The sequence below is a fragment of the Camelus ferus genome, chromosome 2 (genome assembly GCF_009834535.1).
Source record: "Camelus ferus isolate YT-003-E chromosome 2, BCGSAC_Cfer_1.0, whole genome shotgun sequence".
Lineage (NCBI taxonomy): Eukaryota > Metazoa > Chordata > Mammalia > Artiodactyla > Camelidae > Camelus > Camelus ferus.
The window spans coordinates 78,475,806-78,547,894 of record NC_045697.1 but is presented as its reverse complement, the minus strand read 5'-3'; positions in this window follow the sequence as shown (position 1 = coordinate 78,547,894).

Genomic DNA, 72,089 nt, shown 5'->3' with positions numbered 1-72,089 from the left:
ACAAACCTCTGTTCATGACTCAAGGTATAAATATCAAACTAAAATCTGAATTACATCTGTAGATTCACTATCTGGGCTTCAATCTCTTTTCTTTACTAACTTACTCCTAACCAAAGTCATATAAATAAAAGAAGACACTAGGCCTTCAGTGAGAGATGGGGCTAAAAAGAGCTCTGCCAAGAGCTATTTCTCTCTCCATAGCTCTCCCTTTATTTTCTACAAAAATCTCAACTGACACCCTGGCTGGTTTCAACATATTTTCCTGTGGGCATGTAACGAACAGCAGCAGCAAAGCCAGCTCCCAGGTCAGCAGACTTCACATTTGCTCTACTGAGCAAGACAGACTCGAGGAACTAATAATCTCAGAGTCACAGCCAGTGAGCTGCTTTCATCTCATACTTAGGGAATCTAGGCTCATTACATGTTTGATAGGGAAAAATATGTTGATGGAAATACATGGGCACTTTAGGGTAAAGAAGCATCAAGGGCAGTGATATGAAAGGACTTTCAAGAAACTTTCTGTCTCTCCATTCATTGACATTTCTGACAGCTTGAGACAATGAGAGCAGATGGTGATGTGGAGAATTGGGGTGCTCTGGGAGACCTCTTGAGGACTTGGGTACCACCGGTTGAGTCTTGCTTGTTGGTTGGTGAGAATTATTTGATAACGTTGTACTTTTGTGGTTAGAGCAATTCTATTGTTTATCCTCTCTTTTTCAGCAACATCTCCGCTTCATATACTTTATTGATATTCATACATTATAGAATGACCTGCATTAATAAAAAGAAGTTGGCTCCATGACATTTTCCAGGTGATATGAGTTGGCAAGTCTAGTGAGTCAGCTGAAGGTTTTGATTCATGGAGTGATGCTAGTGGCCCAGGCTCTCTCTGAATGAAGAGAAAAGTAGATTAACATCCAATTAGTAAGTGTGCATATAAAGGGAGAAAAAGTGGGAGTGAAAGTGACCTGCTTCAGCACAGAGCCAGAAGTCTGGGTTACCGCATTATACACAAATCCATGTCCAAAGATGGAACAGCTTCCTTTAGTCAAATAAGGTATGAAGACATAGAGGCATAGCAGGTAAGGAAACAGATTCCAAAGCATCAACAGCTGTAATCGCTTGTCAAGTGACATCACACTATGGATTGTCAGTATGATAGTTCAGTGTCAGTACAATTAGTTGAAACGTGAAAAATGCCATTTACTTTGTCCACATGATGTCAAAATGTCTCTTTGTCAGTTTTTCATGAATTACTGCAAATGCCTTGTTAAACGATAGACTTTCCAGGCTCTTTCATATAAATAACATTTTATAGGACTAAAAGTCTTGAAATTATTTCATCATTTTAAAAAAAGCAAGTATTTCTTGGTTCATAAATATTCATAGAAACATAATTATTTTGTCTTCCACTTAATGTTCAGTCTAAGATGAAAATGCACATGACTAAACCAAAAATATCTCCTGCCAGTCTTTAATTTTAGTGTTTGCTAGATGTTTCAACCATATACTAATACAAATTTAAGGTTTCTCTAGTAAGGCATCCATCTTATGGCAGATCCACCTGTTTGTCAGATGTTATCATTTTATTTTCCTGATTCAGATGAAATGCTGTTCACGAGATTCAATTTCTAAAATAGCCTTTTTTTTCAAAAGGTTGGAACCATTTTTATATCTTGTGTCCACTGCACTGTTATTACACTCTATATACAATTTATATATGCATTTGTTAGGTGGAGTCCTGCAAAAGGAGGAAAAAAGAAAAAGCTTTAAATGGGCATTTTCAGGTCCATACTTTCCTTGGAAAGCAATATGGGGAGGGATACTAGGCTCTTGGCGAGATTGCATTATGATGTAGTGACCCTGAAAATAGGGTCAGAAGGAGGTCTCCCTGCTAACTGGAAAACTAATCAATATAATTCAATATAAGGACTGGCGCCCCCAAATCATATAACTTCTCTCCTTTTCTGTTCCTCTCCGCTATCAACCCTGAGACTCCAGCCCCCTCCGCCTCATGGTTATCCCCTCATTGCTCATACACTCATAGTCCTGCATGTAGGCAAATACTCACAAAAAATTGTAAGAATCTTCTATCATTGGTTACGTGTATAAAAGCCAAGAACTTTAAGCTGAATGTCATTTTCATATTCAACTTGTTTGAACTGAGATTTATCTGAAATGAGATTTAATTTACTTAAAACAATAACTTGAGCATGGAGCTTTAGTTTCAGGTAAAATAAATGTGTAGAATTGTATTTTCTCCTAATAGATCTATTTTATTGCTAATGCCAAAACCCAGTTATTTAGATTTGTAGGAGGTTATCAGACAAACTTCTCTGTGGACTGGGCTGCATTTGATTCAGATCAGGTACACTTACTGAGAAGGAGAGCAAGACAAAGGGTAGAAGGTCACTGGTGACTAATTTTCTGAAAACTAGCAGCTTGTGTAAGTAATAGAACATTTATTGCCTTTCGATGTTGTCCCGGCAATGAGCTAGAAAATCCATAAGAATTCCCAGCCCTAGCCTTTATTAAGGCATAGCCCTGGATTAGTTTAATGTGCAATTTAAAGTCACTGCCTGCCAATACTTTGCTTACTTTTCTTAAGTAGGGCCACTTTCCACCCCGACTCCCCAGTCAAGTTGTCAAAAAGATTAAAAAAAGAGAGAGGTGTACTTTTTAAAAATTGTTTGAGAGAGAGTCTTTTTCCAATCTAAGATGTGCATTTATTTTTTCTTATATAGTACCGATCCTGATAAAATGACCAACCCCCAGTGAAGCAGTTATTATTCACAGGAAATTCACAAACGCAGAACATGAGGCCTGTTCCCTTTGTACCCTTCTGCCACCGACTCAGGCCGACCAGGCCTTAATAGCCCAGTGCTTGTGAAACTGTTTTAGTATTTTAATATGTAATTCCAATAACAAAGTAACTTTTAAGACTCAAAGTGTTTTCCAAGTAGAAAAGTGTTAAATGTTTAGAAAAGAATGAGTCTTAATATTAACACTGTCAGATAAGTGGATAAGAAAGGAAACTAACAGTATTTGATGCTAAGCACAGTGTATACTTTATCTCTGAATCCACTAGACAACATCATAAAGTAGACTGCATTATCATCTTTATAAGGATGAGCAAACTGTAGTTCTGGAAGTTTAGAAAACTAGCCAAAGTCATAGAACTAAAAGAATTTGTTAATTTTGCTGTAACCTAAATACCCCTAATTCTTTTTACATGACTCTACACTGTCTTCCAGAAATATGTTGTGGGTCAGAAAATCCTTCAGGCTTCTGATAATGTCTCTTATTAAACTAGATCTTTCAAACCTCTGAAGCATGTTGAAAAAATGCCAACTAGTCTTTTCACGTGTTTAAAACAATGTGGTGGGTGGGAAGTGAGTATAGCTCAGTGGCAGAGCACATGCTAGGCATGTAGGAGGTCCTGGGTTCGGTCCTGGTTCAATCCCCAGTACCTCCATTAGTAATAATAATAAATAAATAAATGAACCTAATAACCCCCCCAAAACAAACAAAGAAAAAGAAAAAACAACATTGAGTCCAAGCTCATAGAAAAGTAAAAGAAAGTTTCATAAATAGAGGGTTTATAAAGGAAGCTTATTTTCTTTGGTCATTAACTCAAGAAAATGAGAATTGGGCCTGAATGCAGATATCAAATGAAACAGAAAAAAATACAAACAAAACTATGCTAGTACTTCTTTGCTCTTTTTTCTTGATAGACGTTATTGTTAAATAGTGTTAAAATTTCTAAAGTTAATATTAAATATTGTGAAAACAGTATTTCAGAGTTAGCTTATTATTCTAATACTTGTTTTGCCTTAATCATAAAAATAACAATGGGGTAGGACTCTGTTTTTAACCATGTTGATATTTTTGTTACTGCCTACAGTTCTTAGCACACAGAAGGTACTTCATGAAGGTCTGGGATTGGATGTAATGGCCAATGAAATACTTCCACCAAAGTCTTCATACATTTGAAAGCTGTAACACAGAATATTCAAATAGAACAGAACTGTTCCTCTCTTAGTTTGGACTGATGTGCCAATAAAATAGATATCCAGTATCAAAGTAAGACTAATTTTCAGTACAGACTTTTCAGAAGAAATGTCTTAGAGCTGAGCAGGGTGTGTGGGGGCTTCCCATCTGAAACAACTTAAGCCTAAGGATGGGCTCTTCCTTAGGAAGACCCAAAGAACTAGAGAAACTAATTATTGAAGTGAGAGTGTTTGTGACAACCTGAGGGTAATGCCATCGGACATTTAAAGCTGGACATTGTGAGCAATGACAAGGGAAGATTAAACCCTCTTGACTCAGCATCCTGGTGGATCGGGTTGATATGAGAATACTGTCCCTGCTAGGTTCTTTGTTCACATGCTGTATCAGAGACCACATTTACCAATGGCACAAGCAAGAAAAAAGACTGTTTCTCTCATTTCAGTCTAGGGGGAAGTAGTTCACCTCTGCTCTTCAAGGCTGTCCTGTCTACCAGCACTGTATTTTTGTGGTGGAATCCCCATCAGAACGTTTGAGGATGGCTTGCTTCTGCTTTCTTATGTCATCAGCAGGAAGCATGAGTGGACACATAAAATGGGAATTTGGATAATGAGAAGATTTTTGCTGCATCAGAAAATATTTAGTGGGATGAATAACATTTTAGTTAGCTTTAAAGTTTGCGTAGCTGTTCCTCTGGGTGGAGGAACAGTGGGGGATGCAGGAGGTAGGACAGCATGACAAAAACGTCATGGAGATAGAAAAGTAGATAAATGCAATGCTGGTTTGAGGAAGACAAGTCTTTCTGGCTTGCCTACAAAAGTTGTCTGTTCATAAACTATGTTCCAGCTAACTTTTTTTTTTTAATCTATTCTACTGTTGATGGGAATTTGGATAGTTTCCAGCTTTTCACTGATGCAGAGAGTGCTGCTCTGAACATTTAAGCATATATCCTTAGGTGAACATGCTTACACATTTCTGATGGGTATAAACCTAAGAATAGCTGAGTGACAGGATGCAGATATGTTCCACTTTACTAGATACATTTATTGAGCATGTTGGTATTCTCTTTTGTAGAGTGTATGTTTAGAAAGAACTTTGCCCATTTTTTTAGTTGCCTTTTTGTTTTTGTTTTGTTTTCCCTATGGACTTTATAGGCATAATCTATTGTCAGAGGACTTCTAAAAATTATCTTAGAGGGACTGTAAAACCTATGGGACCTACTAGAAATTCCATACAGGTCTGGGAAAGAAAGTGTCAACACAGTGAGTTCGACAAGGAGTACTAAGAAATAATTTTTTTTGTGATTGAATCTTACTAAGCCCAACTCATTGAATAAAACAGTTATCCTTGAACACATTCTCTATTTATACTAAATATTTATGTGTATATGTGTGTGTGTGTGTGTGTATCCATATTTTGTTTATTTACCAAAATGAGGTTGTGTTACATACACCAATTTCCTTTTCACTTAATTTACATTATTTTATGGACATCTCTCCAGGTAAACACACAGGCATGCTTCATTATTGTAAATACTTCAGGGCTTGGCTCTGTCGTAATTCATGCAACCATTCTTTTACTGATGTTGCCAAGTTTTTGTCCTTACAATGTTGCTATAAGCATTCTTGTATATAAATCCGTATATATAAATGCATATGTACGTGTATATGTATATATGTAGGAAGAATGTTTATAACAACAATGTATTTTGTTGTTGTTGTTGTTAACTGATACAGATTAAATTCCCAAAGTCAAGTTGCTTTATCAAAATTTGTATCAGTGGTGAGGCCCTAGGTTCAGACACAGTGTTTAAGCACTCTGGTTAAGGAGCTCACTTAACCTCTTCTATATTATTAAAAGAGCAGACTGAGTAGCTCTCATAATGATCAGTTCTCTCGCACCTTCTGGTTTTCCTCCACATGTTCATTTTTTGTACTTGTCTAGGTTTGAGCAGCCCTTCGTGATGGTGCCAAGCAGGGACCTCAGCAGGGCTGAGTTGTGTGCTCTCCCCGCACATTAGGAAGGCAGTAAGTGTGGTCTGGCAGCACATTTACTCCTCCTCAATGATTTCTAGGTGAAACATGTAACATAATGACAACAGGTTGCATTTGCTTGTGACTTGACAGCTGGTCCAGGCTAGTACTGGCTTGAGAATTCACCTTGGAATCAGCCCACATCCACTCACTAGGATTAAAAAAAAAAAGAGCATGCAGGCAAAATATTGCCTTTTAAAAATCTGTGTTTCTCAGTCTTTAGACTTTTCCAAATTTAATATGTGTAAGATTTTTTAATATAAATTACTTAATGGGCAGAGCCCATAGACATTTCTATTTATGCCTTCCTTTCTCTCTATAAAATTTTGATGAGCAATGAAGGAAAAATTGTAAAACAAAATGTTTAGAATTTTTAAGTAGCTCTCTTTTGAACTTCAGAACGACACATGGGTGATCTGCCCCCCACCTATTCCTCCAATACCATCTTTCACCAAATCTTCTTTTGCTTTTGGTGGCTGTGTCTCACTGGTCTTCATTCAGCTTCTTGCATATATCAAAGTCTTTGGATTCAAGGCCTTTGCACATGCTATTTCCACCCCTGGAAAGCTCTCCTTCTTCCTGACTTCCTAAACTCCCTTGCATCTGGTTAATCCCTACTCACCTTTCATATCTTGGCTCAGATGTTACTTCCAAGGAAGGCTTTCCTAAGCCCCCTAAACTAAGCCAATTTCTTTTCATACTCTTTCATTGCACGTTGACCCTTTTCTTCGTATTGCTTATCTCAGTTTATAATATCTATTATTTGTATGATTATTTGATTTCTAGCTGTCTCCCCAGTTGTTCCAGAAGCTCCATGAAGAGTTTCCATTTTTTTTTCTTATTAGTATATCCCAGTAGCATAGTACAATGTCTCTCATAGGGTAAGAGCTCAATAAATATTTCTAGAAAAAAGAGAATATATTTAGATTTTCTTTGGTGCTTCTAGATCCAGTTTGAGATAATGTGATCTTCTAAGTGGAATATACAATGCAAGAATTTATGTAGATTCTGTGTGAGGAAATGATCTTTTTTTAAAAAAAAATAAAACAATTAATAGGATAAGAGTTTGTATCAGAATAAAATAAGAAAAATTGGTATCAGAAAGGTCATTCACATGCATGAAAAACCCTGCCTGCAGTTTACTCAGTTTCTCAGGAATGTTCTACATGATGTATAAGGTGATAATATATGCAGGGGTTTATCAACATTTCACTGGACTTCTGACCTTGTCATAGGCTAGGAGAACTTAGTTGAAGGGCTGAGATACCTTATAAATCCTATAGAAGCTAGACAGAGAAATTCTTTCTAAATTTTTTAGTGTACATGTTTATATTTCAGACATGGGGAGAAATTTGGTTTGCTGGAGGAAATAATCGTGGGTGGTGGGCACTGAGCAAGACAATATGTGGTACTAGAGGCAGCAAGGGTAGACCACCCGGAACCAGCAGCCCGTTGTAAGAATTTTGAATTTTACCGAAGGATCCTAGAAAGCCACTAAAGTTTTTAAAATAGAGAAGTACATGATAAGACTTACAGTTTTAAAAGGTCTTTGTTCGCTCTATGAGATTAAGCAAAGATTCATTCAAGGAAGAACTTTGAGATTTTTTTTTTTTTTAGTGATCAAGATAAAAGATGCTGGTAGACTGGGCTAGTGTGGCCACAGTAAATATAGAGAGAAACAGACATATTTGAGGGGAAGATATCAAGGATGAATCTCAGATTTATACCTTGAGGAAGTGAGTGGATTAAGCAACTGATACTGTTTGTTGTAATGAAGCTGACTCCAGGAAAATAAGGTAAAAGGAAAATTAAGAGTAGATCTCTGGACAAGGTACCTGTTGGACATACAAGTGGTTTATATGGTTGTGAGGCACAGAAGAACAATCTAGATTGGAGATACAAAGGTGAGTAGCACCCACATCTGAATATCATTTAGAATGATGGAGCCACATAGGAAACCGGAAAGAGGTCACCAGTGTATTGGGAGGGAAGGTAAGAAAATATGGCACCACAAGGAAGGAATGGTCACATTTGGCAAATGCTGCTGAGTAAAAAGGAAGTTGAAAGTAGAAAAAAAAAATGTTATTTTATTTTGACTCTTAGCTTGGGCTGACAACAAAATACATAGGCTGAGTGACTTAAACAACAGAAGTTTATCTCCCACTCTTCTGGAACCTAGAAATCCAAGCTTTTGGCACCACTCCTGGTGAAAACTCTTCTTGGCTTTCAGATGGCCGTATTCTCAATGTAGCCTACATTCTCACTGTAGCTGAGGGATCACCTCTCTTGTGTCCCTTTCATAAGGACGCCAATTTCATTCAGGAGGACTCTTCCCTCATGAACTAATTACTTCCCCCAGCCCTACCTCCAAAGACCATAGTGTTGGGCATTAGGGCTTCAATAGATGGATTTTGGAAAGAGATGTTCAATCTATAGCAGATCTGGTAACCCAGATCTCATGGATAGTTTTCAGTGGAATGGCAGTGCTTGAAAAAGGATTGATTAATTATTCTCATGGAATGAGCTGACTAGTCCAGGCATACACTTCAAAGTTGTGGTTTTAAAATTTTCAGCCTGTATGTCACACTCAACTTGCAATACTTTTTTTAGTATCTAATTAAAAAGAATTGTTGTCAATGACTAAAACTCAAATTTCACATAAAAATGCTCTTGAGAAAAAAAGAACCGCAAGATCTGAGCCTTGTTTCTGTGTGGCAGTAATGAGCTGGAGATGAGCAGCTGGCTGTTTGCCCCAGTAGATGGTTGCCTCTGCTCTCCAATTTACTACACTCCCAACCAGTCCACCACCACCTGCTTCATGTCACTTGCCTAGCCTTCCAGACATCTAAAATTGCTGCTCCTGCGTTAAAGGTTTGCATTGGTGCAAGCAACTTAAGGGAGGAAATATGTGTCCCCTTTTTTGTGCTCCAAAATATCTCACACCGGCTGCTGTACTAAGTACACAATAAAGTTCTGTTAAATTGAGTTGACTTGGGTTTTATAAAATTGAGTAGCTTCAAGGAGATATTGGGAAACTCATGAAAAGAATTTTTAAGAGGGTTGGAGGACAAACTAACTTCACAATTTCATCAACATTTGAGCTGACCGTTTTCACTCTTATAGATAGCTCTGCTACACAATCCCAACTGTGTATTTTATTGAGATATTGTCTGCATCTGTGATCATCTCTGATATGGTTAATTGTTTGAAAATTATTTTTGCTATTAAATAATTTCTAATTTGTAAAGTTTTTCATTGATGTATAACATGGTCGATACAATTTCCAAAGGTAGTGTCAAATTTTTACTCCTTCCTATCCTGATAAACAATAGGAGCAAATTTAGTGACTTGAGAGCGTGAGATGGATTCTACCCTTGAAGACCAGGAAGACATGTGGCACCAACATGCATCAGGGCAAGAAAGAGGTCTTTTGTGTAGCCCATCCTAGTAATGTAATTGATGGGCAGAAGACAGAAGTGGGAACTGCCAATCTCCTACCACATATGTCCTGAATTTGCTTCTACATTGTGGAAAGAGTGTGTATATTTATATCTCTTTCACAAGAACTCTGAGAGCTAAAAATTAAAACATATGATACTAGCTTAGTGCCTAGCAGTATTATATTTAATACGTATCCCGTTCTTCTTTTCAACCAGCAGTAAGGTCAGGTAAGAATGGTGAGATTGGAGGTATAGGAAACATATCCAATTGTCAATTCACAAATCAATTAGTTTATTGCACACAATTAGCATGCAACACAGGTTAGTCGAAGTAGGCAGAGAAGAGACGAGGGTGATGGACCACTCCAAGAAGAATCCGGGAAGGAGGCATCTCAGCATGAGCAGTGGTCTCCAGGCTGGCAATTGGTCTTGCGAACGCATGAATAGGAAGCCACATTCTGTTCTGGCAGAGCCTCGGGCAGTGTCTGAAACAGCTCTCAGCATCGTGGAGGGGAGCCTTCCAGCAAAGAGCCTTCAAGTTGCTTGGCTCAGTGGTTTCATTTTAAGGGATCTGCCAGTAGGGTGTGATGGTTATGTTCCAGGGGGTCTTGCCTCTATTGTTACTCCTTCTGTTCCAGTGAAGTATTTTCACAGATATTGCCAAACAAATTCCTTACCTAAAGTAACACTCTTAATTTATCACTTTAAGTCACTCACAGTCTTTAACTGTACATTTCAAAACAACTAATATGGGAGTTCACTTTGGCCACTTTAACTCCATTTTGAGCTACTTAGCATAGCTTGAATTCTGTGAGTTTCACACAAGATAAGTAGATATCATAGCATAATTACATCATAATAATACGCAACGAAACAGAAATATGTGAACCATAGTCAAGAAAAAAATGTCGGTCAACAGAAACAGGCCTACAAACATCCTGAATGTTGGAGCTGACAGCTGAAGATTTTAAACTATTTTTGATAAAAATTTTATAAAACCCAGAGTAAAAGATAAGTAAAATTGTCAGGATACATTTGGAAGCTATAAAAAAGAAACAAATGAATTACTCATCTGAAAAATACAATACAAAGACAATATGAAGTAAAAAATCAGGACATTGAAAAGAACAGAAGAAAGGATCAATAAACCTGAACACAGATTAACACAAAGCATACAAACTGAAGCACAAAGAGAGAAAAGATTATTAAACCAGAGTCTCAATTTGTACTCAAATACCCATAAACAAGGAAATGGATTAACCAGCTGTGCTATATCCATGTAATGCAATATACTCAGCAATAAAAAGAATCAGACTATTGATACATTCACTAATATAATGAATCTCACATGTTCACAAGCAAAAGAAGCCAGACATCAAAATTATGTGTATAATTCCATCAGATAGAATTCTAGAAGAGGCAAGACTAAGCTATGATGATGGAAATCAGAGGAGTGAGATCCAGTTGAAGTGTGTGAGAATTAACTGGAAAGCTCCACAGGGTACCACCTAGAGTGATAAAAATTTTACTTATCTTAATAGGGATAGAGAACTTATGAGTGCTCACATTTATCAGAACTCCATGAAATAAACACAGAACGTCAGTATATTCTGTTGGGATTAAACCATACCTGATTTTAAAATTGTTTAATTCAAAACAAAATGGCACTGGCTCAAGCACCACACTTGGCCTCTTTGTGGACCCACCCTGGCTCCTCCTCTCCCAGTTCCTGTCAAGCAGAAGCACGAGAAGACTTGATATAGTGCTTAGAAGCTCAAAGTTCTGAAAGGGATAAAATCCAAAAATAAGAAGTTACCCCAGTGGCCAATGGGGGCTTTCTGATACATGTTTTACAATAACTCTTAATCTATTTTTTTCCTAAAAAGTCCACCTTTAAACATATGATGTTTGTACTGTAAAAAGAAAGGAATAAAGAGGACATTCACTCTTTCCAGATAAAATTCCAGATGCTGAAACCACTGGAATAGTATTTGAGAGGAGTAAGAATACCACGAGGTGAAGGCTGGGGATACCATATGCAGTCCTCTGGATCGTCCTCCTTGTGTGCCTAGTAGGACATTACTTGGGGATACTGGGGTAAATGAACTGCAGGGTACTAATAATAATTTATGGGATTCAGTCTTACTATTTACAGTATTTTTCTATACGTTATCTTCAGTCTTAAAATAACCGAATGGAGTCAACTTTAGAGTCTCTATTTTACAAGTGTAGAAACGAAAGTGGCAGGGATGTGATTTACTTCGTGAGTGAAAGAACCAAGACTGTACCTTAAAATTAACACTATTTTTAACTGTACAACCTGTACGGGCCCAGTTTTGTGAGGCATGCATCTTTGAGAAATCTAGGAAATTTAATTCATCTAGAAATTGTCTATTAGAGAAACTCAACAGATCAACGGTGTTTAGAAATTCTTCTCAGGTATCAAAATTCAATAATAAAGCTTTTAAAGATCTACCACCCAGACCTAAAAATACTTTTTCCTTAGTTTAAAAATATATGCTCAACACTTTTTTTTTAATGACAACACTCTATAAATTAACACAAGTTCTAAATTGATTAGTATTTTTCTCCTTTATAAAGAAATTATTGTCACTTTCTTATCTGTCATTAATTGTGTCTTTAACTCCACAGATACTCTTATGGGTTGAGTCATGTGCCCCTAAAAAGATGGTTGAAGTCCTAAATCCAGGTATCTCAGAGTTTGACCTTGTTTGGAAACAAGATTGTTGCAGATGTAATTAGTCAAGATGATGTCATGCTGGAGTAGCATAAACGCCTAACCCAATCTGACTGGTGTCCCTGTAAGAAGACAGCCATACAAAGACAAAGACACACAGGAGAACATCACGTGATGACGAAGGTAGGGATTGCAGTCATGCAGTTGAGAGTCAGAGGACGCCAAGGAACACCAAAGGTAGCTGGATTCATTTTTCACTTTTCTATTATTGTTTTGTTTTTATGAAGTCATAACTTCCGATGGTATTAAAACTTGAAAAATTCTTCCTGCATTGTTTTTTTTCCCTTAGCATCCTAGTAGTTAGATATAATAGAAGATTTCTTTTGCTTTTTAAAAAATTTTTTGCAAGAGCTCACCTGAAGAAAGCCAGCCCCAAATCCCTCCTTACATTAAGCATTTATTTTCTGAATGAATGACTGGAGTCAAAAAGATTTTGCAAAAATTTAATGTTAAGCATCTATCTTTGCATAATTTAATTGCTTCAAAAATTCTTCAGTTAACATTTTCTTAGCCCTGCACAGACTCGTGATGATGTTTTGAACTTCTGACCATTGAATGGAGTCAGCTATTTGGCAGATCTGCTTAGGATCTGTTTTCACAACGTGGAACTTATTTCACACCACCTTTCTTATTCAGGTTTGCATTGAAGCTGCTCTCCCCTTGGGCATGAGTAACAGTGTTATGACACTGGCTTCAATAAGCAACTTTTTATGGTGTCTAATCATGTGCAAATGTGTTAAAATTGGTAGTTTTTAGCAAACAGTTATGGAACATATTACCGTAAGGCATTTGTTCATGGCGTGACAATGATTGGCCCCTGGCCACTTAGATGTTTTATTTAATAATGTGGGAATTTCAGTGTGTTTTCCTTTCATTATTTTTAACTTGAAAACAGAAACAGAAAGCCCCTTCTTTAAAGTTAAAACTTTACCGCCTACAGTCTGTCAAAAGCAATATAAGCATCTGGATTTTGGAGAGGGGCGTTTGCAAGATGTTAATTTAATATACTGGCATATTTCATGCATGCTTTTTATATTTTGTATACGTGAAGCTGTCTCTGCAGTGACCACCCAGGAATGATAGACTTATTTTCGAGATTGTATACCGAAGCACAAAAAAACCTTGTTCAAATAATAGTGCAAATACTGGATTCAGCTTAATTTCCTTCCACTTAACACAGTGCTTAAAATGCCAGATAGCTGTTGTTGTGCATTAAAGAAAAAGACATAACTTTTAAGATCAAGCTTTGCTTTTCCACAAACTGCACTCATTTCTACTCCCCTCTCTCCATGCTATCTCCCAGAAATGGGTCTCTGTGAAATATAAGATGTTCTGCAGATACTCTAGAAAGTGAATTTTCAAATAATTGCTGGAAATAATCTTGGGTTTTCAAAAACTAGAATTTTTAATCAAAATGGAATAGTGTAATAGTCTACTTGATGTCTAGAGGGGCAGAACACTATGTATTTTAATGTTTACTGAGATGAGGATGAAAATATTCTTTATTTCCAGCACACTTTAGTACTGTTATTTAGTATCCAAAACACATCTTTCAGCTCTTTCAGAGATCTTTCATGAGATTTACCTCTTAAGTTTAGAATTAGCTTCAGCGCTGTTAAAATAATGATTAAAGATAAGAAGCCAAACACATTTTAATGTACACATTAGATTTTCTTAGTTTCAAATTTTGAGAGATCTGTTAAAAATTGTTTTCAACTTACAGTTTATACATAGCACAAGTTTGGGGACTCTGCAAATTCATTTACAGAACTAAGCTATCAATCCAAAAGGAGCAAACAGGAAAGAAAACCTTTACATTGGGGCTACTTGGTTTCAAGACTGGAGTACTTGGAGGTCTTGATCCAATTAAGCGTGAGTGTGTGTGTGTGTGTGTGTGAGTGTGTGTGTGTGTGTCTAGGGGAGGAAGATGACAAGATGAGTTGTGATTTTCAGATGGGAGAAGCTGAACACATCCAGAAGTCCACATGCAGATCAGCCTTGGTAGACACCACTTAACATTCTTGATGATTGCCCAGAAAGGCTAAACCCACTTGACTAGTGATACCCTTAGATGGCCGCTGCCAGGAGGATGGAGAGAGGAATGGTCCAGCATCGTCTGTAGGTAACTACCCAGAGCTTCCATCTTCAAATGGGAAACAAGGGCTACCTCTGCTAAGTGTAAAATGCAAAATGTAAAATATCATGACCAACTCAGCATATATATCCTGAGGAATTACTTAAACATTTAAATCCTTGGACATTTTAAATTGTATTTTTAAGTGATTTTGCTATTGCTCCGACTAGAAAGATTTTAAATATTATGGAAAATGCTACTTAAAAGAGACCAAATTCTTAGCCTGGTGTATAAATGTTTTGCAATAAGGCATTTTCTTGTTTGATAAATTATTTCTATTATAAAATAATATGCACTAATTTTAGAAAATTTATATATTTAAAACATGAGGAAGAAAATAGAAATAACTTATAATCTTATTGCTCAGATTGAATAATGATAACATTTTGGTATGTTATAAAATATAAATTATGTATAAATATAAAAGTATAAATATTTTATAATGTTCATTTCATAATATACAACATGCTACTTATGCACATATATATGTCTCTACTCCTATGTATAAATGTGCATGTAAATATGCCTCTTTATAACAAGGCTGATGAATTTTTTTTAATTGAGTTATAGTTAGTTTATAATATTTTGTTAATTTCTGGTGTACAGCACAATTCTTCAGTCATACATGAATGTACATATATTCATTTTCATATTCTTTCTCACCGTGAGCTACTACAATAGATTAAATATATTTTCCTGTGCTATACAGTAAAAACTTGTTTATCTATTTTATATATACCACTCAGTATCTGCAAATCTTGAACTCCCAGTTTATTCTTTCCCACCCCCTCCACCCTGGCAACGAAAAGTCTGTATTCTATGTCTGTGAGTCTGTTTCTGTTTTATATATAAGTTCATTTGTCATTTTTTTTTAGATTCCACGTATGAGTGATATCATAGGGTATTTTTCTTTCTCTTTCTGTCTTACTTCACTTAGAATGGCATTCTCCAGGGACATCCATGTTGCTGCAAATGGTGTTATGTTGTCATTTTTATGGCTGAGTAGTATTCCATTGTGTAAATATACCACATCTTCTTTATCTAGTCATCTGTTGATGGACATTTAGTCTGTTTCCATGTCTTGGCTGTTGTAAATAGTGCTGCTGTGAACATTGGGGTGCAGGTATCTTTTTGAATTAGGGTTCCCTGTGGATATATGCCCAGGAGTGGGATTGCTGGGTCATATGGTAAGTCTGTGTTTTGTCTTTTGAGGAATCTACATACTGTTTTCCACAGTGGCTGCACCAAACTACATTCCCACCAGCAGTGTAGGAGGGTTCCCTTTTCTTCACAGCCTCTCCAGCATTTATCATTTGTGGACTTTTGAATGATGGCCATTCAGACTGGTGTGTGGTGATACCTCATGGTAGTTTTGATTTGCATTTCTCTGATAATTAGCGATATTGAGCATTTTTTCATGTGCCTGTTGGTCATTCGTATGTCTTCATTGGAGAATTGCTTATTTAAGTCTTCTAGGGCTAATGAATGTTTAATGTAATGATGTGTTTCTGTTTTTAGGAATCCCTAGTTCCTAGTTGTCTTACTACATTGATAGTAAAAGCAGCACTTACCTGTATAGGAGTATGGTTTTCCCATCATTAAGAGCAAACTGTGAGCTCTAATGCCCCCAGGGAGGAGGAGATGCCCCTTTTAGAGAGGAGGAGGAACTGAAAGCCCACCCCTTCCGGCCTAGAGTGGTCCCGAAAGAAGAAATGAAGAGGCAGGAGGAATTAATCAGGTGCTAGCATTCCATTCCCATTGCACCTTGGACTAATTTTGAAGGTGGATGCTGTTGAGCCATGTGAATAGGTGTGGGGCGATCTTGAGAACACTGAAGCTAATGTCGATTCCCTAGGCGAATATGGGAAATGATTCAAGCTGCTGGAAGAAGCCCAACTCCAGTTTGGTACCACAACCAGCAGGGTGAATGATGAGGAGCAGAACATGGACAGTGGGAAGTGAGCCTGACAGAGGACTTCTGGCTCCCCGTGGCCTTTGGAAGGCTAACTGTGGTCCAGAAATCCCAGTGAGATTCCTTGAAGGGACATATCATTGTAAGGTTTGCTGGGGGACCAGCAGAAGCACGGTACATGGACAAAGAGGCCATGTGATTGGGGACTTTGAAACGAGACTTGAGTAGTCAAGGCCACGAGCAGGAGGGGTTGGTAATAGCATGGAACACTAAGAGAGCAGATGGGACCAGTGTCTCCTTAATGTGCACCAGAGCAAGGGCAGGGAGAAATGAGCTGCAGAAGTTAGTACAGATAAAAGGCCATTGTGGAAAAAGGAAGTCTTTCTCCTCAACAACCAGAAAGTCATATAATTTTCCATCCACCCATATGTCATCTAGAGAGAATCTGAGGGAGAATAGAGAAATTCCAAAAACTAACAAAGCATTTTCCCCAAATGTACTGGATCTTTTGAACTGACTTTTAAACTGGAAAAACCTGATTGTTATTAGCAATTTATCCCCATCTATCTATCTCTTTCAGCCCAGAAGCATGGGAAATAGTGAGGAAATTAGATCACTTGAAGAAAATAAAGAAGTTATATTTATTTCCCATCTGTGGAGCAGAGTTTAAATATGCAGCCCTGATACATGCACGTGAATCTTTCAATCATCTGTGTGTGTGTGTGTAAAATAGAAACTAATAGAACCTTCCATCTTCACCTTGTCAAATATCACAGTCCTTCCTTGTCTCTAGTTTTGCCTATATGATCATATATTAAATGTGCCATAATGTGTTTAATCAGTCCTCTCTTATTACATATTTATATTACTTACATTTTTTGTTTTATAAATGTGAACATTCTAAAATCAGCATTTTTCAAAAGCTAAATTAAGTGGTGATGTTTCATAATGTAAAAGAATTAGACGCATAAAAGCTTCTTACTGAAAATAATGATTGATCTCTTAGCATTGTGGTATAAATTCAAATTTCTATAGGATCCCACTATTACAGTGTCCTCCAAATCCTTGTCCAAGAATGCCTTAAAGGAAAACATCCTCTCAGAACTTTAGAAAGTATTCTTATTGAACAGGGTGCATAATAGACATGGATTATGGTATCCTTCACCATGAGAGCAGAAATACTGTTCTACTAAAGACCCATTGTAGCAAAAAAAAAAGGGATGGGAAGTTGAAATTAAGGTGTAGGTTATTATCAGAAGAATGAAAGGGTAGTTGCTGTCAGTTCCAGTGAGAACAGTTAGGGCAATTCTTAGATGAGATTTCTAATAGCTAAAAAAAAGGGGGGAGGAATGGATAATTCAGGGAAAACTTGTTTATACATACATCCTTTCTGCGCTTCAGTTTGAAAGAGATGTCTCCTGCACACTTTTTTTTCTGCCTTTTCTTTCACTACATTGCGTATCAACTGTCTTAATTTGCCCCAGAGAGAGTCGGTGGCTGCCTGAGAAGCACTGCTTTGATTCATGCACTTTAAATTCTCATTAAAGCGGGTGTAAGTTTGGTTACGGCACGTTGCTCTGAAAGCAGTTGGGTTGGTGGGGGACAAGGAGAGAGTGTGTAGAAGAAACAACTGGTTCATATTCTGGGAACACTGCCAGCGTTTGATTCAAAACCAGAACAAGTGCTGGCTGTCAGCTGAATCTGTGCTTAAAATAAAAGAAGGCCCATAAGAGCCTAGATTAACAGGAAGGAGGAACAATCTAATGCAGAAATCTTAGTACAAGTAGCTGAAAATGGTGGGTGCTATTCCTGCATATTTTGTGGCTTTTAGTATGACTGCAGATGACTTAGCTGGTCAAATAGGATGCAGGAGCCCCCTACCCCAAATGCCCTATGAAATATTTCATTAATGGTCTTTATGAAAACTGTAAATTTATGAAAACCAAGAAGGATCACAAATAAAATTATTATGAAACACGTAAAGCAAATTCAGAATGAGTGCCAAGCCACGTCTCATAGGCCTTCACTGCATACAAAATTGATGAATTTTGTTATTGATGGATTATAATTGGTGAATTTTGGCGGCCAGTAACTACATTTTAAAATTTGGCTATAACCTGATTAATTCTGGTATTTGAGGATTAAGTCATGAGCTGGGCTCAGGTTTGCTTCAGTAAGAAATTGGTTTGCTCCACCAACTAATTTTATTGTAAGTAAGTCTGTAAAGAGAATGATTAATTCATTCACACAAGAGGACAATAAATTATTTTTAACATTTTATATAGCAGGTATATAAAATTGAGATGATAATTACAAATCATTATATGGATGCATGAAAATGGGCACACAGGAACATGTGGCTGACCATATCTTGCTAGATTATTTTGGGTTGTTGAGTATATATAACTGGAAATAATAGATAAGCATTTCTTTCACAATATTTTTATTGAGATAGGACTAACATATCACATTATATTAGTTTCAGGTGTGTAACATAAAGATTCATTATGTGCATCCATTGTGAAATGTTCAGCACAGTAAGTACAGTTAACATCCATCACCACACATAGTTACAAAATTTTTTCTCGTGGTTAGACTTTTTAGGATTTATTCTTCTAATACCTTTCAAATACATACTACAGCATTATTAACTAAAGTCTCCATTCTGTGTATTACATCCCTAGGACTTTCTGTTTTGTTACCAGAAGTTTGTACTTTTGGACCACCTTCACCCATTTCTTTAAAATATTATGTAAATCAAGTTCTCTGATTCAGATTGTCTCCCCAACTAAGTCCCAGCTACTAAAGATTTACAATGTCAGTTAAAAGATACCGGCATTATTTGATTTCACAGATCTTCAGTGGGACAGCGAAGAGAAACTACTGTGAGCCCTTGATTGTTACAGAAAGCAAGGAGTAGAGTCCACCCTTCCTGCTTTTCAGGGTCATATTCAGTGATTCACATATTCAGTGATTCAAACGAGCTTGTGGATGGGTGCGAAATCCGACACAATTCAGCCATCACAAAGTTGACCAAGAAGCAGAATTGCTTTGTACTGTTCTGCTTTAAATAAATACAGATAATTAAATAAACCTTTGCAGCAGTAGAATAAAGCATAAAGCCAAACTTTGCCCAGCCGAAGGCTGCCTTGGCCACTAGCCAGAAGCCAGAGGGCCAGGGCTAATTTGCATAAAATTGAACAGATTGCTGCAGCTGCCGTCCTTATTAATACCAAAGCGTAATCATAATCAGGGGACATTCCATCCACAGCAGAGCCACCTCCTGTGCAGTGCCACCCATTGCTTTGTGGGACCTACAGGCGCTGATACGTGATCCCACTTTGAAGAGAGAAGCTATTTCTAAAAAAACAAAACCAAACAAAACTTTTTTTCACTTTGTTAAAAAAAAAATCCCCAGCTCTTTCACTGAGTAGACTTACCAAGTACCTTGGTCCTTTGACTTCTCAATGTAAAACACCACAGATATTTCTGTGTATTGTCATGACTTGGCTAAAATTGGTGTGTGGAAATGAGTGAAACCGTCGATTGCAAATTTGCTTCAAAGAGATTGTGGTGAACTTTTCACAACTTCATTTTATTTGCACGTCTGCAAAATATTATTTATGATACAGTGACTGCTACCAGTTGCTGATGATGTCACACTTGGCTTTTTACTTTCTGTCACCCTGATTTCAACTGCGGGAAACTCCACACAGCAGTGAAAGGCAGCGAGATGTCAGAAAGCATGTGCTATGACTTATCACGCCCCCAACATGCTGAGAACACAGACACTATGTAATGCCTGATAGAAAGCCTTTGCATCAGGGTATCAACAGCTCTCTTTGTCAGTACCACCAAATGAACTGGAAGATCGCTGTTCTACAGTTTCTCAGTCAGGAGGGCTGTCAGCAGCTTCGTGAAAGCTATGTGGGGAAAACAAACCCTTGGCCCACAGAAAGGTGACGTAACAGACAAGCAGCACTGGCAAGGATGGGGTGGATTAAATTAAAAACCTATCATATTTGCTAGCTAACTGTGGATGACAGTGTTGGAGTGTACGATAAAAAGCTTTTATGGTGCTCTGAAAATCCCATGAGTTTACCACACGCGAATACATCTTGAGCTCATCTATCGGTTTGGAACACAGTAGAAATAGTGTTGGGTTTTTCTGATCATACAATGTGCATCGAAATAGGAAAAGAAACTCAAAATACCTGTTTAGCACCAAATTTTGTTGGTAAATTTTAAAATTTAGTATACATCCTTTCCCTACCCCTATTATTCAAGCATGTTTGATTTTCTGTTTAGGATTATATATTCATCACCACAGAATTCCCAGTGTGCAGAGGGTGATATCTCTATGCTAATTCCTAAACCAAGGATTAGGGATTTTTTTTTCAGTCATTCTCAGATAAATGATTAAAATATAAATATATAATCCATATCTTATTAGAGAGATAAAGTATGTAGTTTTTTTCTCTTCCCACTCAACATCATTCTTTGTCTTCTATTATCTGTATGAGACTAATTCTTAAATTTCCATCTCTAGTTCTAAATTCTATTTTTTATTCTTCATGCATGTTTCTATTTTAGAAATGCAGGATGATCTCCCTTGAGTTCCGATACCATCTCTATTTTCTAAGTTTTTGCCTTAATCTATTTAAGCTTGTCTGTATGTTCATGGTCCTTGTTCTGGGCATCAGCGAAAATGAGCTTAAATACTGTATCTGCACTTACAGTCACGTGCTTCTCTTTGATGTGCTTCTGACTTGATAACACCTCTCTTGTGCCCACTTCTCTTTGGGTTCATCAGCTTGAACTTCGAAGCTTAAACTCCAATCTAAAGACTATAGGATATGCTTACACATTTGGCTTTTCCCTTCCCAGGTGCCTGTGGGGTAGAGAACGCATAGTTTTAGCTCAGATCAGGACTTCTAACTCAATCAAATTCCCTTGGATTTTAAGGGAAGCCTCTTATGATACCTAAAGAGAAGGAACACTGATCTACAGAAGGTCTAGCAACTGTTAAGCCACAGTATTGGGATTGGAATTTCGTTCTGATGTTTTTTTTTAGAAGGTATTAAAAGGCTCTTATAGCCATTTATCAGTGTGACTTTATTCACTTCTTTGGGTCTGCTCTTGATCTTGCTTGGTTGCACTTTCTATTCTAATTCTCCCTTCAGAACTATGTGCAGTTAAAACGAGACAAACTTGGGATAATTTCCACTTGGGACAAGTTCCCACTCTGAGACCTTTGAAGGATGACTCCGAACAAAAGTATATCATGTGAGCAATTTAAGCTTGTGGTTAATGTAGGCAAACGTAGAGAATCCCATTGGTTCCCACAAGTCCTACAGCAATTTTTCATACAAATGTTAATCTGATCCAGTAACCAGTAACACCTTTAGTTGGCTTTTTGTTGTTGTTGTTTCCTTACCTCTATCAGACAACTTGAGAGTGTGATGGAAATCATGCCTAGTGGTCTCTACAGATTCAAAGAACTGGTAATTCTCATACTAGCCATGGTCATCAGCACTAGATGATCTCTTGATCATCACCAGGTCAGGGTGGTGTTCTGCTTAAGCCTCCCCTTAAATACCGTCTACTTTTCTCCACACCAATCACACTAACGAACTTATGAGAATGGATTCCAGTCTTCCAGATGACCATGTAAGTCATCTTTCTCTTCTGCCCTTTCTTCAACTTCTGTACCCATGGAAGCACTGTCAATTCTGTTTATGCAGTTTGATCATTACCTAATTTTTCATCTGGATTATTGGAATAGACTCGTAATTATTCTTCTCGCCTCCAATCCATCTTCTGAAAAATGTAACCTTTCACTAAGAATAGGATATTCTCCCTAAAATGCAAATTTTCACACTTGCCAAGTCAGAGACCCTTGAACTGCTACTAACAGTATTAATTTTGAAGTCCTTGGGATGGTAGTCAGGCAAATATGTGACCTGGTTTTAGCCTACTTTTTCAGCACAAACTTACCTTTTTTGTGACCTGTGTTCCAGACTTCAGAAAGTGAGGCTGTTTGCTATTATCTGACATAACTGTGTCTCTTCCCCTCAGCTTAGTAACTTCCTTCTTCCTAGTTGTCAACATTTTTGAATGTTTGTTTTCCTAGCATTAATCACTGCCTTAATTTTTTTTTAATTGAAATATAGTCAGTTTACAATGTTGTGTCAATTTCTGGTGTACAACATAGTAGTTTAGTCATACATATACAAGCTATAGCTCAGAGGTCCTGGGTTCAATCCCCAGTACCTCCATTAAAAAAAAAAAAAGGAAGCGGGGAGGGTATAGCTCAGTGATAAAGCATGCGCTTAGCATGCATGAAGTCCTGGATTAGCATACATAAGGTCCTGGGTTCAATCCCCCATTACCTCCATAAAAAAAATAAAATAAAATAAAAATATTAAACCTAATTACCTCCCCCCTCAAAAAAAAAAAGAAGAAAAGAAAAAAAGAAAAGAATTAAAAATATATAAAATAAAAATAAAATTTATTTAAAAAGTGAGTTGTCAAAATTTATTAAATATAAATGTCACCCAGTGTAGGCATTCCAGATCCCTCCCTGATTTTATAATTAATCATTCTCTTATGTGCTAAACTTAGAGCTGTACATTCAGGGCAGGTTTTGTACTCAAAGTTACACGGTCTAAACTCTCAGTCTGCAAGTGAGAGGACGTTTTGGAAATACTTGGTTGTTGAGATCAGACAACTCACAGTTCACAGCACTAATCTGCACTTATCATGTCATCATTTATGGAAAAGCTAAATAACCGTAAAGTTGAAATTCACTTTAATGCCCCTGCGTGTATTTCATTCACTCACTAGTTCCCACTGCATGACTTTGGGCTTTAAGTCACTCCCATTCCACAGAGTCTCTCCGTTTATGTCTGAGAGTTCATGGCGGTGCAGGAGTGGGGGGGAGCTCTGTGTGCTCCTTTGCACACTTAGACCTTTAAGCTCTTCTGTCTTTCCACCAAGTTTCTGCAGCAGATGTACCATGTTGGCTTATTAACAGGTCTATTGTACTTAATCTCTGAGAAAACCAAGTGTAGGGCTTCCCCACTATCTGTAGCATATCCCATTTGGACCCACTGACTGGACAGAATCACAATATTCTGAGGTAAAAGGAAATTATCAGAAAACACTGAATTTCCCTAAGTTTGGATTACATCTTTATATCTCTGCTTTGAAGCAACATTACTTTCATCCGAACTTTCTACAGCTCTCTTGAAAATATTTCCTTTAGCTTCTTCCTATATTCTTCACCTCCACAAGGACTCAAAATCAGCCCATGGTATCAACATGTAATCAACAAGGAAGCTACTTTCTATTGCTTTCATTTTTTTTCTGTCTCCTAGGCATTTGTGTATCAATGTTTCTGTCACTCCCCTCCAGTCAGAAAATAAGCCCTCAAGCATATCAACTCATGCAGATAGAGTGTCATAGCTGGGCATGTTTCTTTGGAGAATAAGTGTTTCAGACATGGTCTCCTCCACAAAACTGCTGGCTGAGTGTAGGTCATGACCATGTCATAGTCACCTTTGTACTCCCCAAGGCATCTTGGGAATGAGTGGCAGATAGTTGGAGCTGAACAAATATTTGTAGTTTGAATGAGGAACAAATGAAACAATATTCTAGATTCTAAAGGTAGGTGATCTAATACAGAGCATTGGATTATCTCCTAGGAATAATGCAATGTTTTAAATTAAATAGGTTTTGTTAAGTAACCACATATAAAAACTAGAGTACTCCTACAAAAAAAAGGCAGACGTTAACTAAGTGGTAAGTGCCCTAGAATAACATTTTTCATCAATCTGGTTTGTTCTTTGATTTAACTATGACTTAATAAATTCCAATCCTTCTATCTGTGTAAAATGAATCCGAAATATTAAATATAACATTAGTCCTTTGGGGATAGATTCCCAGTCTAAAATAGCCTCACAATCCATTTCTTCTATATATTATTTTGCCTTGATTTCTTTTTCTCTTTTAAAGTCATTTTCCCCCTTTTCTTTTAATGTCATTTCTCTCTTTTAATGTCACTTGTGGTCCTTTCTGCATCAAGAACAGTGTTGGGAATGAACTTGCCAAATGTTTCCCACTCTATGATTTAAAATACATATTTTTTTAAACAAGAAAGGTGGTGCCTGTGTTATATAGTTATAAATTTGCACCTGCTAGCCCCTCAACTGTCTCGAAAAAAGTAAGTAAATCCGCATAAGGCCCTTTCTTCCATCTCTTCATTCACTTTAAATGAGGACAAGAACTTGGTAAGCATTCTGTGGCTCACCATACCTCGCTGAATGCCAAATGGGGCCTCTGGCTCAAGTCAACATTTCCTTCTATTAAAAAGGTGAACTGCAAAGTCGATTCTGAAAAGTTAATCCTTATAATTTAAGCCCTTATTTGTTCCACATGAGCTCACTTCCAGATTGTTACTGAAACAAATTTTCTTTTATTTGTGTATTCAAATAAGTATGATTCACTTAAAAAGCAGACCCACTGAACCACATTTGCATATCCTAATTAGTTTAGCCTGTTCATTTTCCATTCCCATGTTTTTCAAATAAATGCTTTTGAAGAAGAGTAAAACTTAACTAACATCTGAGGCTGCAAGTTCACAAAAAGAAAAAAAACTGAAGCACTGACATACATATTAGCTAAAAAAAGGCAAGAATTTCAATGTGTGGCACAGAGGATGTGGATTTGATTCTTGTTTCATAATGGGGGCTTGATTTGTGTTTAGTATGTCCCAGGATGTGGGTGGCTTCAAGGCCTGCTCATTTGTGTATTTGTATAACCAACACAGAGTAGAACTTGCAGTAATATTCAGAGACTCTAATGCATATTAAGAATTTATTGATTTTTGAAGACTATTATTTTATAGTCTAAAATATGCTAAAGATAAAAAGTGAAGACAGATTAGCAAGAAACTGCTACGGGAGAAAGCTGTCCACCAAAAGGAAATACCAACTTTTGAAACCTTTTTTCACAAACATAGGTACACATTTTATATCGTATGGAAATACAAGCCATTGATTTGGAAGAAATTTCTCTACATGGAACATGATCCGTGATTGGCTTTCAATGAAGGGAAGAGGAGGGAAAATAGGATTCCATGTCACAAGCATGGTTTCAAATACACAATTATCTGCCTAAATTGATTTCTAAATCCCAGTTATTCCTACAAATTAGAAAAACACGAAGTAGAATGATGTCACTTTCATGTCTCAATCCTGTTACCAGTATCGTGTTGCTGAACTCTGCTGAGATGCATATGTGGGTGTTCGCTGGTAATTTTGGAAGTTGTTGTGATTTAAACCCACCCACTTAGCACTCTTATACCACCTTCCCCTTACTTATAAGAAGTAAGGGAAACATACTCCTTATCTTTTCATTCTAGTCCAAGTCATAGATCAAATCTGGGGACCTACTGTTCACATATTTCTTTCCACTCACTAATACTGCATCTTTGGATTTGAGTAATTATTTAATTGAATGCATCTATTTAATCTGAAATAGTTAATAATACTTTCATAATACTTGATTCCAGAAAGCAGTTGTTCCTAGAAAGTTATACTACGTTCGCCCTCATTTAAAAGACAAAAGCAGGAAAATCATTGTAAAAATGCCACAAGAGCTACTCTGTATTGAATATTTTATTGTTCTATTGACTATTTTAAATTGTAAAGGTAGTCAACAAATGAAATCAGTAACACAGATTGAATATCATACAGTGTCTGAGGTATTAAGGATGAAAACCTCTGAGTTACATAACCCCGGGGTGTCCTTGCCCACAGGAACACTTTGCTATTCTACTTCCGAGACTGCACAGGCTACTTACTACATTCAGAAGAGCAATTCTACTAAATAGAAAGAGTAATCTTGGCTTTGGGAGACAAAAAGGAAGGTTTGAGCCTAGAGAAGTCTCACTCTCCCTTTGGATCAGGGTAAATCGAATAGACTCAGCATTCATAGGAAACCGTCTAGAGTTAGATTCATAAACAAGTCACATAATACTTATGCAGTGAAACATTTTTTTCACAGTCAAAATCAAAACTACCTGAAAAATACACAAAGCGATATTTTGTCTTGTTCGTACAAGTCTACTCTCATATTTTATTTTCTGTACTAAAATGTCAAAAAAAAAAAAAAAAAAGAGAGAGAGACCCCCAACTCCAACAAACGTATGAGGTTTAGTATAAAATGGATGACATGTTTAAAGTGGTGTCATAGCCACACATTTCTTATTTTATTTGCGTTTCCTAGAACTAGAGGAATGTTGAAAAAATCTGTGAGTTAGCTAAGAGGGTACAAATGGAAGAGTATCTGTGCTCCAGCTGAAAAAGTATCAGCGGTGTCATGTCGGAGACAGTTTCCAACTCTCTGTTGCTTTCTTGTGTGAAAAATGACGTTGAGGTGCTTGGCAGTTCTTGTCAACAATGTGTCCGGGCGGTGACTGTACGATGCTGTGGCAGCAACGCTTTCAAACAAAAACACCAGAACCTGTGAAGTATGTGTCTGTGATTAGTACCTGATGCTGAGCACCATGGGTGCCCCAGCTCATGTTTTTAATGGATGATCTTCTTTATAAAGCTAATGAGGCATCCTTCTCTGTTCATCACATTGATGTTGAAAAGATCATATGGCTGCAATCAGTTCTTAAGCATGAAAAAGTTTGTTTCTTCCCTTTCCAGATCCATCCACAAAGAAACACATGAAATGCCATTTTTGCCTGGCTGTAGACATCAACTTTCACAACAAACATACATAATATACACAGATTGGTGAGCATAGCAGAAATGCTTAGAGTTCCCTGATTCAAAATAGCAAGAAATCCAACACTTCACTGCTACAACTTAGAATCCTTCCAGAAACATTATAAATTTTTAAAAGACAAACTGTAATCTGTCATAATAGCTTCTCTTAAATTTATTTTCCAAAGGAATAGCAGATGCATCCTTCCCATTGTACTCCCAAACCTATATGCCCTAATTGTAAAATTCTAGTTACAAGAACATGTACTTTGGTTCCATGAAAAGCATATTGAGTTATGGCACATTCACATGGTACTTACCTGATTGGCAGTCTTTATTTTTAGGTTTATTTGTTTTTTAAATGGAAATACTGGGGATTGAACATAAGACCTCATGCATGCTAAGCAGGTGCTCTACCACGGAGCTATACCCTACCCCCGTGATTGGCAGTCTTGATTGCGTTTCTCAATAAATAATGTGGCTCTTAAGAAAGACTGTGTTACCTGGTAAAACCATTTATAAAAAGAACAGCTGATGTATAAAGCATGAAGAGGAAACTCAAGTGAAAAACTTTTATCAGTGTTTGAACTGTAGTTGTATGTATGAGTACATGTGTGTCTGCGTGTGTATGTATGATTGGAGCTAAGTAGATGATATATTAAGTTTGTAGGCTCTGTATTTTTTTACACACCATATTTAGTAGCGCTTGTATGAACACTGACAAGAAATAGAGAATGATACGAATTTCAAGATATTAAAAAGGCAGTACTTTTTATTTCAATGAGAGGCAGCATTTCTTGACAGAAAGTGCTAACTCTAATTTCTGGGGAATACAAAAATTAAACAAACAAAAATATACATATCTTTCCCCAAAGAACTTAACAATCCATCAGAAGAAGCAAATGTGTATAGAAACAGTTATTAAAAGTCATGTTCTCATCTTTGCTCAGCCTGTTCTAAAACTCAAAGTCAAATTTGTGTCTGTCGATGGGAAACAGACAGGATTTGAGGGCTTGATCTCCACCTCTTGCTTCTTTTTATTTTTCTTCCACTTCAGATTCTTTATTTTATAATGTTTTGTTTTGACATGTTTCTGTGAGCTATCTTTACTCCTCTTTGAATCAAGAAACAAAATCAAGACTTAAAAAACTAAAAATAGTTTTACCATATGATCCAGCAGTCCCACTCCTGGGCATTGATCTGGAGGAAACTCTAATTTGAAAAGATACATGCACCTCAGTGTTCATAGCAGCACTATTTACAATAGCCAAGAAGTGGAAACAACCTAAGTGTCCATTGAAAATGACTGGTTAAAGAAGTTGTAGTATAAATATAGAATGGAATACTACTCAGCCATAAAAAAGAATAAAATAATGCCATTTTCAGCAACATGGATAGACCTGGAGATTGTCATTATAAGTGAAGTAAGTCAGAAAGAGAAGTAAAAATACCACATGATATCACTTATGTATGGAATCTTAAAAAAAAAGATACAAATGAACTTATTTACAAAACAGAAACAGATTCACAGACATAGAAAACAAATTTATGGTTACCAGTGAGAAAGGAGGGAGGAGATGGAGGGATAAATTAGGAGTTTTGGATTTGCAGATACTAACTACTATATAGAAAATAAATAAACAACAATTTCATACTTTATAGTACTGGGAACTGTATTCAATATATTATAGTAACCTATAATGAAAATGAAAAAGAATACAAAAAGGAAAAAAAGACTTAAAATATGTAGGGGATTATTAAATATAAAACTCACATAATTAAATCCATGTTTTAGGAGGATGATTCCAGCAGCACTGGGGAATATGGACTGGGAGGGGGAGACAGGATACATCTAGGATGCTATTGTTATGGTCCCAGATGAAAGACAATGAGGACCTAATCCAGGGCAAGGGCAATGAAACAAGGGTGGAGGGGGCACACTTGAGGGACATTTGGAAAGTAGTGTCTGCAAAGCTTGCTGACCATTTGCACATATAATATACAAGAGAAGGAAAAGCGAGACATCAAAGATATCCACTGAGTTTTTCTAAGTATCTTGGCAAATATTATCATCTAAGAATAGACAAGGAACTCTAGAGGAGGAGGCAAGGGTGGAGAGCCCAGCAAGATAAAGAGCTCATTTTCAGACAGTGGAATGTGAGTGCTCACACGATCTTGAGGTAGGGGTATCTAAAAACACTTGGAAATCCAGATTAATAGGTTCGGAATATAGTTAAGGACCCACAGAGAGGTTTCCATCAACAGAGAAGAAAAAGAAACTGAAACAGAATCCTGAAGACAAGAGCAACATTTAAGAGCTTGCCAGAAGAAGAGGTGATAGTGAAAAAGTCCTAGAAACAGGTGTAAATACAGTGAACAAAGGAAAGATGCATCAACAGGAGAAAGACTTGGACCTCTAACGATGGCAAGCGTGTCTTCTTTTGTCTCTCCAGTGTCTACTGCAGGGTTGGGACAATAACAGGAGCTCAAACTATTTGATGAATGATTTTTAAAAGGGATAAGAACTTCAAACACAAAGCCAAGTTCAATTAAATGATTATGAAGGAAATGTTGTCTTGGCAATTCATGTGTTATTAATAACTTTTGTCAGAAAAATGTGGAAGTGTGGGATAGGGTGATGATGTAAAAGGGAAATTTATGGAGACAGGAAAAGGTGAGGAGAGCTTCAGCTGAGTGACAAAGGCAGAGATACCCAATGAATAATGAAATAGCTTTGCAGTGCTTTTTAAGGATAATGATGTTGACGTACAAAATGAAAGAAAGGCCAGATGGGAACAACATTAAGGTGGAAGTGCAGATGGAGAACTAGGGGGAAGAGGAGTTGATGGAGAGGCATTCACCATCGTGGAAAAAGTGCTGGGCAGGGAACCAGTATGCCCAAATTCTGATTCGAGACCTGTGAGAAACTACCTGTAGAATCTTCAGGAAAACAATCTTCCTGCGCTCCTCTGTAACATGAAGAGTTTGGATTAGAAGGGAAGTTCTTGCTCTGGGGAACCAGACATGCACTTTCAGCCCTAAATCTCTCTAATTCTTAGATTCCCCAGTTAGGGGAAGAAAAAGGAAGTGTTATATAAGACAGACTCTGGATGAACAGGAAGAATTAGGAACATTTCTATTCAACCTACACAAAAAAGATTTTATGTGCCTTTCAAAAAAGAATAGAAGTAAAGGAAAAGTAATACATCTATCAGATGCAGTGGACAAAAAAGTACGAGTAATGGGCAGAAGCCCTTTCAGCTCAATCTCCCGTCCCTTTTGCTAAGGAAGGATAGAATCATAATCTGGGGATATGCCCTCCAGAGCCACACGGTGAGGACAGTGGATGCAAAATCACATGATCCTGACTGGCCAATGAATTTCTTGCTCTGCCAAGGCTTTTGCCAGGAGAAAATCAGAAGAATCTGAATCTCAGAGCTGAATCTCAGAGCATCCTTTCTACAGGTCGCAACTTGACCAGGGACTAGTAGGTTCCCTGTGATGCCCTTTCCACCCTCTGCTTATTCCTTGGCACGAGCAGTTTGAAGGCAGGTCCTGGTCCTCAAATTTCCTTCTTCCCCCAGGTTGTTACCTCAGATGCAGAAACTTCATGCTGGTGTCTTATTTATACATCAGACACATTAATTAAAAGTGGAGACCTTATTGTGATTGGCTCATCTATTCTACTTTGCCTAGGGAGACAAAGTTCAGAAATACCAGAAATTAAAACGTTTTGCAGCAGTCTTGCTGATTAATACAACATGTTAAACTTTTGCTTGTTTTTTTTTTTTTAAGTGAGGTAGTTTCAGTTCATCTAAAACAGACACTTCCATCTTTTGCTTATCTTCCAATGTGAGATAACCACAAATAATTTTAGAAATCTCCCTTGAAAGAGAACGCAGGCCAGACAATGGTGTGATGTGGCCCAAGACATTAGAAACACTGGCTGGAAGCCAAGGAGCTTACACCTTGAAGTTCAACAGGGGAAAAAAGCGATTTTTCCAAAGATAAAAAGATGAGTAAAGTGGGGAGGCCCCAGGACTGATGAGTGGAAGTTGCCTGCATGTAACTGCAACATAAGAATAGAGTCTTTAAAAAAAATTATTTTAAATGTATTTATCTTTCAAAATTTTCCTTTTTGAAATAAAGACACATTGTATCAAGGTATACAATGTGGATATGTGGAAGGGATTATTTCACACTTCAAATGTGTGCTTGGAACTTTGATCAGAGCTGTGAATCACCTCAATTGTACACAGTTTGTATCTGAGAATTTTCCTACCTTATATTACAAAACGTCTCCTTGGATAATGGATAAACCACCCCAACCCCACATAAGATGGAGAAAATGAAGTCACCAAAAATTTAGAGGAAAACAGTGTTTCTCAAACTTGTTTACATTATTGCCCCAGAAGGAGTCTTTTTCAGACAATTTTTTTTTAAATCTCCCTCTGCTTGGCATTTAGTAACACAAATACACCATATATATCTATTTATGTATTAAAGATGTTTCTGCCCCTCAAAAGCAGTTTTCACAACTTTGAGGATGATACTGCCCCCATTAAAATGCTTGAAGTAGAGAGAAAGCTCTATGTATTTATATGCAATGTCTTTCTTTTGTCTTTTCCTTTTTTTGTTCAATATGCCTTGTAGCTTTTTTTGTCCCTCATTTCCTGCATTACTATTTCCCTTTGGGTTTAGTTGATTTTTTTGTAGTGTAATGGTTTGATTTCATTCTCATTTCTTTTTGTGTATATCCTATAGCTGTGTTCTTTGTGGTAGTGATTTTACATCCTAGTTATAACGTTCTGATTGAACTTATACATCTTAACTGAAATATCATAGAAAATTATATAAAAGAGAAAATATGGAGTTACCAACCAGCTCTACTATAACAAGCTTTCATAGCTGTCCATGTATTTGCCTTTACTGTGATTTGTATTTCTTCACCCAGCTTTGAGTTACTGTCTAGTGTCCTTTCACTTCAACCTATAGAGATACCTTCAGCATTTCTTGATATGTCTAATGATAGTGAACTCTCTCTGCTCTTGTTTATCTGGAAATCTCTTCATTTCTTTCTCACTTTTGAAGGACAGTTTTGCCAAAAATAGGCTTTTGGGTTGACAGGTTTGATTTGTTTGCATGTATTTTAAACATATCAGCTCACTGCCTTCTGGTTTTCCAAATTTCTAATGAGAAATCTGCTGAAAATCTTAAGGATCACTTTGATGTGGTGAGTTGCTCTTCTCTTAATGTTTTCAAGATTTTCCCTAAATCAACAATACTTCAATAATTTTTTTTTAATTTTCTCTTTGTCTTTTACTTCCAATAGTTAGATTATAATATCTCAGTTTGAGCCTCTGAGTTCATTCTACTTGGAGATTCATGAATATATTTGGATCTTTATACTCATTTTTTACTAAATATGTAAAATTTTCTGCTTTTACTTCTTCACGTATTTTCTCCGCCATGTTCTTACTCTTCTCCTTCTGAACTTCCATGATGCATGTAGTGTGTTTGATGGTGTCCCACAGGTCACTTAGGGTTTGTTCACTTTTCTTCAAACTTCTGTCTTTCCATTCCTCAGACCCAATAATTTCCATTTCTCTTTCTATCTTCAAGTCATCATGATTTCTTCTGCCTATTGAAATCTGCTTTTGAATTTTGCTAATAAAGTTTTTATTTCAGTTATTGTAATTTTCAGCTCCAGAATTTTCTTTTGGTTTTTTTTAAAAATTTTCTATCTATGGATGTTTGCCTTTTGTCCATATATTGCTTTCTTGACTTTGTCCATGTCTTCCCTTAGTTCTTCAAGCATCTTTAAGTCTGTGGTTTTTCAGATGTGGGGTTTGGGGCTACTAACTTAATGCTTATTAAAGTCAATTTTCTTTATCTTTAAAATGGGAATGATAAAATAATCCTCACTGGGCTGTTTTTGAATATTTAGGAGTTCCAGGAGAAGATTAATACAGATTATTGATGAATAATGTGTATCTGTGCGTGAACTACCATATCTTGATGTTTTTTAAGATGTTGTTATTGACACTGATCATAATCCAGTAGGATGTGCTGGACTACAGAGGTGATTGTCAATAATGTTGTGACTACCACCGCATTCAGATACCCTCTTGCTGTGCATAAAGAAGTCTAGATGTTCAGACCTTTCTATGAGACATATGATTTCCTGAGAATTCATCTTCAAATAAGACTTTCTTTTCAAGTTACTGCTTGGTAAGCAGACTTCTAATGTGTGCTTTGCATCAAAGTGTGGCCAGTGTTAGCCACCACAGCAAGAGGCAAGCTCTGTTCTCCTTTTGTTCCGCTAAGCAGTGACCCAAGCACGTTACATTAACACCTTTGGAAAGATCAGGAGTATCAGATCCCTTATTGGCAAATGCACTATTCCCGTGCTTATTTGTGATTGTAAACCACTCTGTCAGAATGAATTGTGTGGGCACTGGCCATTGTGGCCGTCATCATGAGTTGCTTACTTTAGAATTACTGAGAGTTCAATTTCATGTTTATTAAATTTTGACCTCTCTGAAGAGTCTCATATCGAGGGTCCAGTTGAGATGAGGAGATAACAAGGAAGGCATTTTAAACGGGGCGGCAGAAGCCACGATGACAGGAATGACTCCAAAGTAAGTTATGCTGATAGTCGTCATTCTAGTGTTTGAAATAGTAGCAGTGCCTTCTCTTGAAAACCCCAAAGATGAAAGATATGTAAACATGAAATATGTGTTTATTCTTATACGTATTTTTTCCCCTTGTTACCTTCCAGCTGGCAGAGATTATAATGCATAGGCTTTCCTAGCATGAGACAGCTGTTGAATATGTCTCAGTGTGGAATGCTACTTATGGTCTACAGCAAAAATAGTAAAACCCACCTTTTTGCTACAAGTGTTTCCTGGTAAAGGTATAATAATTTATACAGTGACTAAATTAGTTCTATAAAACTTCAGTATTACTTCTTTTTTTTTAACATTTTTTATTGATTTATAATCATTTTACAATGTTGTGTCAAATTCCAGTGTTCAGCACAATTTTTCAGTCATTCATGGACATATACACACTCATTGTCACATTTTTTTCTCTGTGAGTTATCATAACATTTTGTGTATATTTCCCTGTGCTATACAGTGTAATCTTGTTTATCTATTCTACAATTTTGAAATCCCAGGCTATCCCTTCCCACCCTCCACCCCCCTGGCAACCACAAGTCTGTATTCTGTCTGTGAGTCTATTTCTGTCCTGTATTTACACTTTGTTTTTGTTTGTTTTGTTTGTTTTGTTTGTTTGTTTTTGTTTTTGTTTTTTAGATTCCACATATGAGCGATCTCATATGGTATTTTTCTTTCTCTTTCTGGCTTACTTCACTTAGAATGACATTCTCCAGGAGCATCCATGTTGCTGCAAATGGCATTATGTTGTCGGTTTTTATGGCTGAGTAGTATTCCATTGTATAAATATACCACTTCTTCTTTATCCCGTCACCTGTTGGTGGACATTTAGGCTGTTTCCATGTTTTGGCTATTGTAAATAGTGCTGCTATGAACATTGGGGTGCAGGTGTCATCCTGAAGTAGATTTCCTTCTGGATACAAGCCCAGGAGTGGGATTCCTGGGTCATATGGTAAGTCTATTCCTAGTCTTTTGAGGAATCTCCACACTGTTTTCCATAGTGGCTGCACCAAACTGCATTCCCACCAGCAGTGTAGGAGGGTTCCCCTTTCTCCACAGCCTCTCCAGCATTTGTCATTTGTGGATTTTTGAATGACGGCCATTCTGACTGGTGTGAGATGATACCTCATTGTAGTTTTGATTTGCATTTCTCTGATAATTAGTGATATTGAGCATTTTTTCATGTGCTTTTTGATCATTTGTATGTCTTCCTTGGAGAATTGCTTGTTTAGGTCTTCTGCCCATTTTTGGATTGGGTTGTTTATTTTTTTCTTATTGAGTCGTATGAGCTGCTTATATATTCTGGAGATCAAGCCTTTGTCGGTTTCACTTGCAAAAATTTTCTCCCATTCCGTAGGTTTTCTTCTCGTTTTACTTCTGGTTTCCTTTGCTGTGCAGAAGCTTATAAGTTTCATTAGGTCCCATTTGTTTATTCTTGCTTTTATTTCTTCTAGGAGAAAATTTTTGAAATGTATGTCAGATAATGTTTTGCCTATGTTTCCCTCTAGGAGGTTTATTGTATCTTGTCTCATGTTTAAGTCTTTAATCCATTTTGAGTTGATTTTTGTATATGGTGTAAGGGAGTGTTCTAGCTTCATTGTTTTACATGCTGCTGTCCAGTTTTCCCAACACCATTTGCTGAAGAGACTGTCTTTATTCCATTGTATATTCTTGCCTCCTTTGTCGAAGATGAGTTGACCAACAATTTTAAGAAGATAGAAATTATCTCAAGCATCTTTACTGACCACAATGCCATGAAACTGGAAATCAACAACAGAGAAACAAAGGAGAAAAAAAGGAAAGCATGGAGATTAAACAATATGTTATTGAAAAAACAATGGGTCAATGAGGAAATCAAAGCTGAAATTAAAAAATACCTTGAGACAAATGATAATAAAGCACAACCACCCAAAACCTATGGGACACAGCAAAGGCAGTGCTAAGAGGGAAGTTTATAGCAATACAGGCCTTCCTCAAAAAAGAAGAACAATCTCAAATAAACAATTTAACCCACCACCTGAATGAATTAGAAAAAGAAGAACAAAAAGCCCCAAAAAGCAGCAGAAGGAAGGAAATAATAAAGATAAGAGAGGAATTAAATACAATAGAGATTAACACGACCATAGAGAAAATCAACCAAACCAAAAGCTGGTTTTTTGAAAAAGTAAATAAAATTGACAAACCTCTGGCCAAACTCACAAAGAAGAAAAAAGAAAGAGCACAAATTAGCAAAGTAAGAAAGGAAAATGGAGAAGTTACAACAAAATAGAAATACAGAATATCATACGAGAATATTATGAAAAACTATATGGAACCAAACTGGATAACCTAGAGGAGATGGACAAGTTTCTGGAAACATACTGTCCACCAAGACTGAATCAAGAAGAATGTGAACACTTGAACAATCCGATCACTAGAAAGGAAATAGAAATAGCAATTAAAAACCTCCCTACAAATAAAAGTCCAGGACCGGACGGCTTCACTGGGGAATTCTACCCAACATACAAAGAAGAACTCATACCAGTCCTTCTCAAACTCTTCCAGACGATTGAAAAGGAGGGCATACTCCCAAACTCATTTTATGAAGCCACCATCACCCTGATACCAAAACCAGGCAAAGACACTACAAAAAAAGAGATTCATAGGCCAATATCACTGATGAACATAGACGCCAAAATCCTCACCAAAATTATAGCAAATAGAATCCAACAACACATAAAAAAGATTATACATCATAACCAAGTGGGGTTCATCCCAGGGACACAAGGCTGGTTCAACATACGCAAATCAATCAATGTAATACATCACATCAACAAGAGAAAGGACAAAAACCACATGATCATCTCAATCGATGCAGAAAAAGCATTTGATAAAATTCAACACCCATTTATGATAAAAACTCTCGTCAAAGTGGGTATAGAGGGAATATATCTCAACATAATAAAAGCTATATATGACAAACCTACAGCCAGCATAGTACTCAACGGTGAAAAACTCAAAAGCTTCCCACTAAAATCTGGGACAAGACAAGGATGCCCACTATCACCACTCCTATTCAACATAGTCCTGGAAGTCCTAGCCACAGCAGTCAGGCAAGAGAAAGAAATAAAAGGGATCCAAATTGGAAAAGAAGAGGTAAAAGTGTCATTATATGCTGATGACATGTTACTATATATAGAAAACCCTAAAAGGGCCACACAAAAGCTACTAGAGCTGATTGAAGAATTCAGCAAGGTAGCAGGTTACAAAATTAACGTTCAAAAATCAGTTGCATTTCTTTACACTAACGATAAATCAACAGAAGAAGACAGTATTACTTCTTTACTTTAAAAAATTTGATATTTTAAAAGATAAATGTATGCAATGTATATGATGAATATAAATAATACAATATATAGTCTCATACAAATAAGTAGTATACATTATGTAAATAATGGCCAAAAATCTGAAAAAAGAAATACGAAATGAAATGAAGTTGAGCAAATATCACAATCAACATACTCTTTCCCTCTTTTTCTGAAATATTTAATTTTATCTTTTAAAAGTGCATTATCATTTAAAAGTTCTTATTTTAAAGAATTAATAGGAAACATTATTTTCCATAATTTAAATATGTATTTTTAAAGTGCAAGATATCACAATACTTAAAACTTGCTTCATTTTAAAAATGAATTTTTTTGTGGCAACTTACAGAAGAATGTATACATAGCAGGATAAAGAAAAATAAGAACGTTAGGAAACAGGAAAAATAATGGTAGGAAAAGTTAAGTGAAATAAAGGGCAAGGTTACTACATGTATACAGGTATACATTTCTGTATATCTGCCTATGAACATCCTACAGACCAAAACAGAATAAAACATGAATTAAAATACGACACCAGATCTATAGAGTGACTTTTCTTAGTGCTGAGATCACAAATATGTCACGGAGTGAAGTAAAGGTTTCATGATGAATAGCTTTGTGTGCGTGTGTGTGATGCTACTTTAAATTTGTTTCTAATTCATTTTTCGTATTATTATTGAAGTATAGTTAGATACAATGTGTCGATTTCTGGTGTACAGAGTAATGTTTCAGTCATATAAATAGAAATATGAAAAATATCTATGAATATCATTTTTATAAAAGTACTACAGAACATTATGAGGTTTCATAGATCTATCTCTCATAATAGAATTCAAACTACCAAAGTATAATGAATTAAAACTAGTTCCATGAGGAGATCCAAATAAGAGTAATTAGACAGCTTGCGTGATGGTCTATCTTAGTCGAAAGATGAAATATCTAAAACAGAGGATGGAAGATAAGGAGTGGGAATTAATAGCAAAATTATTTTTTTAATAAAACCTTGCAAGGATTTTTTGTTTCTTGTAGCCAAAAGATCTTGACTAGCACATTCATGAAGGCAAACATTATGCTTTAGCTGTGACCTCATAATAATAAATTGAATATTTATTATAAGTACATTTTGTGACGAGGCATCATAGCAATGCCTTTTTCAATGAAAACAAAAATCTCATTACCAAAAAACTATTCTTTTCAGGTATTTTATGGCTAGAGTGTTTTTTTCTTTAAATACAATTTATTTTGTGCTTTCTTTTTTTCAACGTCTGTCCCTAAATATTTGTTATGCCTAGTGATAAAGTATTTACAAGAAAAAAATGTGGGGTAGAACAGTAATTTTTAAAATATTGGGTATTTTTTCATTCAGTATGTTCTCCTTATCCTCTCTCTTTTCTGACTTCATTTAATTTTATTGTCCACCTGGGATTTATTCCCTCAGAGAGAAATGGCAGAGAAGAAAGCAGAAATAACCTCAAAGTCACTCTTTTAAATTTCCCAACCCTAATATCATTAAAGTCACCATATTAGTTGTCTCTGAGTCAATATAAAACAAATCAGAACAGGCAAAGAAACAAACCCACCAAAAAACACAGCAAGTAGGGGAGTACTTCTAAGGGAAATGTAGGAGATTAGAGCAGGAACAAATTTCTCCTGAGATAATATGTATGTTATAAATAGTACATTTAACAGAGTAGGCAAAATCTGGAATTCTTTCACCAGTTTCTGCTTCTTTATTTTTAGAATGAATTTACTTGACTGAACTAGTAAACTCGTAAGTTAAGACAGTAATTTAGATAATAAATAATCACAAATTCTATCAGCCGGCTCATACGCTCATCTGATCAGATTATAAAGTCTCCAGAACTTTTTTGCACATCCAGTGGTTAAGTGGTGAGAACAGTGGCTCTACTGAACTCAGGTGACCACATAATTTATCATCCAAGCTGGGACACTTATGAAAGTGAAAAAGGATGCTATTAGTAATCATACCAGAAAAATTGATATAATGGGACTTTTCAAGCAAACTGAGATGTCTGTTCACATTTTCCTTTAACAAAAAAATTTTTTAAAGGAAAGTTAAATTTGGCAAGTGTAGTGCTGATATTCAGTGATAAGAACTCTTTTTTTAACATGAGTTTTTCATTTTTTTAACTCAGAATTCAGACCTAGATTAGTAGCTTCCTTCTGATACGTGGTTTAAAATTATTTCCAGATTTAATTTTCCTTGTGGGAACAAATCAAATGTAATATAATAAACATGTAGTATTAAAATCTGTCCACAATAATTTAAGACAATATCATTCTAAAAACTGGAGAGAATTTGCTTTAGGGAATTTGATTTTTGTCTCTCAAAGACAAAATGGATTTAAAAAAACCCTAATTTCAAATATGTTGTGGCAAATGAGTGAAAACTTAAGTGCAGTAAAGTCCAAGGAACAGTTTTACGGAAAGAACATGGCTGTCACTTTATCCTACGCTTACTGTTGGAACCTTGAATCTAGTACAAACTTGATGAAGGTTTTTAAGCTCAGGATATGTAATGTAAATTATTTTAAATTTAGAGGCTAGGACATAACTGTAATGCATTTTTAAGAAGTGAATTAGTGTAATTCTATGAAGATCAAATTGATCTTTGTAATACACATAGATAATGTAAGCATATACTATATGATAAATACATATGGATAAATAAATATCACTGTATATTGTAATCTACTTAACTCATGAACTAAATTTTCCTTTAAATATTTTGTGTCATTCTTAATGACTGTCTAATGTTTTCTTGTTTCCATGTGCTATAGGTTATTTTTTTTTCAAATGCTATAGGTTATTAAATTCGATTTTATCCAGATACGTTCTGCAAAAACATTAGCTCATAAGGTGTTCTGGGAAAAAAAGAGGAGAGGGTAGATTCTGATTAAATACATTTGGAAAAATGGCATAGTATATCCCTTTCTTAAGAATTCATGGGATACAAATTAACTCATCCATGTAGTTCTGCATGAAGAAATCTTCTAAATTTTGATAACCCAGTCTTTCTCAAACTTATTTTGTCAAAGACTCTTTGACTCATGTAAGCCCTTTTCATGTCCTGTAGAATTAATAATTTGATTTGCTCACATGTTGGGTAATATTGATTTTTTAAACTCCCTCTAGTTGAACTTTGAGGCTATTATCTTTAATTAACCAGTGTTCAAATTTAATGGTATTTAAAATGGTTAGGATAGATAGCTAATAATGTTATAGTCTTTGATAATGATTTACTAAGAATACATTAAATCCAGAGATGTAAGAGTGGGCAAACTGATTTTTAAATTTTCTTCTAGCTGTAATATTCTATAGTTTGTTCTATTATTATTAGCTGCAATGAAAGAGATAACTTTAAAGGATCATATGTCATTAAGGATATATATATTGAGATATATAAAGATTTTTCTTACTGGTTATTTCACTGTTTTAATTGGTCAGTGAGGAAAGAATCAAACTTTACAATTTATATGTAGTTATGATTAAATTAATTAAGATTAAAATTCCAGGTTTTGTCCAAATACTAAGTTGGCCTAAAATACACATACGTGGAGCAATTTAGACTTAGATCTTGGTGTAGAAATATATTTATCTTTACTCCAAAACCAGTTAAGGTATTTTGGAAACCACAAATAGCTCTAAAATGAATCTGAGATTTTTTTCAGGGGTCTTATCTGTAAAATAGAAGAAATCCCTGAATGATAAAAACAAACAATTTTTTTTAAGCCTTAACAATTGAAAAATTACTTCTCAGTGCACTCAGGAAATTTGATGTCTCAGCTTTAGAATTATGTAAGTATTTCTTAATCGTAAATTATTGTAAGTACTTTTTTAGTTGACTGTGTGGGTGAAATGGTTTGCTTTTGTGGTTCGAGAGTAATGGAAAAGAATGTCGCTGTTTGGGTCTTTCTCTCCTATATTTTATTTTTTAAAGTAAAAGGAATAAAGGTGACAAGTTAAACAAAAAAAGACTGTAAGTGCTGTAGAAGCCAATATAATTTTTCATGTTTTTGAGGCTCTGGTGACATTTCATGAATTTCTAATTCTTCAATGTTATTTAGATTTTCAAAGGAGTCATTTAACTAATTACATTTCCTGTTATGACAGTTTTGGTCTTTCATTCTTTAGTTTGGCTTGTTTAAATTTGTAACTTCTATACTGTACTGTTTAGTTTATGTGGTCTAAAACCTGTCAGGGTTTTCTGATATTGATGCCCTGATTGTATAAATAAGGTTTACTTTTTAAAAATTATTTTGTACAACAAAATTTTCTCCAGATTCAAGCTAATAAATATTATTCTGCTTGGTTATGCTATGGATTATTTTGTAAGAAAATTCTCATCCAGAGTGACTCATGCATTGTACATTCTTTTCATAAAAATGTCTCCTTCTCTCATTAATATGTAGCTACTTCTATGGTGAAAGGAAATCACTATTCAAAAGTGCCAAGCTGCAGGTCTACAAAGCCAGTCTCCGTTTCTTTCCAGGTTAGATGACTTTTGTATGGAAGTCACATTTTCATTATTTTTTTCTATTAATCTCATGTAGAATTCCATTTCAGCCTCATGTTTCTTAAATAGAATGAGCAGGCTGGGTTATATTAGCAATCTGAAGACTTGCACATATACATTAGAGATAATATTTCAGAAAGATGAAAAAAATTCTGCTCTCTTAGAAAGCTTCACGTGTTCATTAGTGGTCACATCATGGCTATTTCCCCCTCCCTCACAGATGTTATGTTTGTATAACTTTTTACATATCTTCAGGAATCTTGTTTTTGGTCTGAGTACTATGCACACATTCATCAAATGTGTAATATTTAAAATATTATTCAGGACATTTTTGCTGCTTAAAAGTGAGGTATTTCAACAGGATACGCTGATATCGAATTTTTTTCCCCCTTGTGCCCCTCTTGGTAAACCTCCCTTCATCACCTTTGTTATTTTCCTCTGACCAAATGACATCAGTCAGTAAAATTGTATAGAGTTAATTTCCTAGCTCAGGTGTTCAGAAGGATATTTTATAAATCATGCTTTAGGTGTTTCCTCTGCTTGAATAACAGGTCATAGAGAAAAATAATTCTATGTTGTTGGAACATGTTTCATGTTATTTTATGTACTTATAGAATTGGGAGCAAAATTCTTATTCTCAAAGCCTGGCTCTGTTACTTATTTATTATAATTACATGTGATCTTAAGCAAGTGCTGAACCTCTTTCCTGTACGTTTTCTCGTCTAAGATAGAGTTAAAATGTGGAATTGGGAATTTGCAGCCTATAGAGGGCAACTAGATAGCTATTTCATAGACTTTTTAAAATTAATATTAAAGGATACAATCATATGGAATACAAATTAGAACGTTTGCTACGTAACAGGCATTGTAATATGGTAGCTATTAATTAACATCATTTCTCTGTTACCAGAAACCTTCAAAATATATCCAAAGTATGAATAAAAACTCCTCATTTAGACTTGATTTCTCCTTGGTTAGTAATTATGAAATTATGCTGTAACAGAACACTGATAGTCCTTGACTTGAATTGAATATAAATTGAATAATAGAAGTCTTATTTCAACTTGCAAGAAAAAAAGCATTAAAATTTCTCAATTATTTTTGTGCATATCTTACTGTTAAACACTATTCCATTTCTTAGGGCTTGATCGTTAGTAATATCTAACAGATGAGTCAGTGAACGAACGGGTGGCAAATACTAATAGAAAAATTGCAGAACATCTGAAAACATCTGAACATTCTTAGTTAAAGCTTTTTCCTCTGTTTACAAGTATTTGCTTGAATTTTATATTCCACATGAATAATAACCACACTTTTGCTAGAAAATTATTCCTAGTTCATTCAGTAGAGATATATACATTTTATATGTTCTTCTGCCCAGGGCTTGGAACAGAACAGTATCTGGACAATAGTAAGTACTCAATATATTCCTCTTGCATAAATGAGTAAATAACTGAATGCTTAAAGAAAAATACTTGATACTTGCAGACCTTCCTAAGATGCAATGTAGGGTGGTAAGACAACTTAGCAGATGTATTGTGGTAGCAGATGGAGACAGCTAGTTTTATCCAATAGTCTACTGATGAGAAACAAGCTGAATTTCATTCCCAGGGGAAGTAGAACCGAGTTTTAAGGACTTGGGCTTTAATTAATTAATTTAAATACGAAGTCTTGCTTCCCCTTGCTAAATGAAATTAATAACATCTGTTTTACTGATTTTGAAGATTAAATGAATTAATTTCTTAAAAGATATAAATCAGTTATTTAGCACATATTAAGCACTCTTTTCACAGCAACCATTAGTAATATTATTACTATATATTAAACATTTTAGACTTACTTGGTTAACATCAAGAAATTATTTTGCCTACCCGTGATTTTGCTCCATTAAAACATGGCATAGTAAAAGCATTTTAAAATCTGACAGAAAAGTGAAATTATTAGCATATGTAATGATACCCATTTGTTTTAGTCCATTCAGGCTACTGTAACAAGATAGCACAGCCTAGGGGGCTTGTGAATGAACGGAATTTATTTCCTACAGTTGTGGAGGCTGGAAGACTGAGATCCACGGGCCAGCATGGTGGGGTAAAGGCCCTCATCCTGGTTGCAAATTTCCTGTTGTATTTTCATGTGGTGGAAAGACCTTGGGATCTCTGTGGAATTTCTTATAAGAACACTAATCACATTCTTGAGGGCTCCATCCTCATGATCTAATCACCTAGGAAAGGCCCCCACCTCCTAATATCATCATCTTTAGGGGTTAGGATTTCACACGTGAATTTTGAGAAGACACAAACACTCAGAACCTGGCACCACTGGATGGTGGGCTTGGAAAATCATGACTTCTGCAATGCGTGTGATGCCTGTACAAGTGAACTTGCATCTCATGTTGTACAGTCATTAAGTCTTTTGGAACTCAGTTGTACCCATAGTGGCCAGCCATCTGGATAATTTTATTGCTGTATTCTCATCATCTTCATTTGCTTCTTGATGCCATATTCTATTTTATTTCATTTTTGCACACTTTTAAATGCTAAGAAAATTGGAATAGAACATCTAATTTTCTCACATATCCAAAGTTTCAGATTTTACCTAGATTTTAAAGTGAATGTGTGGACACATGACACTTAATAGCTGCTATTCCGTCTGCTGCCTCACACAGCATTGCATGTGCATTAAATGTAGTATTTCCTATTACCTAAAGGGTAGATATTACAGGTCCTGCTACTAAGAGTATTCAGTTTGCAGACATGATGAGTGCTGCATTCATGAAATAAATGAAAAGAGGAGTTGAGCAACTTTGCAAGTTAGGGTACTAGCAAACAGGTGTGTTGTTCAAAATGATTTAAATGAGTCTGGAGAGGGTACTAGTCGATGATGATAGGACAGTTTTGGAAGGAAAAGTAGACAAAAAGTGACAGAAAGATGAAATGCATCTGGTATTTTTTAAAGTCAAATCAAATAAAGAAGAATCAAATTTATCACCCAAATTTCTATGTTAAAGCTCCAAATTTCAGCCTGTTCTTCTTTCTTCAGAATAAAGAATAGCTTTTAAATATGCATAAACCATCTCTGTGATTTCTGCCCAGCCCAGCAAGAGATAATTCAATTCCCTGCTATTCAGTTCCACTATGCCTACACTTGAGTTAGACACTGAGCATAGAAGATGAGTAAGTCATCAAAAGACAATGTTAACAGAACAAGAAGACAAGCCACGGGCTAGGAGGAAATATTTGCAAAAGACATCTGATAAAATGCTGTTTTATCTAAAATGTGCACAAGATTTTTAAATTCAACAATTGGTAAAAAAAAAAAAATCCAATCAAAAAATGAGACAAAGACCTTAAACAGACACCTCACCAAAGAAGATATAAAGATGGCAAATAAGCATATAAAAAGATACTCCATACTATATATTTCATGAGGGAAATGAAGGTTAAACCAAGAAGATACCACTATATACCTATTAGAACAGCCATTATCCAGAACACTGGCAACACCAAATGCTGGTGAAGATGTGGAGCAACAGGAACTCTCATTCATCGTTGGTGGGAATGCACAGCCACTTTGGAAAACTGTTTAGAAATTTCTAACAAACCTAAACATATTCTTACCATATGATCCAGAAATTGAACTCAGTATTTATGCAAAGGAGCTGGAAACTTATGTCCACACAAAAACTTGCATTCAAATGTTAATAGCAGCTTCATTCATAATTGCCCAAACTTGGAAGCAACCAAGATGTCCTTCAGTAGATGAAGGGATAAATGAACTATGGTACATCCAGACAACAGAATATTATTCAGCACTAAAAAGAAACAAGTTATCAAGCCATGGAAAGACATGGAGGAAACGTAAATACACATTGCCAAGTGAAAGGAGCCAATCTGAAAATGTTAAATACTGTATGATTCCAGCTATATGACATTCTGTAAAAGACAAAACTTTGGGAGTAATAAAAATGTCAGTGATTGCTTAGGTCAGGAGAAGGAAAGGATAAATTGGTTGAGCACAGAGGATTTTTAGGGCAGTGCAATGACTGTGTATGATAATTGTAATTGTGAATATATTTGTGCAAACCCATAGAACATACAACACCAAGAGTGAATCTAGTGTAAACTCAGGACTTTGGGTAATAGTGATGTGTCAGTTTAGGTTCATCAGTTGTAACAAATGTACAACTGGTGTTGTACTGGAATATTGATCATAAGGGAGGCTATGCAGGAGTAGGAGCAGAGAGTATATAGGAAATCTCTGGACCTTCTGCTCAATTTTTGCCATAAACTTTAAACTGCTCTAAAATAATTAATAAAAATTAATTAAAAATTATGAGCAATATATAGTATTCAACTTCGAGGAACTTCTCATTAGTATAGTGGGAAGAGCACTGGCCTTGGAGCCAGGTTTGGGTATTAGTTTTACTACCACCACTGTCTTGTGGGATCTTATGTAAATCATTTAATCTCTCTGAGAATTTTTCAGTCTAATCCACTGCATCATCATCATCGTATCTGTCACCATCACCTAAATTCAATCCCTCCCTCATTTTTTCCTAATTGGACAATGGCAGCTATGCAATTTACATGCTTCCTCCACTCAAATTCATTTTACACCCTACTGCCAGAGCAATGCTAAGTATCACTCTTCTGTTTAAATCCTTTAATAGCACCCCATATTTTCAGTATCAATATAATCTCCATAACACATTCTTCAAAGTCCTTTAGGATCTGGCCACCACACCCTTCTCTTTCTACCACTTTATGCTGGTGTTCCAGGCGTCCTGAATTTCTTCCTTACATATCCTTGGAAACACCATGCTCTTTCACTTGCCTGGATCTGGGCACATGTTCTTTCCTTTACCTGAAATGCCCCATTGTACTTTTTCTTCAAATTCTCCTTTACCGAAAAACTCCCCAAAGGAGTTTTGAAAGATTGCTTTGATCCCTGCAATCTGAATTACTTGGCCTTATTTTGCCTCTAGGCAAAGGATTTATCACTCTGTGCTTTCAAAATGTATTCTGGACTAATTCAGCCATCCACCTTTTCATCACCTGCACCCAAGCAGCTAATCGCAGCTGGAGAAAAATCACACAACCATGTCTAAAGGTCTCACTTTGAGTTTACAATCAGTAGTCTCACATGGGCTCTCAACATGGCCTAGAAGTCCAAAAGCTCACTTATGTTTCTCTAGAAAGTTCATTTTTCCTCTTACAGTGATAACTACTAATGCCATTTTTTTCTTCTATCCCAATTTCTTAAACCTTCTGTATTCCTCTCACTAGCCTTACCCTTCATAGAGACTAGAGAGGCTCTGAGGCTCTTGTATTAAAATCTGGTCCTCCTCTTAGGCCTGAAATACACTCTCTGGTCTTGTTCTCAAGAACTTCATTCCGTCTTTATGCTCTTTTTAATAGTTGACTTTCTTATCTGTCTCTGCTACCGGTCTGAACCCCCAGTGTGTAGAGGCAATTTCTTTTGTCTCTGTGTCCCTGGCAAATATTGAGAATTTATGGTAGGTTCTGATAATACAATTTTTGATTTCAAGGACTACAGATGGAAGAAAAATAGATGTTTAAATAATAAATAAAATAAAGTATAATATGGCTTATGTAAAGGGTTGAGTCAAGAAAATCTTGCTCTTCAATTAACATATAAGCTGAAATCTAAGAGATGCCTTGGACTTACCCAGAAGAAGAAGTAAAATTGTGTGGTTCCAGAGATGGAGCTGCATGTACAAATGTCCAGAGGCCCTGGGTGTACTTATTATTCAAGGAACTGAAAGAATCAATGTAATCTATACCATATACTTCAGGAGGGATTGAATTAGGGGAGTAAAGTGGTGAGGTTTCCAAGGTCTAGACAGAGAGTTTAGATATTTATCTAAGATCAATGAGAGCTCATTTAAGGATTTTAAGCATAGACTAACATGCTCAGAATTCATTTTGGAAAAATCCCTTTTATCACAGGAACTGAATTGTTTGAAACAAATCAAGTCATTTGGGTCCATTAGACAGCAGTTTATTACAATAATGCAGGCTAAAGATTATGACCCATCAGTATGGAATTGAGAATCTTTGGCCTCTAGAGGCCAAATGGAGCCATGTTAGTAGAGAAGATATTCTAAGGAGACGATAACGACAGGAGAGTTAGGACGTTTCCTTATGGGAGAGTCAAAGAAGAGAAATTTGTAAAGTAGACTGAGAAGGGACAAACCAAGATAGGAGAGTATCTTACCAGGAGAGTAGATGTTACTGAATCCTAGAGAAGATGTTTCAAGCACAAGAGATTAATAGACTTATATGACTTTCAGAGAATTCATAAGACAGCAAAAGTTTTACGCAGAAAGGTGGTCAAAAGACTAAATTCTCGAACACACCGATATATAAAGTTCAAAAAAATGAGAAGTACCTGCATCTTTCAGGGATGCCAACTTATTGAAGACAAACTCTATGTTGAGCTGTAGGTATAGACGTTTATTAAAGGAAGATAGGATAGTCAACACCGTCAGGGTTTTCTGAGGATAAATGGGATATGGATGTGGAAATTACTTGTCACCATTTGTACAGGCCTTTTGCACACTTGGTGTTGCAGGTTGACTGGGATTATTTCATTTGTGAGAACACTTAATTTCCAAAGAAATAATTTTTAAAAAATACAGTGTGTTTAAAAAGCTTTCTTTTTATTTTACAATGAGCTAAATTACCCTTATGGTAAGTGCATTTTTTTCAATTATGGAGAGCCTGTGAATTCGGAAAACAAATGGGCCAGTTTGGAACTGACATAATATTTAAGTAATGGTGTTTGGTTTGTTGTAAAGAACATGAGAATTCATTTTGGACCTACTCAAAAACAGAATAAAAATGATTAAATAAGAAAGCTTTAACCATAAGGTCATGGTGTGAATGCCTGTGAATAAATATACCTAAGAACACTTTAGTTATAAATAACTTATTCTAAGATTTCCTCTATCTGTAGTAGAAATAGATAAATAAATTCAATGTCTATGATGCCAATGATCACTTAATGGGCAGAGCCTTTTCCAACTAAGAGTTTCATATATATTTGGTGACTGCAGTGCAGGATTAGGGTATCTTTTAGCATGCTGACTTAATGATGTGCCTGAATGGTCAGGTTTAGTAGAAAATGTTACTAACGCATGCATCTATGGTTTATGTGTAATTAGAGCAATGCCAACCAGATGCCCCAGAGATTCTTGAGCCAAGCAAGTTACAGGACAGAAAACTGAGGCAAAAAAAGGAGAAAGACATCAGAGGGGCCCTTGAGGAAGACACTCCAGTTTCATAAGCACTGACATTTAAGCATGAACATTTCTAAAATATATATTGCCCAGGCCGTTTGGAGCCAATACAAATTCTCTGAAGATGTGGTAGGTTTCAAAACCTCATTCAAAGGGGGAGAAAAGACATTTTGCCAATTACATTAAATTTTTACTAGTTTTGCACAGCTTTAATTTAGGCCAGCTGAACGTAACACCATGCTAATCCCATACACCCACTATATTAAAATCACTTAATAAAATAATTGCTTCTAAAATACATTAATATAAATGACCAATTTAGCAAACAGCTGAATACCATATTTCTTTTTCTTCTTCAATAAGTGTTGCTTTACCACAAATATCTTGGAAAAACATGAATTCTTCCATCTGCTACAAATTAATATGAATAAAATCCTAGTAGTCATATTGCCTTTTGTCTATTCTGGGTGCATAAAACATACAATCCGAAGTGAAGGTAAATAAGATGCCTTGCCACTCTCTGTATGCTAAGAAGCTCACTCTGTTAGCTAGACTGCAGTGCACCCTGGGAAATGTTGGATCTGTGCCTGCAGTTCTATTTGTTCAAGTAGCTCGTCTTGAAAGCTTGCCCAACCTCAGCTGTAGAGTTGGAAGATACAAAGCAAGCAATTTGGATTTTCCAAATCATCCGTCCCTGCAAAGGCAGGAAGGAGTCCAGTAATGACAAAAACTCCTCTAAATCTTAAGTAACCAACCCCCCAGGAGACCAGGATCGTCAGAAGAAATTCAGCTTCTTCTGCAAGCTCATTTGACTGTGTGCATGTGTGTGTGTGTGCACGCGCGCACATGTGCTGTCGTCTCCATAAGGGTGACCGAGAAATGCCTGCTATCACTGCCCAACATCTGTGCCTATTGCTGCCTCTCCAATACAAACTTCCAGATTTTGTGTCACAGCTGCAGTGAAACAGACAGTTGGCATGGCAGATCTCCTTCTCACGTGTACTGCATAAAGCTTGCAGTACTAGTGTTAAAAGTTCAAAGCCTGTCACAAAAGTAAACCTTCAGAGGCAGTGCCATGATGTCTTCAAAAGGGTTTAACGATAACTGAAAATCTAGTCAAATTCTATATGGATGTACGGTGACATCTGAAATAAAATCAAGCACACACATACAAAAAAGATATCATTGTTTTGGAGACAATGCAAACTGAGGTAACATGCCAAGCAATATTTATTGGGTGGGATTTATATCTATGTTTGGAAACTGTAACAGAGATTTGTGAGGTACAACTATTCTATATCAAAGTTTCTTAATCGGAAAAATTTCCACCACTGTTTAACAGGATAACTCAGGATGTCCTTTATGTCTAAGATTTCGTACATGTGACTCAAGTCTGGATTAGTAAGAAAAAAATAAATTTTTCCTACTGTGTGTTAAAGCATATATCAAAGATATGCTAAATTATTTCAAAATAGATACTTGAATAAAGATGTTCATGATTTTTAGGTGTGTTTATGAGAAAATATTTTTAAAAGTCAGCAAATTTTTATTCTGTATGTGGATTGCATAAAATTATTACTGAATGTGAACTCAGAGTTTATGAAACAAACAAGTTTTCTCTATGCTATTATTTTTACTCTTCTCTTACTTAAGAAATGTGTTTGGATTTGCATATAACCAGTAAGAAAATTACCAAATGTATTGAAGGAAAATTTTTACAATTGAATGATTGGTCAGTTCCGAGTACGTACGCTGACTCTCACTGCAAAATATTTTGTTATATGTCAGGTGAGTTTTTAAGAGAAATCAAGTATATATTTCACCCTTAGGCAGTTTAAAATCTAGATGTAGGAGAAAATAAGCACATAAATTATTATGCAGCAAAGTGCATATGAAAGGTTCAGAATTTCAGAGGTGAGCAATTTGCTTGTTTGAAGACTTTAGACATTATAGCCGTAATGACCATGTACAAATCACATTCTATGACTATGAGCTCTGTAATTGTAGGGAAGCAGGTGAGCATTTATCTTCAAGAGGAGGAACAACCCTTCTCTGGTTTTGTATAAATGTCCTTCTTGTGATTTATGATGCAGCCTTGCCATTATAGGAAACTTGTGTCCCTAGTCACTGGGATGGATCCGTGACCTAGTTTGGGCCAATCATGATTTAATCATTTGTCATAATCATTTCAGCATCAATTTTCTGGCAAAAGGAAAAAGAGAGAAGAGAAAAATGAAGAAGCTAGAAGAGGAGAAAAAAGGAGAGATGAAAGAAGTAGCAGAAAATATGTAAGAAAAAAACCCCATGGAATGACTTAAATAGAATCTTATACTGTTAGTAGGTATAACCATGACATAGACAATATATGCAGGTACTTTTGAGCACTTTTTAAAAACATGATTTATTTGTTTCTTTTTTATGTAACTTTTGTTACAGGAAGCTTTGCGATTAACTCTAATGGTTTTAATAGTTTGTGCCCAAATGAAATATCTATTCCACTGGTAATATATTTGTCTTTCAAAAGCTGCCTTCCAGTACCAGAAAACTCAAATAAATTTATATTAGAATCACTGAGACTTTCAAAAATTTATCCAAAAAAGTTCATGTGAATAATTTTTGTAGAACTGTATTGTGTATCATTGTAATTTGGGGGAATTTTCCAAGATTCCTCTCATAAAAGACACCTGCTCATTTAGATCATCAGACATAGTGGTTTTAATTTCATTATTTACCTCAACCTGCCTCTAATAACTTTCAAGCCATTTGTAGCCGTTTGTGAAACCATTTTGACAAGAAGAATATTTACAAAATCAAGCACACACAGATGTACCCCAAATAGTGACTTATAACTATAGAAATCTTCAAGGCAAGTAGCTAAGTATTTTGTAACTGAAAACATTTCATTCACACTTTGACTTATATCACTACAGATGACCACGGTCACTTTCTTGTTGGGTAGAACCCAGTAAGTTCTCTAAGTATGATAAACATTTTTTTCTTTCTCAAAATTTAAACAGGCTGAGCAGGTGTGAGCCTTCTGCTAGGATGGGGCTGGGGCTGATCATTTATTCTTAATTTTCTGTGGTATGTAGTGAAGGAGAAGGATGTCTAGAATGCTGCTATATTTTTGGCACCAGGCTGTTCTCTAAGTTAAGGAATATTGAAGAAAGAGAGGTTGAAGGAGAGAAGATGTGTGAATATGTAGGGTTAGTTATTTGGTATATTTCCAAGTCACATTCGCTAGTTTACTGAGTCCCTAACTGAGTGTATGATCATCTATAAAATAATGTATTTTACTGTCTGGAAAAAGCCATGAACTTGTCTATCTGAGTTCTACAGTTGGTTCCTTGGATGACATTATGTCAAATCTTAACTCTTTTTTCTAGACACATTTTTATATGCATCGTGTAACCTATTATATTTGAGATCAATTCAGGGCCATGTTTCTCTATTTGCATAAATATCTTATATGCACCAAATAGGGATAAAAGAAGACATGGAAGTGGAAACAATTCACAAATCTTAAATAAATAGGGGAGAGCAGAACCAATTATTTGGGGTCTTTTTGGTGGTTTTAGTGAGGAAGACATGGAGAATAATTATTCCCAAGGTAATTAATCTGATTTGCCAAATTCTAGCTATAAAACCATGAAATGCAATTATAGCCAACTGAAGAGTTAAAATTTTGTACAATGACTATATAGGATTAGAGTAAGAGCTGGTGTGGCTAGATTCAGATCCTGGGTCTATGACTGATTATAGCTGTGTGACCTTCAAGAGGGTACCTGGCATCTCTGTGTCTCTTTTATTCTCATCTGTGAAATGAAGATAAAAATTGTGCCTTTTTCATAAGGCTGTTTTGAAGATAAAAGAAAATAACAGATGTAAAGTGCTTAAAATAGTATGTGGGAAGTACTCAAAAAAGCTAAGAATGCATTTATCATTCAGATATTTGAGATGATAACCATAAAGTTGTCTTGGCCGAGCAATAATTGTGTTGTGCTCAGCCAATGAAACCCACATTGCTTTAATTAACAAGTGTTAATAAGTTTACATAAGATTCAAGCATAATTATACAGAAATAAATGTGATTTACCCAAAGGTCTCTATCATCAGTCAGGCTATTCTAAATATTTAACTGACCAAGCAGAGTGCACGCCAAGCACTTCACCATGGTGTGGCAAATAGCTGATAGCCTCTTGTCCATAATAAATGAAAGAGATTCAACTGTAAGTGAAGAGATCTTTGCAGAAAAACAAAAAGGAACAAAAGAATAATCAAGGTGAATGGTGTGTGTACATATTTTACACACACATATATATACATATATATATGATTGATTTTAAGTGTTATGCAAGTTCCTTGGTATCCCGCACCCAAAGTGCCTGAAATACACCAGAAATCAAATAAACAGCTCAGTGCTCCAAATCCCCTTCAGTACCTTCCACACTCCAGGCTCTTTCGCACTTCATGGCCTTCACACATACTGTTTTTCAAACCAAAGTAATTTCTACTCATGTATTGGAGCTTACTTCCAATGCCAGTTCCTAAAGGAAGTCATCTATGATCTCTAATCTTCCAAAGGCCAAAACTCCCTCCAAAATCCCTCTGCTGAGACCACCACGATTATCAAACATCTTCTCATAATGATACTTTTGACACCATGGACGCTTTCCTTGTAAGAGTGTCCCCCACCTGGTGGTGGTGGTGGTCTTTGGACTATGTTGGAGCAAGCATGACAATGGAATTTCACATGGCCACGAGTTAGAGAGTTCTGAAGAGGCCAACATGCTGAGACCATAAGGCACAAGTTCAAACTTTGCATCTGATCTTAAACTTTAGCGTATGATACAATATATAATCTCTCCTCCCACCTGTTTTTGTTTGTTAAACCTAACCTTCCATACTATAAAGTTTCCCCAGATGTTTCATGCAGCAACTTGTGCTCGTATCTCTTTGGCCAGGACTGTGTATAATGACTGCCTCTTAGTGCCAGGAAGACTAGGCAAATGGCTACCTTAGACAAAATCAAAGTTCTTACAGTAAGAAGGAAGGGAACATCTCACATCCTAACTGTACTGTTTCCTCTCTTGTTCACCCCAATTCATTCTCCACCCAGCAGTCATGCAGTGTGCTTTCCAAAAGAATCTTATCATATCAGTTCTCTGATAAAGCTCTTCAATACAATCCAGTTGAAATTAGTATATAAAAAAGTTCAAAATCCTTACCGTAGCTGTCAGACGTTGCATACTCCGTCCCCTGCTTCACTCCCAAGACTCGTTTCTCATCCTATTTCCCTTACCCTCCATGCTGCAGTCACACAAGCTTGGCATACTTTTTCTCACCCATTCATTTTTGCACATGCTGTTCCCTCTGCCTGGCATGGTCTTGCCCTCACTGTTCACTTGAATAACTTCTCATTTTTGAGATACCTATCTAAATATCATTTACTCAGAGGTCTGCAACTTCCCAAATTAAACCAACTCCCCATTTCAATCTCTTCTGATCCCCTTTAGTTCTCATTTACTTGTCTGGCAAAAATGTGTTATCATATACTTCTTATTTTATGCCTGAAAAAAGTTTAATGCAATCTTGTTTTTAACTCCTAAGAATCTAACAGATGAAAAGGGAGTAACACGTACAGCTAGTCTTCTCTATATTTTCAACACACACACACACACACAACATAACTTAATTAGAGTTTGCCTTTGAAAGCTATGACACTGTGAGATCTTTATTTCCTCGAAGTCAGTACAGAAGCAGGAGATCAGACACCTTTCTTTTAGTCTTTTCCAAGATGTCCCTGATTCTGTTCTCTGTGAGCCATTTTTCTCCTCCTGAAGGTCTTCTTCTTACCCACTTCTGTTCCTGTATAGTGTATAAGGTTGGTGTGAATCTCAGTTGAACTGTGTTTTTGTTGCTCTGAATCCTTTCTCAACTGTGTAGCCCTTAATCAAGATAAATTTGAAACAGTGACAAAGCGTCTCTGAAGATGTCTTCTCTGATCAAGCTGTAACTCTACTCTTTGAAGGTCTAATTCAACTGACTGCTGCTGTGAGGTTAAGTGCAATTTTCACCGAAGGTTTTCTGGTACATAAATCCCTTCTGCTACATAGATGAGAAGCTGTACATACCAAGTGAAATGATCTATGATTTTCACAACTTTTTTTTTTCTAATGGATTACTGGCCAGAGGAGCAGAGATTGGGTTGAGTAGAGACAGTTGAGATCTTTTTGTTGATTCTGTAAGTTTTGGGCCATCTTACCCTATTTTGTGTCCCTAGAAAGGAAGAAAAGAAAGAAAAAAAAAAGAAATGCCAACAATAGGAACATATTTATTGATGTATTTCTCTACTCTAAAAATGGTAATAATAAAACTAATTTTATAAAATTTGTGTAAACTTATAAAAAATTATCAGATAGTTGGGCATGTGTTTAAGAAAAACTCATGGGTTTGTATCTTGCACATAAAAATCATGCCTAAGGCATCTTGGAATTATAAATTAGACTTCTCTAATTATTAGCATCAACCTCTTTTGCACTGATGAAACTGCAATATTGTGTTTTTATTATAATACCTATAACATACTACCTTGTGTAATATGTAAATTTTGTCCTTTTTTTTTTTTTTTTTTTTGGTATGTCTATCTTCCCAAATGGACTACAAAGTCTTTGAGTACAGGGATATAACAGACACTAAAATTTTTGTTGAATTATTGAATTTTTTAAAGATATTTTAGAGCAACTTATATTTAATTAATGTAATAGTATATATATTTTAGATAGACACATTATTTAAAATCCTTCATAAATTATAAGTGACACTGACTACATACTCACTTAATACTTTATTTGAATAAAAACATAGAGCAATAGTCCTTAAATCCTGTAAGTCTATCAGGTACTAAATGTTCTTTTAGAATGCTAATTATAGTATAAAATGTCCCAGTACATTTTCAAATATAGGGGCAAATATTGGATGGGGAATTTCATTGACAAATAGGAAGCTATGCATTGATATAGTAATTGGAATATAGCAAATTTCTTAGATTTTCTTTCTCTTAAGGAAGTGTTTGAAATTATTTCTAGTGTAATTTAAGAGTGGACACCTTAAGACACTTCCCCAGAGTCCTCATCATTACTCCAGAAATATTGACTTTAATGTTCATTTCTCCCATAGACTTGTACTTACTGGTTACCATGGACAGAAGTTTGTGAAGGTAAAACTTTTCTTTTTGCTCTCTAAGAACAGTTTGGGTTCATATTAGGTAAATTTCTCAATGGCATGATGTACATTTTTAAATTGAAGATATTGATAATGAAACGAGGGGTAAAATTAATATTAAACATGGTGGCATAATTTTTAATTAAAAAAATCTAGCTAATTCATATTCCTCAAAGAATATTTTTAGCTATCATAAATCAAAGACATTAATGGAGATCCGTTTACACAAACATGTGAAAGTATTTACACATATTCAGTTAAATATCACAAATTTTCTTATTGTTCTCAATTCGGAGAGAAAGAGTAAAATATATCCACTGGTTTCTTGATTTTTCTATTTTCTTAACCAACTCTCTTTCTCACCTATCCATAATTAAAACTAACTTGATTTTCACATGTGGTAAATATGAGGAACAGATTGCAAAGGTCCATAGTCATTAAAATGCAGGTATTGGAACATGTGTGCCCCTTGTGGTACTTGAGAGTAACAAAAATGGCATCTGGTCACAGCTTGTCCATTCCAGTCCTTCACACCTGAACCAGGATCACTGTTATGCTCCACAGAAATCTTTGCTAGCATTGCATAGTTACCTTGACATACTAGAGAAACTTCATATTATTCATCCATCCACACTAGGTTAATATACAAAAATTGAAACAAGTAGACAGCTAAAACCAAAGGTAGACATTGTTAGAAGAGCATATTTACTGACCTGATAAACCTGCTGAGTCATTGTGGGTGTACTGATATACATTAGTATGGAGTTGTTTTTGCTAAATGGTTAAAAAAAGCATTTATAAATAGGAAACAAAATAACTCATTTTATAAGCTCTTAAAATATTTTTTCAGATCAACGAAATAATAAAATTAATGATATCAGTATGCCGATGTGTTTAAGAAAAAAATCACTAGCCATGGAGAAGTCGATCCCTAGAGAAATGGGTGAATAATGTTTCTGAGAATGATTTGCATAATGTTGTGTCCTGCCATTAAAAACAGCAGCTACCAGACAGTAATATGTCTGTCAGAATTTGCTATTTGAGTTTTCTTACCTCTTGTCCTATGGCAATTCAATAATATAATTCTTTATTTTCTCTAACAATTTAAAAATAGGGCCTATTGTCCTATGTGCCCAATAAGTTCAGGCTACTTATAAATTATAAAGCAGTAATAATTAAAATGACACAGTGTGTGTGCTTCTCAAGATGCTTTACAGGGAAAGGGGGGGTTCCAGACTACCGGCAGGTGAGAATGGGCTCAGGGATCTACCCTCTGGGCTGGACTTATTTGTCTATGAATGTCATCAGACTGTGAGGAGCTGGCAGAAAATTGCTTTTCATGACTTCATTCCTTTACAGGAGAACTGCTTTTATCTTCAACTTAACTTTAAATATTTTATAATTTACATCATTTTAAAAATAAAGTCAACCAGAACCCAAGAGGACTTTTGACCCAAATGTGGTAGCATTAATGTATAGAACTGAGAGTACTGGGGGACATTCTTGATGTTCATGTAATTAATACATTTGAGATTTAGACCAGATCTGCCAGTAATTCACTGTGCGATACTCGTCAGATCACATGCCCTCCCTGGCATCCATGCTTCTTATTTGGAGGTGAGAGGTCAAAATTCTCCATCAATTAGCTGCCTATTTCCCCATCAGCTCCCTTATATGGGTCTATGAGATTCTGGACGTCAGGGCCTCTGTGTATTCACTCTGAATAGAGAAGGCTTTCAGTAAAGGTTGAAATAAGCTCTTGATTCTAATGTATTCACCATATTCTTTTTTCTTTTATTGAACTGTAGTTGATTTACAACGTTAGTTTCAGGTGCGCAGCAAAGCAATTCAGTTATGCATATACATACATACATATATATTTTTTTCAGATTCTTTTCCATTGTAAGTTATTATAAGAATTTGAATGGAGTTCCCTGTGCTATACAGTAGGTCCTTGTCACCTTATCCTTTTGATATAAATAATTACATGGGGCCATTTAGAGAGTCTAGCATTCTTTGTGATATGTCCATTTTGAAATTATTTCATCTCAATGTTTTGTGTGCCATTTAATCTCCTAGGTAGGTCATAGATCTATTTAGACATAAGCTCTCACTGACTGCAAGATTCTATAATAAGTTGTGTTTATAAGGATAAGGTCTACCTGGTCAGTAATAGAGTGTTAGTTTCCTGACAGGGACCTTTTCCTTGTTTTGAGAGCAATGAAAACGGAATATTTGTTCAGTTCCAGCAGATCTAACATACAGTCTATTTCTGGTTTTGGGGCCAGGGCCTATGCCCACTTCTTCTGTAAATGTCATAAGAATCTGTGTACCTGAAGTTCTGTATGTTTTGTTTTCCCTTTACAATAAACTAAAGTAAAAAATGTCCTTATGATTAAAATGTTCACACTGATTTTATTAACCTTTAATTTCTAACCCAAGTATTACAAATCCTTTCCTGCCCCGCAGTGTCTTGTAACAGTTCTTGACTTATCAAGCACAATTGCATAATCACATGACTGCTGCAAGACAGGATACTTACTTTCTTTAGTTTGTGTAATGGTTATTCTGAGCCATATATATGTTTATAGACTCAGTAGAAAATAGATTTTTTTATGAAAGCAAGATATAAGACATTCTTACTCAATGTAATTTTTTTTTTAATCATCATCCTAAGAGCTACCATTTGTAGCACTTTATATCCCAGGCTCTAAGCTGGTTGTTTTACACTCATCCTCTCATTTAATTTTCATAATGACCTATGAGCTATCATAATCCCCCAAATAAAAATATTCTAATACTTTAAAGAAATAGATCAATGTGTTCTCATATGTAGTTTACATATGACAAGTCCACTGTCTCAACTTATTTCTAGAATGAAGGAACCATTAATAAATAAAACAGTAAAGATATGCTTAATTATCATGTGATTAGCCATTGTCTACTGTTAACTTGTGTTTAAAGCATTTTAATAACTTAATAAATGAATCATTACATACTTCAGAGAGGCCCCTTATCATAATTCTATATCTTTTGATCAGGATGACCCAAATACCTATGATAAAATACCATTTTAAGGGTCATCATCTCCCCCAGAGAAAAATTCTTAGAGACAGGTGACTTTTTACACTTTAAACCCTTGAAATAAATACCAAGAATTGGATAGTATCTCTTTTCCTGAGCTGCTGAACCCCTCACCCTGGCCTGTCTGCTATATAAAACAATTTTCTGAGTAAACATATATTGTGATTCCACATATGAGCAACCTCATATGGTATTTTTCTTTTTCTTTCTGTCTTACTTCACTTAGAATGACATTCTCCAGGAGCATCCATGTTGCTGCAAATGGCATTATGTTGTCATTTTTATGGCTGAATAGTATTCCATTGTATAAATACACCACATCTTCTTTATCCAGTCATCTGTTGATGGACATTTAGGCTGTTTTCATGTCTTGGCTATTGTAAATAGTGCTGCTATGAACATTGGGGTACAGGTGTCTTTTTGAAGTAGGGTTCCTTCTGGATATATGCCCAGGAGCAAGATTCCTGGGTCATATGGTAAGTCTATTCCTAGTCTTTTGAGGAATCTCTGTACTGTTTTCCACAGAGGCTGCACCAAACTGCATTCCCACCAGCAGTGTGAGAGGGTTCCCTTAGAACATGAATACAAAACAGAAACAGACTCATAGACATAGAATACAAACTTGTGGTTGCCAAGGGGGCAGGGGGTGGGAAGGGACAGACTGGGATTTCAAAATGTAGAACAGATAAACAAGATTATACTGTATAGTACAGGGAAATATATACAAGATCCTGTAGCTCACAGTGAAAAAAAAAGTGACAATGAATATATGTATGTTCATGTATAACTGAAAAATTGTGCTCTACACTGGAATTTGACACAACATTGTAAAATGACTATAACTTAGTAAAAAAAAAAAAGTTAAAAAAAGCCAACCCCCCCCATAGATTGCATATGTGCACACACAAATTCTCACCTGCATCAGTGCATTTTAATGTAACAGCTCTACTACTCTGACTATTGAAAAGCTTCCACATTGTGACCTCACTCCCATACGTTTGGATGCGAAGGTACAGGAAATGATGAATCCAGAACTTAAGAGGAAGGTACAGGTGGCAGGCCTTTAAATTCAAGTAGTAGGAATGCCAAGGCGTGGGAAAAGATCTGCCGCTTTTTCGCCTGTGTTGGCAGTGATTCTGCTGGGCTTTACACGAGTAGCCTCTTCTACCTCGTGGTCTGTTCCGCACATTGGTAATAACTTTTGCGTCTCTAAATCTAAAGGACAGATGGATTTATTCTAACAGTGTTTTCTTTCTTTGGTGGAGAATTATACACTTTTACTTTGGCGAACAACTTCTGTATGAGGTTTCATCAAGGTAATGTTGCTAAATTCAGCATAACAACTAACAAGAATTCAGGAGAAATGATCACCTCAAATGACTAGATTAAGGTATTTGTATCTTAAACAATATGTTTATTCCTTAGGGAATGTCTGTCTTATCACCATTTCTATTCTGAATGAAGCAGATAAACATGGTAGTTATAATACTTGCATATTCTAGGCAAGGTCCGTCTACCAAAACACATACACATTTCTAAGAGTACAAACAAAGCATGTTTAAGGCTCATGCAATAACCAGATCTGAATGTCCAGCCCAGTCCTCTCTCCTGTGCACCAGACTTGTAGTTAAACTTGCCACCTCCTCCTGAATATCTCCAAATTCCCTTAAATTTAATATGACTTAAAAAAAATGGATCTACTCTCTACCAACATTGCCTCCAGGTTATCTAGAAGTAGAACTTTATAATTCTCTAAAGAACCAGCCAAGAACCCACCCCCACCCCCTGCTTTTTATCCTAGACATAGGCGGCAGTGACTTTTCTAAGGATAGAGGCTAATAGAACACAGATGGTCTGGTTTCATTTGGTTTGGGTTGGTGTTGCTTCTGTGGTTGTTTCGTGGAAAGTCCTGAAGCTCTACAGTATCTTTAAACTTCCTGTGCCTGGGAGTTTAAAGTCACTGAAGAATGGTCAAGCCATTTTGAATTAGAGACAAGAAGCAGTTATCAAACACTTATTATTATAAAGTACTATAAAATAAGTGTTTACAGCACAAAAATGATTGGGAAAGCTATTGCTTATAAAAAAAGCTCTCAGTCTAGCCGAAAAGGCAGGTCTATAGGGAAGAAATTGACATAGCTCAAAGGTGCCATGGGTAAGGATGGCTTCTGAGTCAGAAATCGTGGATAATACGTGGATTTACCCAAATGAGTATGTTAAAAGTAGTAGGTCCTAAATTAGCTACAATTTCTTTAGCCAATGATCAAGTGGATTAATCTCAAAATAGATTTGATATTATCCATTTAATTCTATATTTAGTATTTTTCAGTTTTCACATTTGTGCTGAGACTAAGTCATATTTGGCTAATAACTACATGGTCAGTTATAAGATCTGGGAATTGAATTCAGAAATCCTTCAAAATCCTGGACTTGTGAAATATTCAGCCTGTCATTCTTGAGATTTTCTGCAGCATCTTTGGTGTAAAATAATGACAGTTTTCTAAAAAAACTTCAGAAGTCCAACTGATAAAGCCTTCACAGTTCATTGACATAAATGTTCAAAAAGCAAAATAAATAATTTCAGGAACAGAAAGTTTTTTTATCACTTGCATTAAAGGAAGTTCTGTAGTAGGTAATTTTAGTAAATCATAAGAAATGTCTCTCAGATGCAACTGAACTAAAACCATTGCTGCCTAAAAGACCTTAGCATGTCAGCGTTTTCTATGACTCCGATGTAGGTGATCCATCTGAAGTTAATGGCTGGGAAAGGATATGGCAATGATCAACATAGCTACAAAAATGTTTTAAATGGCCCCTTTGTAGTCATTTCAGGGGTTTATAAACCATTTTAGGATAGAAAATCAAAATGAGAGTCAGTCCTGCTAGTTTTCCAGCATCAGTTCTGCTCATCAGCTTTGGCTTTTCCTTCTGAATAAAGACACAAGGTACAGCCTGGCCACACCACACCCTGTGACCTTCACTTACAACTGAGTACCAGTAAGAAAATATGAAAATTAATTTCTGAAGAATATGCTTCTGCTTAAAACCATTTCAACTTTATCAAGAAATCTTTGTTTCTAAATAAAGAAGCAAAAATTCAATTAAGAACGGGGGCCTAACATGTGAATACGATTTACATGATTAAGCAGCGATAACACACTGTTTTGCATTTAATTCCCACACACAGTGTTGAACCAAATGTGAAACTGATACTTTGGTGACATTGAATATCCATAGCTTTGAAATGCGCTGCCAATTAATTACTACCAAAGCTATGTGCCTGAAAGTTTCTATTCCTCTGTACTGTGAGGTTCTTAATATGGTGCTAAGACAAAAACACTACAGTGTTACAACACTGTGAAAGAGAGTGCAGTCATTAAAAGTCTCATGCATACTATCGCCAAGTTGGCCACACGAGCAGAAATGAAAATGATCTCTGTACTCTGACTCGACACTGAGACTCAGAACTCACGTCCAAAATTGTGTTGTTAGCAATATGACAGGTTCCAAACTGTGAACATAACCAAACACAGATTTAAATCATTAACATCACTCCTCTACTCAAAATGGAAAGGAATGTATGATTAAACTGATAACTATGTCAAGAATTAACCAACTCCGAGAATAGTTTTCATCGGGGATCTCCCACGCTTTACTAGACTTCACGTTGAACGTTGCTAAACTGCTCTTTTCAATCCAAAGCACCAAAGAACAAATGTATATAAGCAAAACTTACTTAAGTGGGGAACACGACTCTCTTGTCAGCATGTCACAGGGATGAAAGAGAAGGAAGAAAGAGTAGTGTTAGGCCTGTGGGCCAGATTGCATTTCCATATTAACAGCTAGAACACTTAGAGCCAACATTTTGGACAACTCCCCACCCCCAAAATGCGTAGGTCTTTAGGACGTGTCTCTTTTTGCTGCTGTTATTACTGAAACTATCTTCTTTTTGTTGTGTGATAATAGCAATAATGAATGATCCTTGCCCAATTCAGAAAATTCAGAAAATTGTACAGACAACATTAAAATCACCTACGCGGTTATCACACAAAGAAGACCACTAATAAACTGTGGTGTGTATCTTTCCAGACTCTCCAGTTCCCACACCCCCCCAGCCCTCGTATCCCACACCCCCAATGTCCTCATGCCTTCACTCTGCTAAGCTGGAGGATTTGCTAAAAGTCTTATGAGCAGCAAAGGGTAGAGCAAGGATAAGAAGTCTTTGTCCAGGATTTTGAAAGATTTCTAAATTTAAATCTCAAAACTTATAACTGACCATGTATAATAACTACATGCTAAACATGACTTTCAGTACAAATGTGAAAACTAGAAAATACTAAGCATCGAATTAAATGGATAATGTCAAACCTACTTTCAGATGAATCTATTTGATGTGTGTCTAAAGAAACTGTAACTCACTTTGTCCCATAGAAGCTAAGGAAATCTCATTTTTCTATATAGAAAATAAGTAAAATCTTAAAAACTTTAAAGAATATATTAACCAATTCTTACTCTTCAGAAATATATTAAATCTTTCCATCAAATCAACTCATATTTTTATATTTTTTAGAAAGAAACTATAACGTTCTCATAATCTTGTATACCATTCCTAGTTTAGATGATTTTCATATATTTGGTATTATTTCAAATTAATTTGATGTTTTTTTCTATTTTGTGTTTTAACTAATAAATAAGAAAATATTTTTAAACTACTTATGTATCTATATAGTTACTTTCTTATGAAAAGATCAATTCTTTTATTTTATTACCTTACCAAATTCTTCTTAGAACTTTTAAATGGATTCAGTTGTGTTCCCTAAGTATACCCTATTAACTTATAATGAAAAAATCACGTCTCTTCCTCTTTCTGGTTCTAAATTTATTGCAACGATTGGAATTTGATGTTATCCTGTATTCATTAGCTGGTGTTGCTTATACCTTTGTTTGTCCTCTTGACACGATTTCTATGCAAGGTATCTGTCATTACCCCATACTTTACAGTGCTATATTGGGGAATGTTAAGTTCTGTAATAAAAATGTGAGTTTCTACCAACTTATTGTGGTATTTCTAAACATTTGTCATATATAACCTGATGTCATGCTTGGTGAATCATTCAGCATATGTATACATACATGTATATATACATGCATCTATCAGTTATATTTATTGTGAGCTATAATTTTTAAAATATATTTATTTCAGTATACCATATGTTCAGTAAACTGCATAAATTATAAGTATGCATAAGGAAATACATTCTTACATATATACTATATACTCAGCTTCCAGATCAAGATACAGAACAGGTCTAACACATAGAAGGCTCCTTGTGCCTCTCCTGAGTCACTAGCATGTGCTCGCAGAGGTAATCACTATTTGCCTTCACCATAGATTAATTTTGCCAGTTCCCAACCTTCAAATGAATGAATGAAAGAGTATGTACTAACAATCATTTCCCAGTTTGTCCCTGACAAAGAGGCCAAATAAAGGGAGCCACAACCAGACCTTTGCCAAGAAAACCATTGGACTTAATGACATTATTTTATAGACTAAAAATCCCAGAAGCAGGCTGAGGGCCAAGATGTATATAATATTCCTAGTTCAGTTCTGAAAATACAGTTTAGTAAATTCAGTCTAGGATGTTTTATGTGTCATACAGTAGCCTGGAAAAGTTAACACATCACCCAACACTTAATTATTATAACTGATACTTAAGCAGAGGAAAATGCTACCAGAAAAGACGTACAGATTTGATTACTGTTGAGCTGACTACATTTATTCACGCCTCAGCAAATGAAAGAAAAATCAACAAGGACGGTCTAAATCTCAAAGAGCTACAATACAATGCAAACTTCAAGCCTGCACATTCCGTCATCAGGGCAGAGCATCCTGTTTTGTGGAGAGCACCAGAGTGAAGTCTCTCAGCTCAGATAAGGCTCTAGATGATCACTCATTTGGACCAAAGTAAGTTATAACTTTATTCCAACATCAAAGTCCCTAACTTACTTAGGACTTAACCCTTTCTATCATCTTTCACTATGAAATTGGTTTTCTCTATTACCTTGCTCAAATCATTTGTCTGTTACTGATAATTGCTCAAAGGTGCTCTTTTTCTGCCCTTTGATTTCCAGTAAGTCAACAGTAATTACCAGACAGTTTCCTGTCTGTGACATCACTGCGATAGACCTTTATCAGGCTATACAGTTTACCTTAGCTATAATGACAGAACTTGCAATATTCTAAAATCAAATCCATTTTACAGCTCATTTTACAGCTCCAGGGTTCATTGTAACACTGATAGCTCCCGTGTGATGAGATTAATATATCTTTTACTAAACATGTAGAACATTTGTTCAGCCAAGTTTTGCTAGTGATTTTAATATTCTTCACCACTTCAATCAATCAATGACTCAAATAGAAATAATAAGAAATGCTATTCATATTTGAACTCTGTCTGCTCTGGATTGTGCAGGATACACACACAGATGCATTCACACCATCAAAGCTTCAGTTTTAATTCATTTCACGTTAATCTGCCAAAGGATATCTTCATATTGATTTTATGACACTTAATGACTAAGAGCCTTAGTTTCTGCCCATCCCCCCTCCCCTTATTGGCCATTCAGTGGGAAAAAAAAAAAAAGGTTAGCAGAAACACTATGCCAAAAGAAAAATAATAATTTGGGACAGTTAAAAAGCATGAGAAAACCTCATTATTTATTTAATAACTACATGATTTAACATAGCTTCCTTTATAAGAAGATATTTGAAATCCTATAAAGCATCCAGTTACAAATGTTATTCCAATTTGCATATTCAGCTTCAGTTCTATAAGTTAAATGTAAGCAATTGGTCTATTTCCTTTATGTAAGGTTTCAGAAAATATAAAATGTGATGTTAGGTCTTACGTATTCTTATATGCACCTCAGTGTTAGGTGTAAAATACATTAATCTCATTGTGCCAGTAGAAACAGCAATAGGAAATGAATAACTTTTAATGATAATGATACATCCCAATTCAATGTATGGTTCCTAATGTACAGTTTGACTTTTACCTTAGCATTCATATCTGAACAAAAGAGCACAAGTTAAAGATGACAGATTTGTGTGGGGTCTTCTCTGGATCTTAATGAATTAATATGAAGTAATTAATGACTAAACTTGTGACCATAAATAATTTATTAAATCTGGGTCTTTAACCTTCTTCTGTTAATTGATGGTAATAACACTTGTCTAAATCAACTTATTATGAAAGTAAAATGATCAACCAACATGAAAAGGCTTTACCAAGGGAATAGCCATCAGATATAAGATATTATTAAATAAAGTTTGTCTTCTTTCTGACTGTTAGGTTGGACCCATTCAACCCTTTACTTTCCATCCTGTCTTCCCAGAGGAAGGAGCTCTTCCATCTCTCTGCTTTCTTGGCACTACTCTGTCAGGAAGGCCTTTTCTCTGCTTACAATCCACACTCCTTCTATTCTTCAAGACTCATTTTAACTCCCACTGCATTCACATCTCTAATTTTTTCTCCAACTTTTTCAGTCCGTGTTGACCTTTTTTACTGTACATCTTCTGTCTTATGTTCTGTCAAAAATAAAAGTGTTTGTTTTTTCCTGAGTGAGATTAATGGTTTTTCCTATAATTACAATGAAAAAGATTGGTTAGGGTTCCGTGTTCACTTTACTTCCTTCTACGTTCAAACATAGACTTTGCATCAGTCTGCTCTTCTTCCCTTCATAAGGGCAAACAAAGATTCCTCCCTTCATAAAGTGCACATTTCAGTCAACAAAAAAGACAATGAAACAAATTACTAGTAAAGTGGAAAGTATGCCAGATGGAGGGTAAGTGTGGAGAAAAATGAGGCAGAGCTAATATTATAGAGGATGATATAACAGTGCTTAATAATATCCATCTAAGCAGAGACTGTCAACTTTACTAGCACACATGCCTCTCTTTTCCCACAACCAGATGCACAATTATCCCATAAAAAGTTCCCAATCTCCTTTCATGTTAAGTGCAACCTTTCAATTAAATTCTCGTCAATAAGTTTTGGTGTCAGTTTCTGAATTCCCTTTTCAGACATCACTTGACATATGCTCTTTGCTCTTTTTCTTCATCACTTTTGATACTTGACTTCCTGATGAGGATGCTGAAACTTAGCCACCATCTTGGCTCAGGATGACAAGAGTCTCATCTTAAGGTGACAGGACAATGAATTGAAAGGAACCTGAGTTTTAAGAACTTTGTGGAACAAAGCAGTGATAACAATTTTGTACTGTCTAATTCTGGAATTTTATGTGAGAGAGAAATAAATTTTCATCTTGTTTAAGCCATCGTTCTTTGGGATTTCTATGACATAAAGATGGACTTAATTCTAACTGATAGATCCACCTGAAGGCAAGATTCTTCGACTCACTGATAAATTCTGGGTCTTGACCTGCTAATAAAGCAAGAAGAAAGATTGTCTGCATTTGCAGCTGAGTCTTTCTGAGAACAACTTGGGAAGCCTGACAAGGGGAATCCATTCAGGCTTCCACTCTCCCACTCAAAGTAGAAATCCAGAGACATTCAATTACAATTTTATTTTACCTTGGGACACTTCGGTAAATTGACAAAGTTTACTCTATTCGTTTTCATGGAAGTGAAAAAAGTAAGCAAAGAGAAACATTTAAAAGGTGATTTGTGTACCATAAATTTTCTTTCCCCTCATTGAATTTATTGTGTAGCTTAGGTGATTTGCACAACCTTCTAAAATGTAATGGACAAAGTAACATTCTATAAATTTGACCTGATTTCCATTCCATGAGGAAAAAAATACACACACACACACACACACACACACACACACACACACACATATATATTCAAGACTTCTTAGCCTTCACCAGTCTTGAACAACACACACAAAAAAAAAACATGTTGCATTATTTTATTTAAATATATATAAAAACATAAAACAAAGCAAAAGTCCCTTGTGGTTATAACTCTTGTACAACCATAAAATCAAAGCAAACACTCAATTTAAAATAAAACAAAATTTTGAAGTCAGGAAAAGTTTAATTAATATTATTAACTTAAGGTGACAGATGTTATTTTGCTGAGACTCAATTGCTGCTTGAAACATTAATATATACCATTACAGGAAGGTTTCCAAGTCCATTATACTTACCTGCTGTTCAAAGGTTTAGTACTTTCCTAGTTACGTGTCTTCAGACTACATTGTTTTAAAGGACACAGTGACATAATACGGCTTTCACTAGAAACTAAGACATCTCCTATGTATTAAATCTGCCTCTGATGATTTATTTTTAGCCTAAGAAAGTGAAAGAAACTGCATTAATACAATTTTTAAATATAAATTAAAAGTTAAGTATAAGAATCATATGACAGACTCCCCACTAAGATGAAATAAGATGGACTGGATTTATGCTCTGTCTGATACAACGTATAAATGGACAAAATATATGAAAAGATTGCTATCAAGATATTAGATACCAGGCAAGTAAGGGCAGTGATCTCAGAGATAAGAAACATGACATGAACTCTATGATAGTTTATGGCATGAATACTGATTAGCACATGCTTTTGGGAAATGTGCTATAATTACCTAAAAGAATTACAGAGAAGAATGTCCAGGGTTCACAAAATGTTGGAAATTACATCTATTCTTAGCAACCACAATGGAAAACTTCAGAATTTACAGGTGTTCAGTTACAGTGTTAAAAAGGATTATGCCTCAATAGTGGAGAAAATTTAAGTTCCTAGTTCTGTTTTTTACAAAGTTTAAAAGCAAAACTTAAAAGGATTAAACTGTTTATAAATAAATTAGCCATGTCCCAGAAAAAAATTCTAACAATATTTTTAAGAATACGAAAATATCAACTATATAACTATATAATATTCACAATGTCTGATGTTCAGTCAAAAACTACCAAACATGCAAAAAAAAAAAAAAAAAAAAGCAGGAAAATACAACCTATAATGAGGCAGCTGACCCAGGAATGGCATAAATGGGAAAATTAGTGGACAGTTATCAAAAGTTTTTATAACTATGTTCCAAATATGTAAGGAGCTACAGAAAGGATTGAACATGTTAAGTAAAGGCATGGAATCTATTTTTAAATAACCTTCTAGACATAAAACACAATGATTGACATGAAAATTCATTGGATGAGATTTTAGCAGATTAAAATTGAAGAAAAAATTGGTAAACTTTAATAAATAAGAATAGAAACTGTTCAAATGAAACACAAAAGGATTAGAAAAATTTGCATTATTGAGCTGTGGGACAATTTCAAGTGATGGAATATATGTGTAATTAAGAGTCCCCAAAAGAGGGGAGATTAAGGGACTAAAAATTTTTAAAGTAATAATAAAAATTGCCAAAATGATGGAAATTAATAACCACATAGTTTCAAGAGGCTAAAATAATTACAAGCACAAGAAATCCAAAGAAAACTACACCACAGCACATCATATCAAATTACTTTAAATCACTAATAAAATCGAAATCAAAAGCAACCAGAGAAAAAAGATGCATTATGTATCAGGGATTAAAGATAAAGATGACAGCCAATTTCTCACTGGAAAGTGCATACTGAAAGTCATGGAGCTGAAAGAAAAAATCACAACTTTCAACCTAGAATTCTTTACCCAGCAAAAATGTCTTTCAAAAACAAAAGCAAAATAAACATGTATTCAAACATGCAAATGTTAAATGAATTTATTATCAGCAAACCTGCTCTATAAGAAAAATTAAAGGAAGTCATTCAGACAGAAAGAAAGAGATGGCCAGAGGGACACCTGTATCTACTTAAAGGGGCCACATCATAGCAAAAGATAACAACATAGGTAACTATAAAGAATTGTGTTTGTAGATCTCAGAATGTATCATAGGCCTAAATATACAACTTAAATTCTGTAAAACATCTAGAAGAAAATATAGGATTAAATCATTATGAACTTGAATTAGACAAAATTTCTTAGATACTATGCTAAAAACATAATTCATAAAAGAACAAATCAACAAGTTTGACTTCACCAAAATTAAAAATGTCTTCTCTTTGAAAGATCCCATCAAATAAATGAAAAGACAAGCCATGTGCTGGGAGAAAATATTTGCAAAATATAATAAAGACTTGTCTTTAGAATTAATAAAGAAATTCAAAACTCAATACTAATAAAACATACAATCCAATTTAAAAAATGAGCCAAAGATTTGAATAGACACTTAACTAAAAATGGTGTATGAAGGACAAGTACCTACATAGTAAGATATTCAACATCTTCAGTATTAGGGAACTACAAATTAAGACCAAAAATACCTAGCCCAATGCTAGACTTGAAGTAAGACTGTTTTTGGTAAATCACTCAAAAGTACAATAAATATATTGAAACTAAGGACCAAGGGTTTTCCAACTCTTGGTTTGAACAATACCAATGTATCTCCTATTATTTAAAGAGATGCTAAAATATCAACTCTAAAAATTAAATTACTTTTTATTTAGCTTGATTTAATAAATAAATGCCAGAAGACTTCCTTAGAAGTGGGCAGGAAAATGTCGAAAATTTTATAATAGAGAGGTAGTGAACCATCATGATAAGCAAAGATGTCAGATAATATACAAGTTTCCTTCTAAAACCTTATTGCCTTGCATGATCTGAGGTGGACCATCATAGGATCCCAGCTGCCATCTGCCCAAGGATACCACTTAATATGGATATAACAGTGTTCTTCGTCCAGTGAATCCAGGCCACTTCCTATTGTCCCTCATGTGCACAGGTAGCCTTTTCCCAGGTAGATAATTTGGGAGGCAAGAAATACCTCCAATAACTTTGATACTAAGAGCACTAGTATATTTAACTGTTGGTTTTCTGAGTGGGTCTTCAGAAAGAGGCATCTTACCTCACTTAGTTTAATCAGACTGGCATGATTCTCTAATAAGAGTGAAGAGAGAGGGAGAAAAGAAAGCAAACAGAAAAGAGAAAATACAAAATTAAGAGATGTAAGAGCAAGGAAGACTTGAATTAAATATTATATTAGATTCACTTTTGATCATACTATCATTGTGTAATATCATCAAAGATATATTTTATAGAAGAGATCCAATGCCATTAAAATCCAAGTGGGGAGAGAGAAAATGAGTAAGACTCAGGGATGTGATACCGAGTATAGAAGTTCTAAAACAAAGCCTTATTTTCCACTGTCCATAGCAGCCATAAAAAGGCAGCACCCAGCTGGAGGGCGACTCCTCCTCTCTTGGTAAACTGGAGAAGCTACCTGAAGTGTGAAGACTTTGGCTAAAACCCTGGAGAGGGCATTCTGCAATAAACAACTTGATACCACTTTATCTTGTCATACAACTCTGAAACTCTTCACAATAATTTGAAAATATGCTCCTCTGCTTTGTACACAGGACAAGCTCCCACTAGTGTCTGCATAAGAAGAACAGGATCAAGCATGCTGTGTCTAAGTGGACGTGCCCCGGTCACTCAGACAGCTCTCTATCTTTGATTGTTGTATTAGCTCTAATTCTTCAAGGCAATCTTTGAAAAAGAAAATGCAAACACCACAACAGCTGGAGGAAACAGATGAGTCCTTGTTTCTAGGCAGTGCCTCACCCCAGTGTTTTTGGAGGTTAACTGGAAACAATCAATACAGTTGATGTGTGTGTGTATATGTGTGTATGTGTATGTATATATATGTATGTATGTATATATACACATACACATATATACACACACACACACATATATATGTATATATCTACATTTATACATGCATGCAGTGATTAAAAACTATTATTTTGGCTTTCCTTTAAAAAAAATACCATAGAACACATCTACATATTTAACTGTGGTAATGCAAGCACTGTTTCCTAATAATGGAGAT